This window comes from Neophocaena asiaeorientalis, unplaced genomic scaffold (genome assembly GCF_003031525.2).
Source record: "Neophocaena asiaeorientalis asiaeorientalis breed wild unplaced genomic scaffold, Neophocaena_asiaeorientalis_V1.1 scaffold46, whole genome shotgun sequence".
Classification (NCBI taxonomy): Eukaryota; Metazoa; Chordata; class Mammalia; order Artiodactyla; family Phocoenidae; genus Neophocaena; species Neophocaena asiaeorientalis.
This window is the reverse complement of record NW_020175393.1, coordinates 3,122,819-3,183,821: the sequence shown is the minus strand read 5'-3', so window position 1 is coordinate 3,183,821 and position 61,003 is coordinate 3,122,819. Positions and strand designations below refer to the sequence as shown.

At 52.6% G+C, this 61,003-nt stretch overlaps 4 protein-coding genes across 4 annotated transcripts; 1 reads left to right on the top strand and 3 right to left on the bottom strand.

Annotated features, from left to right (window-relative positions):
• Positions 1-8,492: 8,492 nt before the first annotated feature.
• On the top strand, positions 8,493-22,088 carry TEAD3 (TEA domain transcription factor 3). Its single transcript, XM_024766324.1, is given in 15 exon segments — positions 8,493-8,573; positions 9,178-9,436; positions 11,413-11,477; positions 15,465-15,664; positions 15,666-15,708; positions 15,710-15,805; positions 16,630-16,641; positions 17,542-17,679; positions 17,788-17,837; positions 18,415-18,476; positions 19,331-19,464; positions 19,627-19,800; positions 19,990-20,171; positions 20,303-20,390; positions 20,588-22,088. Coding segments are annotated over 15 exon segments (1,683 nt in total). The 5' UTR covers positions 8,493-8,507; the 3' UTR covers positions 20,702-22,088.
• LOC112414042 (ATP synthase subunit f, mitochondrial-like) lies at positions 14,765-15,098 on the bottom strand. Its single transcript, XM_024766323.1, is given in 2 exon segments — positions 14,765-14,992; positions 14,994-15,098. Coding segments are annotated over 2 exon segments (294 nt in total). The 3' UTR covers positions 14,765-14,803.
• Positions 22,089-26,681: 4,593 nt separating the features above from the next.
• On the bottom strand, positions 26,682-29,398 carry RPL10A (ribosomal protein L10a). Its single transcript, XM_024766072.1, has 6 exons — positions 29,321-29,398; positions 28,899-28,973; positions 28,743-28,823; positions 28,240-28,388; positions 27,156-27,328; positions 26,682-26,873 (listed from the first exon to the last, which is right to left on the bottom strand). Exons 1-6 carry the CDS (start codon positions 29,323-29,325, stop codon positions 26,703-26,705), a joined length of 654 nt encoding a protein of 217 aa, XP_024621840.1. The 5' UTR covers positions 29,326-29,398; the 3' UTR covers positions 26,682-26,702.
• A 1,415-nt stretch (positions 29,399-30,813) lies between these two features.
• Positions 30,814-41,725, bottom strand: FANCE (FA complementation group E). The gene is made up of 10 exons (XM_024766071.1): positions 41,239-41,725; positions 38,150-38,771; positions 37,534-37,578; positions 37,140-37,208; positions 36,699-36,842; positions 36,163-36,286; positions 35,859-35,937; positions 34,433-34,499; positions 33,069-33,194; positions 30,814-31,531 (listed from the first exon to the last, which is right to left on the bottom strand). The coding sequence occupies exons 1-10, from the start codon at positions 41,484-41,486 to the stop codon at positions 31,430-31,432; spliced, it is 1,626 nt and encodes a 541-aa protein (XP_024621839.1). The 5' UTR covers positions 41,487-41,725; the 3' UTR covers positions 30,814-31,429.
• Positions 41,726-61,003: the final 19,278 nt, after the last annotated feature.

Genomic DNA, 61,003 nt, shown 5'->3' with positions numbered 1-61,003 from the left:
GACGAGTTGTTCGGGGGAGGTCGGGGAGCCGGGAGCTTGGCTCCGGTGCCATCGCCTGGCCCAACGTACGCCTTTGGGGTGTCGAGGTCGGGGTCTGGGGGCCCGCACGGTCTGGGGGGCCTGCCACCGGGGAGCTCCCAGTCCCGGGCCCCGCCGCCCTTTGGACTCCCAGCTGGCGCTCTCTCGGAGCCCGCTGGGCCCCAGCTCCACGCAGGCCTCGGGCCCGGCCTCCCGGCGCCCAGGCCGGCTCCTGCGCGCGGTGCCCGCAGCCGTGCCGGATCGTGGAGGGTGTCCGGCAGCAAAGCTGCGCGCCCCGGGCGTGGTGCCCCCTGAGGGGCAGGAGCTTAAGTTCCCTCCAGTCTGCTCCTGCGTCGGGGTGGAGTTTTTGGAGTTCCAGCCCTGAGCCCTGTGAGCCTGGCTCTAAAGGGGGCTGGATTTGGGGCCTTCTCTTCGCCACGCTTCCTCAGAGCCCTTGTTTAGACTTTAGAGGGTTTGAAGGCCGCTTGTCTCCTCTAACCCTAACCCCCCCAACACCACCCCCACCATTGTCTGTCGTGCCCTTTACTCCTGCCTGGGGAAGGAAGGCCGGGAGTGCCTGTCTGCGTCTGGTTTCCAGCTTAGCCAGGCCGCACGGCAGTGTCATGGAGACCCCACTGTGTCACCTTTCCAGGAGAGGGGCCCTGATCCAGGGCTGAGAGATTCTTTCAGAACAAGGGGGAATGAGGCGTTGGTGTAGGGCTTCTCAGGGGGCACCTCCTTCTGTGTCTTTACTTGCTCCAGGTAGAGGCAGAAGCAGGTCAGGCCTGGACTTGTAGCCCAGGAGAGCAGGGGGTGGGGATGGGGGCTGGACACAGCTCAGAGGGGCTGGTGCGAGCCCATGGCGCCTCTGTATATCCGGCCTCCTGCAGCTGATTCTGTGTCCACATGTTCCACCCCAGTGCAGGGGGCCAGGGCGCCTCCTTGGCCAGAATGCTGGGGGCAGCCTGGGGTAAGGAGGGAAATCTAAAGTTGCCAAAAGTTAGAGATTTGGGGGAATTAGGTATTCCTCCCTTCCAGATTCTTGTAGCTCCTTTTCCAAGACCTCCCCCCAGCAGTGCCACCACAGGACGTGGTTCTGTGGTCTTTCTAGATCCCTAGGAGATAAACAGATGTATTTTCTAGGACTAGGCTATATGGTGACAGTGACTTCAGTGGCCCTGGATGCCCCCTCCTCAGAGAGAGGCTGGGATCTAATGGGAGTCTCAACCTTGTGGGCCTTCCCCCACCACCATCCCCCCAGGGAGGAACAATAATTAATGCTAATTAGCGCATTTGAGCAAGGGAATGGCTGAGTAGGATGGTCAGTGATTGGCAGGACAGGGTGTTGTATGTCTGTGTGTGTGTCTGTGTGTGTGTGTGTGTCCTGAGCGTGTGTGTGTGTGTGTGTGTGTGTGTCCTGAGCCCTGCTCCCACCCTGTGTGTGTGTGTGTGTGTGTGTGTGTGTGTTGGGCCCTGCTCCCACCCTCACCTGGGTACATTCTGACAGTTGGGTAAATACTAAAACAAGAAGGAGACCTCTCAAACAGAGGAGGTCAAGAAATTAAGAGATCTGACCCCAGCTGGGCCTTTAACCAGTTGTGTCATCCTGGTGGGCCTTAGTTTCCCTGTTTGGAATCCATGACTTCTCAGGTCCCTTTTCTCTGAGCTTCTCTCGGAGTCTCTGTCTCCTAATCAATCAGCCTTCCCTCTCTTCCCATCATGGAACCTGAACCTGGTGGGGCCTGGAGAGGTGAGTGGGTGACCCAGTGGTCTAAGAAGAAGGTGAGGGCTAACCAGAGGGTGACTGAGGGCAGCTAAGCCAGGTGAGAGTGGCTGAAAAGGTTACAGGCAGCAGGTGTCAGGGGAGAGGGAGGCCGGTGGAGTCCAGGGAACTGCCCTGGGAGGTGGCAGTGGGGTCTGGCAAGGCTGGGCAGGGTAAATGGTGTTCAGAGGCCGCCTGGATGGCCGACCCCTCTCCCAGATGCCTCTAGGGGCTCAGGGTGGAAGTTGGAAGGGAGTGAAAGCTTCCAGCCCTGTCCACCTCCTCGCTCAGGAAGGGAGAGGTGCCTAGGGGCCGACTGACAGGGAGGACAGTGGGGGAGGGAGCTGGTGGTGCCAGGCTCCAGGGAGCCAAGAGGGCTCCAGTGCTGCAGCTTTCTGTGGAGGTGGCCAGGAGGTCGCAGTCTCTGCTTCCCACGTGGGCACTGCTGGAGCTGTGGGGTCTGAGGGGTGGCCTTGAAGGTCCAGGTCTCCATGGCCCTCTGGGGCCGCCCTGGGGCCATGGCAGGAGCTTGTCTGCTCAGAGCTGGGGTGGAGGCCAGCAGATCACACTCGGCCCTGTCCCCCGTGGCCTCGCCCTGCCCTCCCCTCCCCGCTGGTGTGCCAGCCTAGGGTGGTCTGCAGGAGAGGCCCTGCCCCTCCAGGGAGGACTCTGGAGGGGAGAGGGCTCTGCGGGTCCGCTCAGGGTCCCACAGGGGACTGGGGGCAGGAGCCAGAGAATTCTGTCGCTCTACAAATCCCAAAGCCTCGGCCCCTGAGGTTTCCTAGAGTGCTGATTGCTTCCTGTACTCCCTGCCAGGCCCGACAGGACAGGAAGTGATAGAGGGAAACGAGAGTGCCACTGTGTGTGCCGCTGGCTGTGTGTGAGAGAGAAGCCGAGTGGGACACTCTGTGTGGGTGATGCTGGGCGGGTGGATGCAGGTGGGGGGAACTGGGTAAAACCAGTTTGTGTGTGTGACTGCGTGTGAGAGCAACCGTCTGCAACATCGTGAGTGTGCAACATTCTCGTGTGAGAGAAGCTATGATATTCTGTGGACTGACACTGCAGGTCCACGAGGGAAGCTATGAATGATGTTCTTAGTGTGTGGCTGACGCTGCGCGTGTGCGTGTGTGTGGCTGTCTGGGGGACCTGTGTGTGTGAGGGGCCATCCCGTGGGGTACATTTATGAAAGACACCGTCTGCTTGACTAGCGGTGTGAGCTCACACTCGTGTCTGGATGGGATTCCGATGCCCCAGGTGTGGAGGGACACTGCGATTGTGTGATGCTGTGTGGGTCAGAAGCAGAATGAGTGACACTCTGTGTGACGCATGTTGCTGTTGCATGCCTATGTATGGCGCAGTGTGAACAGCAAATGAGGTGACCTTGGGTTTGTAGAAACTCTGATGGTCTGTGTATGACTATATATGACACCACGTATGAGAAAAGTCACAACATGATGTACATGTGTGTGTAAGGGGGAAACCGTTGTGACACGGCGGACTATACCCAGTGCAGCAGGCGTGTGCTGAGAAGCTGTGACAACAGCTGAGTGTGAAATCAGGCGTGTGGGTGAGACTGAGCACGAGAAAGAAACTCCGCGCATGGAGGGACGGTGCTGTTGGTGGGGTGTGACTGAGACCGACTCTGCGGGTGGTCACATCTGAGATGGTTTGCGACTGTGGGGCAGTGGGGGTGACATCCTTCAGGACTGTGGCATATATGGCGTGGGATGCCATGTATGATGAATTTGGGGGACTGTGACCCCAATGCATGTGGTGTCTGCATGGAGGACCACAGAAAGAAAACTGTTGAAAACAAAGAAAGAATGGGACTTCCCTGGTGGTCCAGCAGTTAAGATTCCGCACTTCCAGTGCAGGAGGCACGGGTTCGATCCCTGGTCGGGGGACTAAGATCCCACGTGCCGTCAGCATGGCCAAAAAAAATACAAGAAAAAAAGAAAGAAAGAAAGAATGTACTTAATGCTGCTGAAGTGTGCACTTAAAAACGATTAAAATGGTACATTTTTTATTACGTATGTTTTATCACAATAAAAGAAGTTAAGAAAAAGAAATAAGGGAGATGCAGGTAACAGTGAATGTGCAGGACAGTGGCTGTGAAGAGGAGTGTGTGTGTTTGATGGAGAGGAGACGCCCAGGGAAAGCCTGTGTGTTTATAGACGACATTGACATTGTGACCTTCCTGAGGGGGCAACTGACTGAGGGACTAGTGGCAGCTCAGTGGGTGATCCAGAGTCCAAGGGGCCCTCTGACATGTTCACTGAGAACTGTGAAACCCAGTTTCACCCCTTGGCTGCATCCCCGCCCCCTCCAGCTTGGATCCCTGGCCTTCCTGGAGTGGGATGAGATGAGGAGAAAGGACAGTCTCAGAGTGGGGGTGAAGGGAGGTGTGGGAAGTGGGCCCCTTCTTCCTGCAGGAGGTTTGAGGGCTCTGAGTCTCTTCCCTCCCTCCCTCCCTCCCTCCCTCCTACACTGCTGGAAGCAGGGGTGACAGTGAGGATGAGCCTTGGAGAGGGAAGCCTGGGGGGCTACTCTGCCCCATCTGCTCCCCGAGGAGCCCGCGCCCTAGGAGAGGGGATGGGTGGGTGCAGAGACTGGATTCCCAAATTGGAAGCACATTAGTAAGCTGGGGAGGGCTGGGGAGCCCCCCTTCACCTCCCTCCTAGTGGGTTCTGCAAATTGCTTCCTCCTGTAAAAATCTCGACCCTGCTCCAGGGAGGAGGGTACTCCATCTCCAGCCTGGCAGGGTGTGGTCACTTGGCAGGGTCCCCCAGGGGTCCTTGGCCTGCAGGTGGGGGAGGCAGACACCATCCCCATCCCGCCTGCCCTGCTCTCCCATCCCAACCAGAGCACGGCCAGTTCTAGGGTGGGAGCCTCTGGCAGCTGGAGAACAGCTGGCCCGCTGTGGGGGTGGGTGGGGAGGAAGGAGGGAAAAGCAGAGGAGGCGGGGAGGCTCCCTTAGCCCTCATCTACTGCCTGCCCCATCCTCTCCCCCCTGGCTGGCCAGCCCAGCCCAGGTTTGGGGGCAGGGCATTCAGGATGAAACTGCTGGTTTCACTAATCTTCCCACACTTTGAGTGATGTTCTCACTCAAAGTGAGAGCACTCTGAGGGCTGAAGCCCTGCAAGAGTGGACAGCTGCTGCCCGCTAGACGCAGCACCGTCACCGGGCTCAGTCTGACCTCCCCGCAGGGCTGGTGCCGGGGGAGGGGTGCCGGGTGCAGACACCTGCCTGGACTTGCCTTTTCTGCATCCCCCACCTGGCAGAAGCTCTGGGGGAGCCCAGGTTTCAAGCCCATCCCTCCTCCTACTTGAAAGGCAGTAGAGGGCTGGGTGGTCTGGAGGCTGCGGGGGCCTTGGGGGGTGAGGACCTAGGGCCTCTGAAGCAGCCCCTGCGCTGGCCTCCACCCCTGGAGCTGTCCAGCCAGTTATTCCAGCAGGTCTGGCCCCAGGGTGGGGAGTGGGCGGCAAGGTGCCCCTTATCTCCCTCAGGGCCCTGAGGCCTGTTCACCCAGCCTCCTATCTCCTACCCGGCCACCACCCAGAGGCACCTTCTGACCTCAGAAGGCCCTGGGAGAGGGGAAGCGGGTGTGTGCTGGTCAGATTGAGGGTAAAGTTAGAGCGAGAACACAGGAGGTCCTTGGGCTGTGCAATACCAGGGAGATGGGAGGTCGTCCGAGAGGAGGGCTGGGGAGCAGATGGGCCAGGAGTGGGGATGTCCTGCATGTGGCCCTGTTGTGGCTGAAACCAGCCCCCAGCCCCCAGCAGTGGCTCCCCTGGTCACTCCTTCCCCCAGGTCTGCCCCAGCCTCTGAGTCTTTCTGTCCTTGGCTCGCGCTCGCTGGCTCTCTTTTTCTCTCTCACCACCATCTGGTTTTCCCCTCCCTCGCTGCCTGTGTTTGAGCTTAGTGATTTACCCCCTTCATCTGTGTGTCTCCATCTCCTCCATCTTGGTCTCTGTCTTTCTGTCTCTGTTGGTCATAGTGACTCTCTCCCTCACTCTCTCGCCACTCCCCCCAATGTCTGTGGATCTCACTCTCTCCAGCACTCTACCTGTCTGTATGTCTGTCTCTCTCTGGATCTCTGTCTCTCCCTCTGTGTCTCACTCCAAGATCCCCTCTCTAGGTCTCTTTATTTTGTCTCTCACTCTGTGACTGTCCCGTCTCTTTTGTCTGTTTTCTTGTCTGTCTCCTGCTCTCTTCACCCACCCCCAGACTTGCCCGCACCGTGTCCCCCTTCCCCTCCTGTCTATCCCAAGCTCCACCCTCTTTGCCTCTCACTTGGGTCTTTCTCCCCCTTCTCCCACCCCTCCTGGTGGTGCAACCCAGCAACGTAGAGGTTCTAGACACCTGGGACAGTGTCAACGAGCAGCTGGGGGGCTGCCACCCCTGTCAACCCCACTTTGTAAAGGGCAGATAAGACCCAATGCTGGGCTGGGGCTGCCTTCCCCTGGGGCCTGCCCTCTGACCCCAGGCAGCCCCCTCCACCATGCCTGAGTCCCACATTGGCCTCAGTCCAGCCCTGCAGCTGGCTGAGGAACCCATAGCCTCCTCCCTGCCCCCAGCCTGAGTCCCAGTGGTTTGGGGTCTAAGGAGAGGAGGGTGGCCCACTCTCATCTCTGTCCTCATCCCACAGCAGTAACTCTGGGAAGGCCAGAGCAGCCAGTGCAGACTCCTTGCACTGACCTGCTCCTGAGTGATGCGGTAGGACAGAGACCCCAGTTCAGCCCCCAGCGGGGCTCAGCTGCCGGCCTGCCATTGCCCACGGGTATGCCTCGGTCTGGGGGTACAAATATTCTTATTGGGGTGTCCGCTCGCGCACCCATGCAGCGTACTGCACACACGTGCTCCAGTGCATTGCTGTGTGGGGTGGGGGGTCACCTGCAGACCCCTGTGTGGGTGCCTCTCCCCGCAGGGGTGTTCCTGGAAAGTGAGTCTAGCATGTGCCTGTGAGCCAGCGGAAGGGACGGTGGTCCTGCTTCTCTCCTTGACTTGTCCTTGTGGCCGCCCCCTGGGCTCCCCTCCCCCTCACCAGCTGCCAGCAGTCCCAGCCAGGGGCCGCCGCCCCGCCCCCCCAGTCTGTCCCAGCTCCCAAGCACTGCTGTGTTCGCCATATTTGGCCACAGTGCTCCTGCGGGGGGCGGGGCGGGGCTGACATCACCCCGAGAAGGGGGGGGCCACTCCCTGGATGAGGGGAGGCGGGCACAGACTTGGGGGAGGCAAGAAAGTTGCTTTGAAAAGTCTGGGGCTGCCAGGGCCCCCCATGAGCCGGGCCCCTGCTGCTCTGAGGGAGGCCTCAGGAAAAGATTTGGGGGGAAATGGATTGAGGACTCTGTTGGGAGGGGTCTTAGCTCATTGTAGTCCCTCTTCTGCTTCCCCTCTAACGCCGCCTGTGGCACTCTCAGACTTGGGGCACTGGGGTGGGGCGGTGGCTTGCCTCCCAGCTAGCTCAGTATAGGCGCCGCTGTGTCCCCCGGCATCCCACCCCTCCCCCCCACTCTTATTACAAGAACTTGCCCTCAGGGGGTTGAGGAGGGGATGGGGATGAGAATACAGCTTGCGGGGGTGAGCAGAGGGGTGTGGCCCCTCTGACCCGTCAGGAGCATGGCTTCCTCTCTCCCTGGCTGCCCTCTGGTGTGGTGGTCTTGGAGGCCTCACAGGAAGGGTTACAGCGGTCTGGGGGTCCTTGAAGTTGCTCAAGCCACCTGTGCTGGGGGGGACCCTGTGGTCTGGACCCCACTGGGCATTCTCAGGTGGTTGCCATGACAACCCATGACAACCCATGCTGGGCCTCCTTTCCCTCTGCAGATGGTGGGGCTTCTTACCTTGGTTAAGAGACTGAAGCTAGATTGCCTGTGTTCAGAACCCAGCTCTAGCACTTAGCAACTGTGTGTCCTTGGGCAAATTGCTTAACCCCTCTGTTCTTTGGTTTCCTCATCTGTAAAGTAGAAGCAATAATAGTATCTACCTCATAGGTGATTGTGAGTATTAAATGAGTCAATGTGTATAGAGTCCCAGACTAGGGCCTGCCGTATGCAGGTGCTGTCATTCGTAGTAAAGTTAAATGTAAACTCTATATCCATCTGACATTCAGGCCCCCAGGCCCTCCCCATCCCATGCCACTAGCAATTGCCTTCAAGCCTTCCAAAGCAAAGAGGTGGCCCCCACAGGGAAAATCCCCACCCACTTGACAAGACCTGGAATTCTTGTTTGAGGGGAAAGAAGTCTCTTCCCCAGCTTCTGATGGGGTCTCCCACTCTCCACCCTGCGCCCCCTTTCCCTACAGCCCAGAGCAAAGTCCTGGGGTCTAGCCATCTGGGGCTCTGGGCCTCCCAGGACCCTGATACACCTTGGACATGTGGTTCTGAGGCTGAAGGGAGCCGGGGGGTGAGCCTTAGAGCCGTGTGTGTTGGGGGACTGTCTGGGTGTGATCTGCTTTAATAACCCAGCCTGGCGTGTGCGGAACTCAGAGTTTACAGAGCCCTGGCCCATCCACGATGTGGACCAGGGCAGGGGCCAGCGTGTGGGTGGTTTATGGGCTGCTGTGGGGCCGGGAGGTGCAGGAACAGGAAGTGGGATGGAGGAGTGGGTGGGGTTGAGCAAGGCTGTCGGCCAGGCACCTTCTCAGCTGCTCCCTTACCAGCCAGTGTCGCTCCCGTCTCATGATTCCTGGGGCAGTTCCTGCCCTGAGTTTAGGTTCCTTGGCAGGGTCCTCATGAGTTATCTTTTGGGGAAGGCAAAACTGTACCCTTCCTGGGTCTGGGACCCTCCTCAGGCCACAGCGGGTCCTTGGCAGGATTGCAGTGATGCTGGGGGAGAGAATGAGGGGTGGGGGTCCCTGGTTGGGGATCCTGGGGATCCTGATGACAAGGAGGAGGAGCTGGCAGAGCGAGAGCCAAGGAGCCCCTCTGAGAGCCGTAGAAGCACTGGGCCCTGTCCCTCGTGGTCCTCCTCTCTGCCCATCATGGTGCCTTTGGCAGCTGCATGGCCTTGTGAGCCTGTTTGCCTCATCTGAATAATGGGCATCACTCCTTGCCCTCCCTGCCTTAGTTTTGAGGATTGAATAAATATGAAAGTACTTTTTCCCCACAAAAGTACTGTGTAGGTATAAGGCATTGTTACTGTTGCTGTTGATCACCACCAGGCATCATGGTTGGCACTTTGTCTGATCTCATTTCATTTTAACCCTCACAACCTCAAAGGAGACCTTTCCTTCGTTTTACAGGACTGAGGCTCAGAGAGGTGAAGTAACTCATCCAAGGTCACACAGCACTGACTAAACATAACCTCTGGTTGCCTCCACCCAACCCTGGAGCACCTGCCCCAGGGGTGGAGATTGCGGTCTGGGAGGACCCTGCCCTAACCCCTCTGCGTCTGCCCCCCAGGCTCAGGCTGCCCAGTGGGCTCAGGCCCAGAGCCCAGAGCCCAGAGCAACCAGCACAATAGCGTCCAACAGCTGGAATGCCAGCAGCAGCCCCGGGGAGGCCCGGGAGGATGGGCCCGAGGGCCTGGACAAGGGGCTGGACAACGATGCAGAGGGCGTGTGGAGCCCGGACATTGAGCAGAGCTTCCAGGAGGCCCTGGCCATCTACCCACCCTGCGGCCGTCGCAAGATCATCCTGTCGGATGAGGGCAAGATGTACGGTGCGTGTGGGGAGGCACAGGGACCCTGGACTGGACTTGGGGAGGCAGTCCAGCCCTCCTCACCCCTCCCTCTGCTCTCTGCCCCCTCACCCAACCGGTTTGGCGAAGTCCTGGAGGCCGCCAGCCCTCTGAGGGCGGGCGGGTCTGGGCGTGCAAGCCTGTGTGTCTGGATCCTCCTCATAAACAGGCCAGGTTTGCCCCTTCCACCTGAGCGCAGCCCACACGCCACACCACTCCCGCCCCCGACCCCACCCCCGACTGCCCCTCCTCTCCTCGCCCTGGCCAGCCTGGAGGTTTCGGGGTGACTCAGTGGGCCCGGGAAACTGGGTCAATCCGGTGTGTTCCAGGCTGGGCCCAGGAGAGGGTCCCTCTCCTGGGAGGACGTGGGGGAGCCCGAGGGGTGAGACCTGGGATGGGATCCCAGCAAAGAACAGTGTTTCCCACTGGCGAGTTCCCTCCAGAGAACGGGAGGCGTGGAGAGGGGCCTGCGGAGTGGTGGAAGGCCCACAGTGTGACAGGGCTTGCGTGGGGAAGGGCGCTGGAGAGACAAGGGGACTCCCTCACTCCTCACACCCCCTCCCAAGTCTGCTGCTCTCCTGGCCCCTCTCTTTGCCACCTTGCCCACCTCCTGCCTCCAGAAGGGAGCATCCACCCTGGTCCAGCCCTGAGAGGGCTCTCCCAGGGCTGCATTTTGGGGATAACTCAACCCTTTGGGGCCTGACTCCTTGCCAGCTCCCTCCAACCCGCCCTGACAGCCTATGGCTGGGTGAGGCAGGCCCTCAGCCTGTCCCCTCCCAGTGTCCAGCACCGGCTGGGCTGCCCCGTGTCCCCTGCCCCACCACCGTGCCACGCCCACCCCCAGCCCCAGAGCCCCACTCACGGGGCAGGCAGATGTTCCAGGGCACCTTCTATAGGGCGGGGGCCGCCTGCCCCCACTGCTCCCTCCCAGAGGGCTGGGGCAGCCCCACAGGGTATTTTTAGACAGGGCGGAGGGAGTGGGGTGGAGAGGGGCAGGCAGGAAGGGAGGAGCCATGGGGCCAGTTCCGTCATGGAAGAGGAATCTGGAGAATGCGGTCCTTCTGGGGAGGCTATGGGGTTGGGGGGCAGGAGGCCTGAATTTGGGGGTAAGAAGCCTACACGCTGAGGATGCTGACACATGCTTCACCGTGCGTCCCAAGCACCCCCTTTAAAGGGCCAAGCCCCCGGATGCCAGCCAGCCTCTGGGCACCCAGAGGGTCCCTGGTGCTGAGCAGAGCCCCCCACCCCAAGTCTGACGGGCTGCACTCTCTCACAGGGAGGGACAGACACTGGTAACCAGTGACATGGGGGTGACAGGTTCAAGGACACAGTGACATGCTCAGTGACACATCTTGACCCAGGCTGTCAGTGTAGGAGACGTGTTGGAGACCATCTGGTCCTTCCTGCCCGTTTCACCAGAGAAGGGCAGGGACTTGTCCAGGGTCTCCTGGTGGCAAGGACAGCTAGGACAGGAACCCAGGCCAGAGTTCTTACAGTCACACACACACACACACACACACACACACACACACGAGCCCTTACCCTCGGAGGTTTGGAGCTGGTGACAGCACGGAGAGGAAGGAAGCACTGCGGGGGGCTGGGAGTGAGGGGCCCAGCTGTCCTGCAGCCCTTCGGCCACACCTGCCCCTGTCTGTCTCGCAGGGAAACCTGTCAAGCCGCCTGACATTGTTCCACCTCCTGCTCTGCTGCCCCTCCCCCAACAGCAGCCCCCCAGGTCCTGGAGGCGGTGGGGGGAGCTCTGGGACTTCCCCATCATCCTTCACCCTTCACCCACCCCGCTTGTGCCCCTTACGTGGGGTGGAGCGAAGAGAGTGGGGAGAGAAAACAAGAGCAGCGTGTGTGGGAGGGGCCTGGTGTATTTCCAGCTGGTGGGGGGTCTCCAGCCACCAGGGGTCCCCTTTGACCACTCCCCATTTTTTCCTCTCACCCCAATCTAGGCCGAAATGAGTTGATCGCACGGTATATTAAATTGAGGACGGGAAAGACTCGGACAAGAAAACAGGTAAAAGATAATTTATGCTGCGGCCCCCCTGCCCGCACACACTCTCTCCCCTGCCTCTGTCTGTCCCTCCCAGGCCGAGCTATCCCATTGCCCTGCCTGCCTCCTCAGAGCTGCCCCCTTGCCCAGCCCACTCCCCTAGCTCCCTGACCGGGGCTTGAACCCATGCCACCTGCATTGGGAGCGAGGAGTCTTCACCACTGCACCGCCAGGGAAGTCCCCACTGTCCTTTCTGACCCCCATCCCAGACCTGTGACCCAGCGACCACAGATACGCCCCAGTGGGCAACTGTGGCAGCTGCATGTCACTGCCCTGAGTGGCTCGCTGACCAGTCAGGGAGACAGGCAGTTGGACAGGTGAGGGCAGAGCAGGGCAGCATGGCTGAGATCGGAGCATGTACTGTCAGACAAGCATTGAACCCGGACCAGGGAGGGGAAGGGAGGGGGGAGGGCTAGGAAGGCTTCCTGGAGGAGATGACACTCAAGATGTATTTTTAAGAAGGAAGAGGATCTAGCCAGGCAGGAAAAAGGGAGAGGATTCTTCCAGGCTGAGGAAGCTGGCTCTACAAATAGTAACTGTAAGCCCATCCAGAGCTGACTTTGTGTTAGTTTATTTAGTCCTCACAGCAACCTTTTGAAGTAGGTACAGTAATTACCTCCATCTTACAGGTGAGGAAACCAAGGCACAGGGAAGTTAAGTAACTTCCTAAGGTCACTCTGCGGGTAGGTGGTGGATCCAGGATTCAACCCACTGGGCAGGAAAGAGCCTTCCGTTAGCAGTGTGGTGTGTGGAGGGAGGGGTGGGAAAAGCCGAGGGCTGTGAGAGATTGAGCTGGAGGCCAGAGGGACAGGTTTCCCTGGGGGCAACTGGGGGCCATGGAAGGGAATAGATGAGGGTGTGGCGCGTGGCAACTGTCAAGGCATCTTGTCTCCGGAACACCCAAGGCAGTGGATAGAGAGGACCAGGCCAAGGCAGGGACCTAGGTCAGCAGCGGTGGCCTGGGCAGCGGCAATGGTGAGGGTAGTGGTGGTAGGGATGGAAGAAACTGGTGATTTGGGAGATGATTGGGTGGCGGGAGAGAGGCAGGCTCTAGGCAGGGACCTGGAGAACCGAGGCCAGCTCTGGCCCTCAGCCCCCCAAACCTCCCTCTTTGGTTGGGGTTTGATCCTTGCACCCACCCCTGAGATCCTCACTGTCTCAAAGGAAGGTTCTGGGTCCGCACACCCAGTGCGGGAGTAGAAATGCTCCCTCGTTGTTCAGGCCTTTATTAACCACTCTCCCTGGGCCAGTTCATGTTGTGCAGCATTTATTCACTTAGCAAATCATTGAGCTACTGCTGTGTTCTCGGTACAAGGGATCCTGCGAGGAACTGGACGGACAAGGGCCCAGTTCCCTGGAGCCTGGGGCCACAGGAGGAATACTGGCTGATCAGCCCCGGGGTTCAAATACCTTGCTCCTATACCTGCGGGGTGGGGGGGGGTGCCTCATCTCCGGCCTCTGTTCCTCAGCCATTCAATAGCTGATATGTAGAACAGAGTGTATTTGTATAAGAATGTGCCGCTGCTGTTGCTATTATTATTACTGTAGTTATAAACAGAAAGCCATCCCACGCACAGGAGGAGGGCACTGTCCCAGCGTGTCCTGCTTCACCCAAAAGACATGTTCATAGGAACCTGTTTGTCAGAGTTGGAAGGGGCCCAGGGATCTTTAAGCGAGGCCCAGGGAGGGTAGCAGAGCCTCTTAATTCTGGGTCCGGCATCATACCTGCTCCTGGCCAGGTATCCCGAGAAGGCTGGCTGTACGTTAACATTTTACAGATGAGCTGTCGGCAAGCTCAGGATTTTAAAAACCTCTGGCCTTTGTCATTCTGCAAGGGTGGCACTCCTCTAACTTTATTCTGTATTAGAACTCTGATGTCTGATATCTCCTTAAAGGGGGTTCCTTCCTATGGTTGTGAGAACAAGGCATGTCTTTATGTGTTGCAAAGAGCAACCCGCTGACATGCACGGCTTTTTGGTTGTTTTCATTTTACTCTCTGTTGAAAAAAAATGCCATTTTCATTTTTTTTTTTACAGCTACGTACAGCAATTAATAGCAAGTACAGTGGCTCCCTATTGAAAACGCAGCTAAATATTACATTAGGATTAAGTCCCATGTGACTTTCAGCTGTCACAGAGTTGACCATTTGGAGATAGTCCTCTGGGCTAAGGGTATATTGGTGGTGGTCAAGTGGGCTGTGGAGTCAGGCCACCTGGGTTCATCTGTGTGACCTTGGATAAGTTGCTTAACCTCTCCGTGCTTTGGTTTCATCATCTGTAAACTGGGAATAATATTAGTACCGACTTCTTAGCATTGCTGTAAAGGTCAGAGGAGTTGGTACATGTAAAGTGCTGGGAACAATAGTAGCTGTGCTCGGTAAACGTCAGTTATTGTCATGACGTGAAGTGATCGGGAATCTTGCCAGACATAGGTCTGAATCCTAGGCACCATGAGATGGCATGAGAAGCACCCGCCTAGGTTCTAACCAAGTAGGAGGGGGCTGCCTAGCATCGCGTACATAGTAACTTTTAGTCCATGATTAAAAAGAAAAGAAACTGTTTCTTTATGGAGATAAAAACAACTTGCAAAGAAAGCCAACAGCAATTGCTGATAATGAAAGTGTGAAGCAGCTTAGAGGATCCACCTGTTCCCTCGCGCTTGTTTCATGGGGAAAACAGTGACACTTAGGTTCTCTGAGGCTGAGGGCCAGATCCTTGACAATGCCAAGGTCTGTTGTGCAAGCCCAGGGCGCACACATCCAGACCGTGAGTAGCTCAGGTCTGCCAGGAGAGGGAGGCTTCAGGGAGGAGGGGCTGGAGAAGAAATGCAGTTAAAAGCACATACTGTGTGCATAGAGATAGTGTACACTGCCATGTATTAGTCCGAGGAGAAGGAATGTGTACTGGGGGAGGAAGCTGCATGAACAAAGCAGGAGTCAGACCAGGCCAGGTTTCATAGGCCGGCAAGCTGGTGGGGTTCTCGGGAGGATTTAGGCAGTGGTACAGGGGAGGCCTTTTGTAAAGGATTTTGGGCTTGATGTATAATCTGGTGGCCAGCAGGAGCATTATGGCCACGGCTAGCCTCTGTGATGCCAATTAGAAAAAAAAGTGTCTCCTCTGAGGATACCAGTGAGAAAAAGTCACCCCTTTTTGGAAGAATACAAAGATGCTCTTCCTCTGTTGTTTACCAGTCATCTTTTATTGGGTGTTAATTCTCAATTATATGAAAGGATTCAGGGCTGCTGGGCAAAGGTCAGGAATGCAGAGTGTGCCCTTCACACCGGGCCCTCTTCAGTGGTACTTGCGTGGCCACTCGTGTTCGAACTCCTTGTAAGAACAGCAGTAGTTGAAAAGCACGTAAGCTGCCAACACCGTAGAAAGCCCAGCGAAGCTCCCTTTCTTCACACTGACATACTTATTGTAATACTGGTAGTAACCTCTTTGAAATGCTCCAGCAAAGAGGAGCATTTCACGCAGGGGTGAAATTTCACGCAGGGGTGAAATCCTGCGTCAGTATCCAGCTTGGCAGCTCCCCTATTTTGACATCCAGGAGCTTCTCTTCCTTCAGTGGTATGACTGATGCCATTTTGGATTCCTGGGTCTCTCTTCCTCCACTTTAGACGCAGTCGTGCACCAAGGCACATAGCTTGGCCAGCAGAGCTTGGGCCGGATTTTAGCCCTCACTGGGCCAGGTGCGCTTATGCAGTGAACAACCTGTACAACTGTACATGGTGCTCCTGAAAGCCACGGTAGGCCCTTGATCAAGACAGGGCCAAAAGAGGGCAGAATTGGCAGGGCCAAGGTGTGTCTGCCCGCAGGGGCCCCACGGTTGCCCCTCTTACATCTGGTCCCAGAGATGAGGGCTGGGATGCTCCTTGCCCGTGGCTACCCTGTGCTGTGCCTCCTCACTGTCTGTGTTTTCCTCTCTGGCTGGGCGCGGGGCGGCCCCTAGGTGTCCAGCCACATACAGGTTCTAGCTCGGAAGAAGGTGCGGGAGTACCAGGTTGGCATCAAGGTACGTTGGGCGCCTGACTGGGGCCTCCAGCCCTTCCTCGGCCTCTCACCCACGGCGCCTCTACCACTTTCTCTGCACGGCTCAGGCCTCTGCCTTGGCTGGCTCTCTGGCCCCACTGTGCCTCTTTTCTGGCTGAAACTGTTCTTGCCTCTTCTGTTCTTTCTGTTCTTTTTCTCTTTCTGTCTCTCTCTCTCTCTCTCTCTCTCTCTCTACAGGTCTCTAGCCACTTGCAGGTTCTAGCCAGGCGGAAATCTCGGGAGATTCAGTCCAAGCTGAAGGTATGGGGTCCCCTGCCACTTGGCCTGGCCCTGCCCAGGCCTGATGCTGCTCTCTGACCCCAGCCCGGGACAGGGAAGGGGCTGAGGAGCTATGGGGGGCAGCAGGGGGGTCTCAGAAAGACAAGCAGCAGAAGAAGCCCATATGCCACTTCAGGCTACACAGGGTCAGAGCCCCTGGAGAGTAAGCAGGAACCCAAGGGGACAGCCAGCCCTACAGCGAGGGAGAGGAAGACCACCTGGGGGCCACTAAGGCCCACCTCTCTTCTTCTCCATTTTCCTTTTCTCCTTCCTCTTAACTGCTGCTTGCTCATTGCATGGGGACTCCAGGTGGGCAGGGAGGAGACACTGGTGGGGACTGGCGGGCATGGCCATTCCTTGTTGGACGCTCAATCCTGGCTGCTCTGTGGCTGAGGATCTCAGAGCCTTGGGTTCATGGCCCTGGCCCAGGTCAAGACCCCTGTAGGCTGCATCTTCTTCTCCCTGCCCACAAATGCCCAGCAGACTGGGCCTCCCGCCCCAGTCCCCACGCCTATAGTGCAGTACACGTGGACAGACCCAAGGGGCCCCAGCTTGGTCCACCATCTGGATCTCCAGCCCCTCTGCCCTCATCCTGCCCTTTCCAGGGCACCCCCAGCTGGCACGCCCTCCCTCTAGGTGGCAGTGGGGCTGGGGGAGGGTCCACAGCTACCTCTGAGCTTCCCTGCGCTCCTCAGGAACTGAGAGCCAGGTGGGCATTGAGAGGAGGAGGATGAAATGACATGTCCCTCCATCCCATCTGGCCCTCCTCTGTGTCTCTTCTAATCCATTCTCCTTCTCTTCCACAGGCCATGAACCTGGTAAGTAGCACTGCCCCTCCCCGGGGGGTGGGGGGCAATGGAGGGGCGAGCACCTAATACAGGATTTTCAAATTATGGATTGTGAAATCAATGTAATAGGCTTGCCAACAGCATTTTTTAAAAACTGCATCATAGGGACTTCCCTGGTGGTCCAGTGGTAAAGAATCTGCCTTATAGTGCAGGGGACGTGGGTTCGATCCATGGTCAGGGAACTAAGATCCCACATGCTGCGGGGCAACTAAGCCCACGCGCGACAACTACTGAGCTCGCACGCCTCAACTAGAGAGCCCGTGTGCCGCAAATTACAGAGCTCGCGCACTCTGGAGCCCGCACATCACAACTACAGAGTGCACACGTACTGGAGCCCATGCACCACAACTAAAGAAGAGAAAACCCGCGCGCCACAACTAGAGGGAAGCCTGTGTGCCACAACTAAAGACCTGACGCGGCTGAAAATAAACAAAAATAAATAAATAATAAATCTTTGAAAAAATGGATTATAGTGGTTCTCAAACTTTCGCATGCATCAGAATCACCTGGAGGGCTTATGAAGTCGGATTTCTCGGCCTCACCCTCAGAGTTTCAGATTCAGTAGGTCTGGGCTAGGGCCTGAGAATTTGATTTCTAACAAGCTTCCAGGTGATGCTGGTGCTGCTGGTCCGTGGACCATACTTTGAGAACCACTGATGAAATAGAAAATATGAGAGTGCGTGACACACAAAATAAGGAGAACTGTTTTGGCTTATACTGGGTTATGGAGTGAAATAATTTCTTATTGTGGATTGTGATCAGAGGGGTGATGTACACTTAGGAGACAGGGCCTGGGGGGAGGCCCCTGAGGCAAGCCCCTGTCTTGTCTCTGGCCTGGCCTGGGCCTCACAAGGCTTCTCCCCTCCTCAGGACCAGGTCTCCAAGGACAAAGCCCTCCAGAGTATGGCATCCATGTCCTCTGCCCAGATTGTCTCAGCCAGCGTCCTACAGAACAAGTTCAGCCCACCCTCCCCTCTGCCCCAGGCCGTCTTCTCCACTTCCTCTCGGGTACAGGGGTCCTGGGAAGTGGGACTGGGGTGAAGGAGTGCCTTTAGGGTGGGCCGGGGTTGGGGTCCTGGATACTGAGGGACCCTGGGCTTCTTCCCATCTCTGCAGTTCTGGAGCAGCCCCCCTCTCCTGGGACAGCAGCCTGGACCCTCTCAGGAGTGAGTATGGTGGCATTTCCTTCCCACACCCTCTTCTTTCCCCTGGCAGCCACTCTGGACTTCCCCTCCCATCTGGGTTCCAGCAGCAGCTGAGCAAAGTCTTCGTTCAAAAATAGAGGGTTGGAGAGTGCCAGTTAAGAGAGCTAATGCATCTGTCTGTTCATTCACGTGTTTGTTCATTCATCAACCACTTGTCATCCATCTTACAATTATTTTTCACTCAGTTAATCTCTGAGTCAGTCTTTCATTCAACAAGTCAGGTATTCTCAGCTCCTTCAACTCTAAGATGACTTTCTTCCTAAGACACGCCCTCAGTTTAATGAACAGCTCTGCAGGGTGGGTTTGAAATGCTGCATTAAATGTGCACATCAGTTGTGAGATGCAGGCAGACTTCATAAAGTTAAAACGTGAAGAAAACAAAAAGCTTGCGAGTTAGCTGGTCAGCATGTATTTCTGGGCCTCCACAGGAAGGCCTGGTGGCTTCCTATGTGGGATCCCAGATGAGACCCACGTGACTGGGCCAGGCGGAAAGTGGGGAAGGGGTGACCCTCTAACCAGCCCATGCTCCTGTCTGCAGCATCAAGCCCTTTGCACAGCCAGCCTACCCCGTCCAGCCACCCCTGCCGCCGACGCTCAGCAGTAAGTTCCCTGCACAAGGCAGCCACCACCTCTCCCTCCCTCAGCAGCTGCACCTCTGCTCAGAAGAGCTGGGGCCAGACTTGTATGTGTGTGTGCGCGCGCGCGCGTGTACATGCGCGCGGGCTGGGAGGGAGGAGTGGCTGGCATCTGTAGGGGATTGGGACAGGCCAGGAATAGCCCCCTTACCTTTTACAATGTTGCTTCCACAACTCTGCTACAAGAACAAACCACCAAAGGTGTCACATTGATATGTGTATGTATATATAATTCCTTCAAGGGAAATACACCGACATCTTCAGAGTTTTACTTTCGTTAGGAGTTAGGATTCTGGGTAATTTTTATTTTTTTTTTATTTATTTATTTTTTTTTTGCGGTACGCGGGCCTCTCACTGCTGTGGCCTCTCCCGTTGTGGAGCACAGGCTCTGGACGCACAGGCTCAGCAGCCATGGCTCACGGGCCCATCCACTCCGCGGCACGTGGGATCTTCCCGGACCAGGGCACGAACCCGTGTCCCCTGCATTGGCAGGTGGACTCTCAACCACTGCGCCACCAGGGAAGCCCTAATTTTTATTTTTACGTTTTTCACTTGTCTATATTTTCTGTTTGGACACACATTAATGGTGACATGAGGGAAAATCCACTGATGTACATTACTAGGGCCACCACACACGGTGCTGCAGGCTGTGCACTGCACAAGGACACCTGGCAGGGGAGTCAAAATCCAGCCTGTGTTCCCGTCCAAAAGGGGCACCGTTCTCCAGCTCGCACACAGGCTCTGTGCGGGGGTGGGGAGCGGCTCTGTGTGTAGCCACACACCCGCCCGTGCAGACGAGGGTCCGTCTCGTCCTCCCAGGTTATGAGCCCCTGGCCCCGCTCCCCTCAGCTGCTGCCTCTGTGCCTGTGTGGCAGGACCGCACCATCGCCTCCTCCCGGCTGCGGCTCCTCGAATATTCCGCCTTCATGGAGGTGCAGCGCGACCCTGACACGGTAACATAGGGGGTGGGGCAGGGTCTGTGCGGTCCAGGGCCACAGCTCAGGGTCACGGGGTTGGGAGGCCATAGGGCAGGTCTGTTCTCTTGCAGCCCCCCGCTCCCCCTGGGCCTGCACTCTCTCGAGCTCTCCTGACCCTGTACTGGGCCCTCCCCACAGTACAGCAAACACCTGTTTGTGCACATCGGCCAGACGAATCCCGCCTTCTCAGACCCGCCCCTGGAGGCAGTGGATGTGCGTCAGATCTACGACAAGTTTCCCGAGAAGAAGGGTGGCCTGAAGGAGCTCTATGAGAAGGGGCCCCCTAACGCCTTCTTCCTCGTCAAGTTCTGGGTGAGCTGCCCTGGTCCCTCTCTGCTCCCAAGGGTCCCCCCAGATGTGCGATGCACCCAGGCCTACCCTACCGACCCCCTCTCCCCGGCCCTGTGGGCACTGTGCGGGCTATGTATGCCCCCAGCCGCAGGGCGGGATGCCTCCCTGGGCCTCGGACAGCACCTTAGGCCGCCCCGCCCCCTCCTCCAGGCCGACCTCAACAGCACCATCCAGGAGGGCCCGGGCGCCTTCTACGGGGTCAGCTCCCAGTACAGCTCGGCCGACAGCATGACCATCAGCGTCTCCACCAAGGTGTGCTCCTTTGGCAAGCAGGTGGTGGAGAAGGTGGAGGTGAGTGTGGAGGGGTGGAGCTCTGGGCGGGTGAGTGCCCAGCCACCTGCCACTTTGGGGGTGCAGACTAAATGGACTGGGAGCCACGACAGCTCAGGCCTTTGGGGGTCTGCATGGTGGGTGGGGGGTGTCCTAACCTCTTTTAATGCACGGGCTTAGAGCTAATCCGGAGTTCCAAAGTGATGTGTAGAGGTCACTTTGAGGGTTTAATCGAAAAGTATATGATGAACAGCGTCCTGGAGAACTTCACCATCCTGCAGGTGTGGAGGCGGTGGGGGGAGAGGGCGGCGTGGGGGTCATGGGAGCACCCCAGGCACAGGGGCCTCGAAGCAGGGGTGGCCAGACCCATTCCTCAGAGGAAGAGATCGAGCCCCAGAAAGGAGAAGGCTCTGCTCAGCCCGCACGCCCCATGGCCCTGTGCCACCTGACCTCCCGCATCTTCCTACCCGGCCCCCAGGTGGTCACGAGCCGGGACTCCCAGGAGACCTTGCTCGTCATTGCTTTCGTCTTTGAAGTCTCCACCAGCGAGCACGGGGCCCAGCACCACGTCTACAAACTCGTCAAAGACTAGGGTGCCCTCCGCCCCCACCACCACAATCCAGGACGAGCATCTTCTCCACACACCTGCCTGGCACCCCTAGGGGTCCAGGATTGAGGACTCATCCACCTGCCAGGCCTCAGGCCCAGGACCCAGGAGGCCTCCCCATCTACCCTGCACACACACTCCCTGCCACTGTTCTGCGCTTTAACTGAGGGAGAAGAGAGGAGAGCTCAGCGGTGGGGCAGCCTGGCGGTTACGCTGACCACCGTACCCAGCTCTGCCCAGCCTCGAAAGACTGGGAGGACACCTTTGAGCCCAGGCACCCATGGCCGCTGGCCCCTCACGGGACTGTGACGGGGGGGTGAGGGCAGAATGGAGACCAAGGGAACCGGAGTGCAGAGGCCCCAGAAGGAGAGTGTTGAGTTGGGGTCAAGTTGAGAAGAAGAAAGAGGAGCCCACACTTTCTGTGCGCCTGCTGTGTGCCAGGCCTCGTGCAGGCCCCCAAGTGCCTTGTGCCATCCTCAGACCCTGCACGGCAAGCGTGGGGCTCGCTATCTCAGTGGAGGGACCTGTGGGAGGGGTGGGCGGAGTTGGAGTCCTCCCCCGGCGCTGCCTGTCCCTAGAGCCCAGGTTTATGCTACCTCCCTGGAGTGGGGGCTGGCCACGGGGGCAGGAGGGAGGGTCTGCACTGAGGGGCCAGCCGGCTGGATTGGGGGCCTGAACAGACCACCTCCTTCCAGAGCACGGGGGACTCCTGTGCGGCCCTCAGAGCTGCCTGATCCAGGTCCAGTCCCGAGCCACCCAGCAGCCTCCCGATGGACGAAGGCTTCCAGGGGCAGGCCCAGGCCTGAAGCAGGCTGGAGGGTCAGGTGGGAGGATGAAGCCCCAGCCCCTGGGCAGGCCACTGGCCCAGGGACAAGGGGTAGCGGAAAAGTTTGGCATTTTCTCTTGCCTACGACTTGCGTCTGGTGGTGAACCCTCGGGGGGCACCTGTCCCTTCTGTTTTCCCCACCTCAGTCTCTCTGGCCTGGAGCAGCAGCTCTCCACACCCCGTTCTGGGATTGAAGGTTAACCCTTCCCCGGCAGCCCCTTCTCAATACCCAGGCTCCTCGGCCCCCAGCCCCGTCCTCCCGCTGCCCGTGGGTATTTATGAGTTTCGTATGAAGTACTGTGCCCCTTCCTCCCCCCGCCCGGCCGCCCCTGAGCTTCCTGAAGGTCCTCACAGTTTGCATTATCGCTCAGGCCACCTCCAAACCCAACCTAGGTTTTATAATGTATATTATATATTTGTTGTGTATTTTTTAAATCCAGCTGTGATGGGTTATATCATAAATGTGGCGCAAGGCTGGCGCAGGGGCCCTCAAGGCCCAGCTCCTGCTTAAAAAAAAAAAAATTAAAGTTATTTGTTTGTGGGTTAGTCGTGTGACCAGTTGTGTGCCATACCTCTGGGTTTGGACAGCTTCGGGTGGGCATTCCTCGTGGGTCAGGTCCTGGTGTGTCACCCCACTCCACTCCGTCTCTGCTGGCGGGCCCCAAGCGCTCCCACACTCAAAATAGATAGGATTTGGAAATTCCCTCGTGGTCCAGTGGTTAGGACTGCGCGCTTTCACTGCCGAGGGCCCAGGTTGGATCCCTGGTTGGGGAATTAAGATCCTGTAAGCTGAAGAGCACGGCCAAAAAAAAGAAAAAGAAAATAGGATTTAGGGGTCTTGTGAAAGTTTGGCCAACTCCAACCTTTTTCCCACCCCTCCTGCCATGAGTTGAGCACTGAAGTGAGCCTTATGTTGCCTTGTCTCTTTAAATGAAGTGACTTGCCCCAGGTGACTTCAATACTGAGATGGGCCCCCTGTTAAATCCCCACAGTCCACAGTGGCTACTACTGGTTCTCACCGCCCCATCCTCACTCCACACATGAGGAAAGAGCCTCAAGGAGGTGAGTACTCCCGAAGTGGATGGCTGCTAGCCGGGGGGCGGTGGGGTGAAGCTCGACTCCAACCTGCCCCTGTCTGCCTGGGAAAACCTCAGTGTCCTCAGTGGACATGGGTTGTTTATCAGAAATTCAAATTTAACTGGGCATCCTGTATTTTCATTTGCTGAATCTGGCAACCCTACTCTAGAATCTCATCTTCTAGATCATTCTGGTCCAACCTCCAATTTTGCAGATGGGGAAACAGAAGAGGTTAAATGCTCTTCTCACTCAGCTGTCAGTGGTAACACCAGGATTTGAACCTGGTCTTCTGACTTTAAGCCCAGGCACTTGGTATACTATTAAATAATCAGGCGGCCTTTTGTCTTGCTCCACTGCACTGGAGGGACCCAAGACTGTTGCTTGCAGGATGGGGAGTGTGCCTGGAGCCCCAACCAAGTGGGAGGGGTTCCTGGAGATGGAAATGGTTTATAAAAGACCCACCATGTGCTATGCCTAGGGCTGGATGCAAAATCCAGTCTCTACTAATAGGTGACTGTATGTGTTGGGTGCTTGAATCATCATCACGTGGGTTGCCCTCATGCTCCTGGAGTAAACAGCCTGCAGGTGGTTTCTATTAGAATACTGTAGGTGAAATATGGCTGGCCTCCTCACTGGCCACCCCCCACCCCCATATACGAATGTAACAGATACAGGGGCACAGGGGCACAGGGGCAGGTGATAACTACATAGTTTTGAGGTCTCAAAATAGGGAAGGAACCAGGATAAGAAGGTGGGTCTTGTGAGCCCAAAGCCCAGGGCTCTCTCCTGGAAGTGGCTCTCCCTGACCAGGGTTCTGTGGAAAGCTGTAAGAAAAGGCCAAGAAAACAGGGGCCCAAAGAAGAGGCCGGTAGTTCTCTTTCCTGCCCATCTTGTTTCTGATGTCCCTAGGGAAGATGGAAGTGGGCCATCATTTTGCCAATTCCACAGTCAAAGCCTGAGAAGTCCTGGGGTTTCATGGGGGTTCTTTATTTCCTTCTAGTACAAATGCTGGAGAACTGGGGCTCCCCAGATATCTGAACCCTGAATTCTAACTCAGATGCACACTAAGCTTTAGTCTAAAGCCTAAAATCATCCTACAGGCTGGGGTTTAAGATAGCTCAACCCTCATTTAGAAGCGAATCAGTCTGCCACCACACGTGTTCTCCGTGGTTTGCTTTGCTTTCCCATTCTGCCTCCTGCTTTTTCCTTTCGTCTCTATCATGGTGCCATGGGCCTCTGGAGCGCAAGCACCACGGCTCTAAACAGCTTCTGGGCAGGCCAGCAGAAGGTGGTGAGTCATATTGGTTTAATATAGACTTAGCTTTTAAGTACTCCTACCCCAGTACATAAGGCATAGATTTATAAAGTGGAGTGGGTTTAATTTTTAAATTCAGGTGATGCAACTCAATAATCCAGTAGGACTCAAGTTCCCAAGTATTTCTAAAACATTCCTATAGTTTCCAAAACTATTTTTAAGGATTTCAATCCTTGGCTCTTTTCAAACAAGAGGGTGTGACTGATTCTGAAGGCACCTTGTTCTCCCCACTCATCACCATTAATGAGATAGATGTCCTTGGGATGGCCTCCATTCAATCTGTCCTAAAGCCAACCAAGGCAGACAAGCAGGGACTGGTGTGCCCGCTCTGGTGCACACGTGTCTGCAGCTATACCTAACTGCCATTTTACAACTGCTGTTTAACCGAACACTGAGTGCCTGGCACTGCGCAAAGCCCGTCATGCTTTTAGTAGGTACCACCATCAGCTGCACTTTCAGATGAGTTTTCTGGAAGTTAAGAGGCCGGCTCAGCAGCCTCCCACGGCTCCTGAGTGGCAGAGCTGGGATTCACTCGGGCGCTGGGGGAGGGGCCTCAGCCCACAGACAACCACCTGGCTGGTCTTCTTCCACCCAAGAAATTGTATGCACAGTGTCATGGGAACCTCCTCTGAAACCCTTGCTCCACCGTGACGCTGCTCATTGATAGCACAGCTGTTGGTGCAAACAATTGTCTTCCTGGCTTCTAGAAGTGGTTTGCTTTTATCTCACAGGCCCTGTGATCATTATGGCTCTCAGGGTTGGCCACCAAAGGTGCACTGGGGCCCACCTTAGCAAGCGAGACCTGCTTGTTTCCCTTCACCTAATGGTTCTCACGTCTTTTATTTTCTCTTGCTGTACTCAGCTTTGTAAAAGACAGGGTATAAAATACACTCATACTTGGGCTTCCCTGGTGTCAACCACTGCGCCACCAGGGAAGCCCATCAATTACTTTTTATATTAGATTCCTCTAGTCATCAAATCACAAGTTTTCCTGCCTTATTTGAGCTGTTACCTTTCTCTGATTACAAAAATCAAAGAACTTCAGAAAATCCCCTAAATCACATAAACTCCCAGCTTTGAATGTGGTCAACATTAGTATGTAAGCTTCCAATCACTTTAACTAGGCATAAAGTTTTTTTCTTTCAGTAAAATTGGATCCTAACTAGTTTCACAGCCAGCTTTTCCCCCTCCTTACCCATTGGGAACATTGTTCAACAAGCCTAGGTATTTCATCACTCCTAACTGTGGTTAAGGAGCAAGTTAGGCCTATCACCACCTTGAGAACCAAAATTCTCTGCTCATCACAAGATTAGCTACTTTACCTACAGTTATAACTTGAAAGCTAAAATGACAACTCTTTTGGTGAATACCTTGTGCTCTTCACTGTTCAAATACAGATAAAGCTTGTTTTGAGAAGGTGCAGCATTTTTTATTTATGCTTTGATTAGCCTTTCAGCTCTAGTTCCTTTATTTACCAAAGTTAAATGAGGCAGATTAAAGTCAAAGGTTAGGGACTTCCCTGGTGGTCCAGTGACTAAGACTCTGCACACTCCCAATGCAGGGGGCCCGGCTTGGATCCCTGGTCAGGCAACTAGATCCCTCATACAACAACTAAGAGTTCAAGCCACAACTAAAGATCCACCGTACAGCAACTAAGACCCGGCGCAGCCAAATAAAATATTGTAAAAAATAAAGTCAAAGGTTAAGTCACAGGTATTTCCCACCACACCAGAGCCACCTTTCCAGTGCTGGGTGCTGGAGGCAAGAACGGCAACAGGAAGTTCCTCAGGCCAGGGAGGGGGCCTAGAAGTTTCCACAGGCAGATTCCACCCATTTACCAAACTCCCCTAGACAACAGGGTCCCTAGATTAGAGTATTATCTGGTCTTCTCATTTTTCTTCCTAAATATCTTACCTAGTAAATCACTACCCCCAAACATAAGGGTACTCAATTTGTGGGTCAAGAAAGCAAATACTAGACCAGTTTCTCAGGGTATGTGGACCACTCTAGTCAGAAGCATCTAGGAAGCCAATCCCAGGCTCACCAAACCCCAATCTCCATTTGTAACTACTTGGGGATTCCTGCAGACCAAGACCCCAAATGATTTCAAGGGATCAAAAAGCCCTCCAAACAAAAAGCCCATGTTAAGAACTGCTGGCATACCGGCCGTAGGTTAAGCATGCTGCCAAGGAAAGGCCAAGTCAGTGTCTTCCATGTGAAGGTTCTAACCCCCCCTTTCCACTAGTAACAGGCAGCAGCAGTACAGGCTGGGGTAATGGCCCCGATCTGCTCTTCTCAGGGTTATTTGAAAAACTTCAGCCCTGATTAGCAGCCCTATTAGTATCCAGGAGATCTTAATAAGACTCCATGTTTCTGAGGGCAGAAAGAATGCCCTACCTTGTCTGCAGTAAATGACTACCCATCACTGGCTCATCAGTGCAGCGCTGTGGCATGCCAGGTCAGCTCACAAAGCACCGTCCCCCCTTCCCAAAGCCACAGGAGACGGTGGTAATGGTGGGAGTATGGTTTATTTATTTATTTTTTTTTTTGGCAGTATGCAGGCCTCTCACTGTTGTGGCCTCTTCCGTTGCGGAGCACAGGCTCCGGACGTGCAGGCTCAGCGGCCATGGCTCACGGGCCCAGCCACTCTGTGGCATGTGGGATCTTCCCGGACTGGGGCACGAGCCCGTGTCCCCTGCATCGGCAGGCAGACTCTCAACCACTGCGCCACCAGGGAAGCCCGGGAGTATGGTTTATTAAGCTGTGCCTTAGTACAGGCGCTGAGGCTTGCCCATGGTGCTCTTAATGTACAAAGCCCGAACGTTCTGCCAATTTTTCTTGAGCAACGACACCAGGAAGTTGACAGCTAAGTGGATGTTGTACACAAGCTCATCATCTGTCATTTTCACGTGGCCAACAGCCACTGCCAGACACAGCACCTGTGGGGAGAGGAAGGTCAAATCAGGTTGGTGGCTAGATTCAAGAAAATGTGGAGTGGGCCCGTCTACAAGCCAGATGGCCCATCCCTATGACCTCCAGTGACCTAATGAGCAGTGCTCTGGCCCCAGACCAAGACCAGAGTTATTTGAAAAACTTCAATCCTGTTAGGTGCCTGTCACAAGTCCTAAGTATCCACAGAAATGCAAACCAGAGCTCCCACTTGGAGAACGTGGGTCAACTTCACCACTGTTCAACCTATGCAACTGGCTAGACCTTCTCACCTTCTTCATCTGGAACTTGATTGTGGACTTCACTTCATCAACTTTGGCCACCATGTTCTCATTGTGGGTCAGCAAGGAAGGGAACTTGCCAGCCTTATTCAGGCCTGGGCCCAGGATTCGTGGGATCTGCTTGATCAGAGACTCTGAAGCCAAAAAGGCATCATACTTCTTGGCTGGTAAAGAGAGGAAGCTGTTAGGACCTGGCCCCTGAAGATACCTCTAAACAACCGCAAAAGTGGCCTCTAACCAGCACTCTACCCGTTCGCCAGCTACTGAATCTTATTTTTTTTTTTTTTTGCGGTACATGGGCCTCTCACTGTTGTGGCCTCTCCCGTTGCAGAGCACAGGCTCCGGACGCACAGGCTCAGCGGCCATGGCTCACGGGCCTAGCCGCTCCGCGGCATGTGGGATTTTCCCGGACTGGGGCATAAACCCGTGTCCCCTGCATCGGCAAGCGGACTCTCAACCACTGCGCCACCAGGGAAGCCCAGCTACCGAGTCTTTTTAATCCTCTCCCCATTCCAGTATTATCTCCATCCTCTGGACTTTTACTGGCCCAACATTCACATGAAACCCGGTAGAAGTCCAGGCTGACTCACAACCCATCTTGCAATGAAAATGCTCACGCTAGTTAAGTCTGCCTGGTTTCAAATCCTGCCTTTTTAGCTACACAACTGGGTTACCTGTTTATCTGTAAAATGCTCAAATCACATAGCCTAAAGGTTAAAATGAAATATGAGAGTTTTAAGTAGAAATTTCAATTCAGAATATACCAACACCTGACCTATCTATGTGACAGTTCTCGCTTGCTTAGAAAAGAACCACTGCCTGGCTTTCTTCCCTTATTAAATCCAATCCTCAAAGCAAAATAGAATTTTCACGTGGCTAAAACATACCAGTCAAGTTAACCAACCACAGCAGATCCTTTCTGTCCTGACTCTACCCCATCATCACTTTAAAATCCAAGTGGCAGAAATACTCCTGTTCTACCACTCCAGTGAGAACTGCCTCCACCCTACCCCACATACAAAACCACACCATGGTGGGTGGGTGGCCGGGGAAGAAACACACCAGGCACACTCACCCAGCTTCTTGACCAGTTTCTTATTCTTGTTGAGTTTCTTCAGGGCCTCGATGTCCATGTGGGGGATATCCACAGCCTTGGCCTCATCACAATGCTGCTGGTCCCCCAGAACACACACGGAAAACTTGGGGCGGGGAGTGGACTTAAGCCTGCATTTTGGGGAACAGTATAGGTCACACCCAGCCCTGGGTCCCAAGGGCAGGTGAAGGGGTCTGGGATCGCTGCAGTACTGAGGCTTACCCAGAGCGTCCGCATTCACCAACAGCTAGTCTGGCTTCTCAAACTAGCCGGCGGGCTCAGCCAAAGCCTCCCCACGCCTCCCCTCTTGTTTTAAGACCCAGGGTGGGGGTCCGTCCAGCCACGCCTGCCCGGAGCAGGGGGTCTGCACTACCCGGGCACTTCAGTGCCACACGTGCCTGGCCGCCTCGGGCTCAACGGGAGCCTGAAGGGAGGAGACAGGCATGGGGACACTGAGGGCTGGGTGGGATCAGAACGGTGCCAACCTGACGGTGCCCGAGAAGCGTTTGTCCTTCTGAGGGTCATAGTTCTTCAGGCTTATCTGAAGCTCCACCGTCTCCAAAAACCTTAAAAAAGCGTAACAAAGTTATCGGACCGTCCGCGGCTTCCCAAAGCAGCCCTCCGCGGAAGTCCGCGCTTACTTCCGGCGCTTGCGCTGGTTCCCGTGCAGGACTTCCCGCACTGCCTCGTAGAGGGTGTCTCGGGAGACTTTGCTGCTGCAAGAAGGAAACAAGACGAGCGCTCAGGACCAGCGAGCAGTAGACCAATCCGTTGGAGTGTCAGAAGGCTCAGGCTCGGGGATGGTCCACAGAATACTCCCCGGGTATTGCGGACGCCAAGTGAGGCAATCTGGACCAGATGCAAACCCCGGGGAAGAGGGGCCCTACTGGCGGCCGGCCTTGGCACGCGAACTCCAACGCTAGGCCCGTAGGCCGAAACCTGGCAAAAATGCCCCGCTACGAAGCATAAGCAAGGACCCCCGATTCCGCCCGTAGTGGCTCCCTCCCCACGGGGGCGCCCGGAGGCGCGGATGAGTACGGATATCACTCTAAGCGCCACTAACCTCATAGCTCCTGGCGCCGCGATAACCGGAAAAGAGACAACTCAGTTCGCGCACGCGCTCAAATAGGACCTGGTTATCGCGAGAGATTCCTTGTTCCCGCGGCTTCCCCTTTGAGAGCAGTCGGGTGGCTCAGTGCCGGGGGTGGGGCGCCCCCGCAGCCGCGTGTTGCACTGCTAGACCTACGCGGAGACCACAGAGCTGCGGCGGTCCCGGGCGCCCGTTGCCACCAGCAGCTGCCCCACGCCCTTAGGGAAGAGGCTGGGCCCAGGGCGGTGAGCTGCAGTAGTCACACTCCTGGGTGCCGCCGCGTGCCGGCCGCTGAGAGTGCAATTCCGACATATTTGTCCCTTAAACCTCCACGCTTCCTCCTGACCTTAGAACCTGCTTCACTTCTCAAAAGCAGGCTTTGCTCCTGACCTCTCTCCCTCATCATCTTGTTCTAACGGGGGCTCACGGCTTCTGAGGAAGTTGTGGGAAGGGAAATGTCGAGTTCTCTTCCCGGCGCCTCAGAGCCTGCGGTGGGGAGGAGCGGGTAAGGTTCTGTGATGAACTTTCATCTGATAGTTGACTCAGTAACATCTCCAGGTTGTGTCTTTTTGTTTGTTTTTTAAATATTTATTTTGGCTGCGCTGGATCTTCGTTGTGGCATGTTTAGTTGCAGCATGTGTTTTTTTTTTTGTTTTGTTTTGTTTTTTTTGTGGTACGCAGGTCTCTCACTGTTGTGGCCTCTCCCGTTGCGGAGCACAGGCTCTAGACGTGCAGGCTCAGTGGCCATGGCTCACGGGCCCAGCCGCTCTGCGGCATGTGGGATCTTCCCAGGCCAGGGCACGAACCCGTGTCCCCTGCATCGGCAGGCGGACTCTCCAACACTGCGCCACCAGGGAAGCCCTGTGTGATCTTATTTGCGGCATGCGAACTTTTAGTTGCAGCATGCATGTGGGATCTAGTTCCCTGCCCAGGGATCGAACCCGGGCCCTCTGCATTCGGAGCGCTGAGTCTTTCCCACTGGACCACCAAGGAAGTCCCCAGGTTAAGTGTTTACTATGAACAAGGCACCTAGCTAAGTGCTGTGGGAATATAGTTGTAGAACACAAGCCCACAGTATTGCACACCCTGTCTTTCCTGTCCAATAGGCCCATCCTGTTCTCTGCTCACAGTAATCCCAGGAGCCCTTCAAATCCCTCCTCAAAAGCCATCATCTGCCCAAAAGTCTTCCCCAACTCCAGGCTGAGTCACCCTCACCCTCAAGCCCCCCTCCCCAGTGCAGGATGCACAGCCCACCCACGTATTCAACAGCTCTGATAGGGCTGGGGTGGGTTGTATCATACATGATCTGGCCCACAGAACTCTACCACCTTCCCCTCACCGAACATTTCCCTTGGAAAAAGATGCCCCTGTCACTGAGCAGGGTGGGGGTGGCGTAGTATGTGTTAGTTTTCAGCAAACACCCAGAGTTAGTAGGAAGGCAGGCACTGCTTCTAATAAGACATTACTGAACTTCCTGCTTTTTATGAAATACCACTGATAAATTATTATTTAAGTCAGAAACAACACAGAGGATCATAACATACACTTGAGCACAAGAGATCTGTGCTAAACATACAGGTCTCCCGGGGCTCCTGGAGCATCACTGTCGTCCACTCTGGGTCTGCTTTGACCCTGCTGAGGCCTATCTTAACTCCTATTTTATTTATTATTATTATATTTTGGCCACATCTCACAGCATGTGGAACTCCCCCAACCAGGGATCCAACCCTCGTCCCCTGCAATGGAAGTGCGGAGTCTTAACCGCTGGACCATCAAGGAAGTCTGATGCCTATCTTAAAGTGTCTGTCCCCACAGCCTGAGGTAGAAATGACAAGGAGGCAGCCCAGGCTCAGCAGCTCTTGGTAATACAACTCACCCAGCCCCCTTAGCCCCAGACCCTTCCTGCTGGCTGAGAGGCCCAGATGGCCTCTCTGCAGCCTGGAGCAGGGAGACAGTTGACCCCTGGGATGGCCAGGCTCAGCCCTGACCACCAGGCAAGGGGCAGGATGAGGTGCTCAGGGCAGAAGTGTCCTTCGGGAATCTCATGAGGGAGGTCGGAGAGGGTGGTCCCTTGGTGGATGGTCAGGGGGCCAGATGTCTCAGGGCAGCCTGCAGGGACTTCTTCAGGAAAGTGGTATTGAGCTCCAGAGCTGCAGCCAGGCCCAGCCTCTGGGGCTCACTGATCTGGAGAGAAGGAAGAACCATGTCTGGACTCTAGCAGCTGATCTCTCCCCTCTGCCTCTGGGCTCTGTTTAGTTAGAAGAGAGAAATCCAGGACACAAGGACAATAGGAGGAGATGACTCCCTGAGCAATCTATCCTCATTATCTCACCATGGTTAAGCAAGGTGCTTGGATTCAGGTAGACCTGGAGTCAAATACTAACTGCACAACATACTATGTCAGCCATATTAAGAATAGTTGACAATTATTAGGTGCTTTCTATTGGGCAGCACTTTATATGCATGACTTCATTTAATCCTCACAATCCTCCCATTTTACAGATGAGGAAACTGAGGTTCAGAGACACTCCACTGTGGCTGCCACATTCCTTCTGGACCACTCTTTCTTCCCTGACCTGTTGCTGCAACCTCTGACCCATCTCTGCCCTGTACCTTCACTCTCCAATCCCCACTCCTTGCCAAGGCCAGAGGTTTCTTTACAGAATACAAATCTAATCAGGTCACTCCAGCTGAAGGCCCTGAGATAACCTCTGATGCCTCATATTGCAGGTCCTTCCAGGATCTACAGAGTCTTCAGAGGATCCAGGAGCTTCCTGAAATTGTGCGTAAGATGTGTATTCATATTTCCGTTTTTCTGGGAGGATGTATGCCTTTCACCAAATCATCAGATAGGCCTGTGATCCCAAGAAAAGGGTTAAGAGCCAAGAGAAGACGTGGTCTTCAAGATAAAGTCCAAACTCCTCAACATAACCTACAGGGCCCTCCATTAGATGCTACCATGACTTGGCAATGTGACCTCGGGCGAATTACTTTAACCTGCGTCTCAATTTCCTCACCTATAAAATGGAGCTTATAAAATAGCATCTTCTCATAGGACTAACATCTGGAATAAACTAGTGAGTTAACATATGCAAAGGGCTTAGAACGATGCCTGGAACATATCAGGGGCTACAAGTATCAGCTCTCAGTATTTTAGCTCTCTAACTTCATCCCCTACAGCCACCTACTCTTGGGATTTTAGGCCTCAGCTACAATGATGTACCTGCAGATCCCCTGGGACATTGAGTGCTTACACCGTTTCCTTTGCCCGGAATGCCCTTTCCTTCATCTCCGCCCTTGACTACCACTCACCCTTTAAGAGTCAGGAAGCCTGTCCCAACTCCCAACCACAAACAAGGTTTAGTTGCCCCCTTTTCCTCTGTCACCAAATGCCCTGTGCACACCTTTCACCTGGCTCCTACCAGATATTACAATGAGCCAGTTATCAACTCTCTCCCCTCTCACTAACTGGGGGAGAGGGTCAAGTCCAGGACAGAAACTGTGATATGGTCACTGTTGATTCCCTAATGCCCCAGATAGCATCTGGCCCACAGCAGTGTTGGCTGGATGAATGAACTCCTAAGCAGTCTCACTCCCCTGTCTTGGGCTTGAACTTGTGGTTTCCAAGGCTAACACTCAGGGTTTTCTCCCTGACAAACATATACCCTCGTGGCAGGCTCAGAGCAGTAGAAGCAGCCCTCATGGCCCTACCAATACTCACATTGGCCCGATACTTGGTTACCACTGTCAGCATGAGCTTGGCATAGGCCATGGACGTGGTGGCTGCTGGCCCCTCTTTACAGAGTTTCTCCATCAACACACTGAACTTCTCAGAGGGCATCTCCACCTGCACACATTAGGAGATCAGACAGTAGCACAAGAAAGGGCCCTGGATTCAACTCCCAACTCCATCACTTCCTAACCAGGTGACCCTGTGCAGGTCACTTAACTGAGACTCAGTTTCCACATCTATAAAATGGGGCTCATGATGTCAAACTCTGAAGACTGTGAAAAGGATTAAATGAGATTATGCACATAAAGCCTAGCACACAGGTCTCAAAAAATGGTGGCCACTGTTGCACAGGCTCAGATTAGGAGATGGGGGACAAGGATCCCTCGCCTGGCTTAGTGGTTGAAGATATAAAGGAGTGAGGTCCCAAGGGGGCCCTGGCAGTATAATAACAACAGATCTTCATAGTCACAATTTAATAAACACTTATTATGCGTTAGGTACCATTCTGAGCACGTTACACCAATTATACCATTTAAACCTCACCCCAGTTTTATGTGGTAGGTGCTATCATCACTCCCCTTTTGCAGATGAGGAAACTGAGGCATAAAGAGGTTAAGTCAACTACCTACGTTATAAACAAATGAGGCAGAATTTTAGGTACTGATGTATGGAAAAACTGCCGAAATGTACTGTTAGATGAAAAAAGCAAAGTGCAGAGCACTGAGCTTGGTGTGTTACCATCTATGTAAAAGGCAGGGGAAAAGTAAATTTCACCATGTGTCCTTGTATATAGACAGCATCTCTGGGAGGGTTCCCCTGCAACTGGTAACACTGATTAGCCCTGTGGAGGGGAATCTCAGTGGCTGGGGAAAATTTTTTCACTATATCCTTTTAAGCGTTCAAAATTGTGAACATATGAATCTATTACCTATTCAAAAATAAATTAGGCACTGTCCCTGGCAGTCCAGTGGTTAGGACTCCGCACTTCCACTTCAGGGGGCACGGGTTCAATCCCTAGTCGGGGAACTAGGATCCCACATGCCACGCAGTGCGGCCAAAAAATAAATTAATTAAATTAAAAAATAAATTAAATTTACACACACACATCAAAAAGTCCCTCCCCAAGGCCACACAGCTATTAAGAGGCAGAGCTGGGATTCACCGTGCAGTCAGCTCTCTGCTACCGGCCTTTCAAGCCCCTGGACCCTCCCACTGTCACGGGCACCCTGCTGGAGGGCAGTCATCCTGCTTGCCCCTCCATCACTGAAGGGGTCAGACACCCAGGAGCTGCACACCCAGCCACAGCACTGCAGCACTTCTTTGTCCACTCTTCCTCAAGGCAGCCTGCTCACCTGCCGCTCCAGGAGTGACTGCAACACCAAGAAAGTCTCTTCCTTCCAGGGAAGCTCCAAGATCTGTCTGCAAGGCACAGGCCCCAGTGAGGAAAGCTCAGCCTCCCACCTGAGCCTGAGTATCTACTGCTCCTACCCCAAGGCAGGGCAAGGCCCTGGGGACAGCCAAGATCTCCAGCCAACAGAGGAAGTAGTCAGAGCCCTCCGATGCTGGTGGCCATCTAGCAGCCACTGCTGCAGAGCCCATACTCAGTGCTGGGAAGGCCACAGCCCAAGACCCCCGGGACCTGACATGAAGGATTTGGCAGTGAGAGGTACAAAGGTCCCCTGGAAAATAACCAGGAGTTGATAGTGCCTCCTGAGTTTGAAGGCGGAGAACGACCCAGGGAAGAGGAGGATGATGATGGGTGAGATGACACAAAGGAGGCTTCCTAGAGAAGGTGAGACCTCCCTGCGGAACCCAGCCCACGGTGAGGTCCACTCCAGCTGCACCTACTGTCCTCAGCTTGTTTGGAAAAGCAGGATGTCACATGGAAACGGTGCGGCTTCTTGGGTGCACAGACTTGGGTTTGATCCCAGGCTTTTGCACTTGCTGGCTGTGTGACCTTTGGCCACCTCCCTCAACCTCTCTGGGCTTCAGTTTTTGCATCTCTAAGGCGGCCACAGCACTTACCTCACAGGATTGCATGAAGACTAACGAAGTAATAAATCTAAAGCACAGAGAAAGTGCTCAATAACTGGTGGCTGGTAGTATTTTTGCAACTGTCCCCTTCTCGTATTATACTTAGCATTTCATATTTCATGTTAGTGTCCAGTGAGATCTCACCTACTCATTATTTCTACATGTCTGTATCTTGACTCCCCAATTTTGATACCTAAATTTAACACCAATTTAATAACAATATTTGAGCACTCACTAGGTGCCAAATACTGTGCCGAGGCCATTATATGCATTATCACATTTACTATCTAGAAAAACTCTACAGAGTTCATACATGGAAACAGAGGCTCAGAGAGATGGAATAACCTGTTTAAAACTCACACATTTAAATAAAAGGCAAGGTTGAGACCTGCAACCATGTCTGTCTGACTCCAGAGCCAGTGCTCTGAACCACTACGCCATGTTCCAACTACGCCAAGAACTCAAGAGCAGGAGTGCCAGCCTTCGCATTCCCGGGGGCACCTGGCACAGAAGACTGAAACCCTGGGCTTGGGAAGGTGCATGGGATGGCAACTAACAGGGGCCCACAGGTGGGAAGGCACAAGCCAGGCTCAGGACAGCGAGAGGGGGCAAGTGGCTGTGCCACTGCCTGTATTTCAGGCACGGGGCCTGGTACCCAGCCGGCTCCAAGTCCAGAATGCCAAGAGCAGGTTTGGCCAGAGGGAGGAGGTGCGGGTGGGGCCAGCGTGGAGCTTGTACACTCACCCCAGCATTAGAGCCTGCATGTCCGGCTCCAGGGCCTCGTCCTTTGTAAGGCAACACAGTAACTCTGTTTGAGCTGGACCTGGGTGGGCAACAGCAGAGGGGAAAAGTCTGGGAGCAGCTGGCAGGAGAGAATGGGGCTAGCAGGGAACAAAATGCCTGGCCCTTTACAGGTGGCATCTTCAGGGAAGCAACAGGTATCTTCATTTATTGAAAACTCAGCTCCTGCCAGGGCCACCCGGGGAGTGAAGGGTGCTGGGAACAGACAGGGAAGAGCTACCAGGCCTGGGGCCCATTCCAGAATTACCTATTCCTGGGGCTTGGAGCACAGGGCCAAGGAGGGCTCTGCAGACGGCGTAGGTGTACTTAGTACAGAAGGAGGTCAGGGCAGTTGTGAGCAAGCGGGAGGCTGAGGAAGTCAGGGAGAGAATCTACAGCCAACGGGGAGGAAAATATTAATTTCTTTCTTCCTTCCTATCAGTGTTTATTGAACATGTATTTCAGAGGCGCACACATTACAGTACAGAGAAAAAAGAAGTTCTTTTATCTAGGACTCACATGGATCCACTCATTGGAAAGGACACATAGCTCCCTTCCCCAGCTCTCAAATCCCTGATCCCAAACCCCAAATCCCTTCCACTTCTGTAAGGATCTGGGGCCCAAGAGGGAGGAGTTAGATGCCAGGTGGGTAGATGGCCTAGGGGGTTATGCCCTTCCCTTGCCCCAGGCTCCCCAGACAAGCAGATGCATGCAAGGCTGGGAACCCCCTCTCCCACCCTACTGAGGGTTCAGACTCTCTCCCTCACTGTCCCTGGCACTCCATGTGCATCCCAGCGCACCTACCCGTCCAAGGAAGAGGCTCCTGGTCAGCACAGTAGCATTGCTGAGGCTGAGGTCTGGTGAAAGGGCCAGCAGCCAGGTGCAGAGCTGCAGGAGACCTGTGTCCGAGAGCTGCGGGAGCTGCAGCTGGGCACACACCAGGTCCACCTGCCAAGGCGGAGGGAGGACACCGGGACACTCAGCCTATCTCTGCTGGGCTGTCTCAATCCAACCGGGCAGCAGAAGGGGCAGGGCCAGGACACTCCAGAGTAAGGTAAGGTGGGGAGAGCTGCCCTATGGGGAGGAACCAAGGGCTAAAAGAAACCACTGAGGGTCACCCCTGCCCCTGAGACCAAAAAACCCAACAAAATCCCCTCCCCAAATTCCTACAGGAGGCAGGGAAACACAAACTTAAATGGAGAGAGGGACCGTGTCCTCAGGGCCAGGTGGTTTTTCTGGACTCACCTGGCCAGGACTGCATTCGTGGAGAAGCTGCAGCTCAACTGGTGGGGTGCCCTCCAGCCCTTCCAACCCCTGGGAAGGCAAATCCCATGTTAGGACCTGCAGAGCCCTCAGTGACAAGTCACTGATGCCACCCCTTCAACTGGCAGAGTGGATGGCTAAGGACCCCAGAAGGTGCTACTAGAGGAGAGGAACTTGCCTGGAGTTAGAACCTGTCTCAGGTTAGACAACATACTTGGACCAAGAAAAGCCTTTGCAGGGACTGTCCTCAGACCTTCATTCCAACCCCCTCACCCAAACAGCCTGTGCCTCACTGCACTGGGGCTTCCCTGGGCACAGCTGGGGTCCAGGCAGGGGGCGGTAGAAGGGCTATGGGTAGCAGAGTAGGGCCAGTCACCTTCCCGAGGGTCTTGAGCAGCTGCTGCAGCCTGGGAACTTGTTCCTGCAGAGGAGAGCCCAGTCACTGCTATGTCCCCACCCACGCAGCATGGCCCCCAACCCAGACCCAGCCCCCTCTCTGAGAAGGCCCCAGGTCAGGGGGCACTAGCAGGCAAAGATGATTCAAGAGAGCCAGAACGTAAACCTTGCAAAGTGCTTAAAGAACTCAAACTAGACAAGACCTATGTAAACCCAACTGAACAGACTTGTCTTCTCTGCATACATCCTAATGGGGGCAGACCCAGGCCTTGGGCTGGGAGGACAGGCTGGATGCTGGTATGATTCCCCCATTCCCATAAGATGGGTGGCAGGGGTAGCTCCAGAGCCTTTCCTCTTCCGTGGTACCCTTAACCTCACACTATTGATCATTAGGTCAAGGGCTCCCACCTCCAGTAACTCGTGTCCCCACCCCCTCCTCTGTAGAATCTGTGGAGCAGAAACCACATTCCCTCAACCCCACCTCCTTCCCCTTGCTCCACGGACTACAGTCATCCGAGGTGGGACACAGTATCCCAACCGGCTTAAACCCCCCATTCCTGAAGAATCACTCGAAAGCAGCCTCCTCACCCCAGTACCTGGATAGCTCTGGGCAACTCCAAACTCTCAGGTAGGCCCTTAGCATCCTCTAGACTCTGACCAGCCTCACTGGGCTTAGCCCCCAAAACAGGCTGGTTCTTAATGGACGATGCACCTCCTCCATTGGCCAGGGATTCCAAAGATTCATGTTCAGGTCTGTTTTCCTCATGACTTTCTTCTTCTTCCTTTTCCAAACACCGGAGCCTTTTGGGGGCCCTCTTCCCCTCAGGACTGGCAGGCTCTTCCTCCGCTTCCTTTCTGCGTTTCCCAGGCCGCTGGGAGTCCTTGTCCTCCTCCTGTTCTGTCCCTTCGGGATCTGGAGCCTGGGGCAACTTCAACTTCCTGCCCCCTTGGCCCAGCTGCCTACACAGGCCTCGGAGCTGTCTCTGGCACCTTTTAGACAGTGGGGACACTCCCTCAGTGGAGACCCCAACACCCAGATCCCTTCGCAGAAATTCCCCAAGGGCCCGGAGCCAGGGGTCAGGGTCGGGGCTTGGATCCTGCCGCAAAATCTGCAGCACAGGGCGGAGACTGCTTCCGGGCAGCGACGGCCAAACAGCCATCAGTAGGGACATCAGGTTCCTCCGGCATAACGGGGGCAATCGCAGCAGCAGTGGTTTCCTGGGTAGCAGAGGGAGAACAAGCAGTTAAGAGTGTCTTGCTGAAAGGAACACAGGGCAGACTGGGTAGAGCCAGAGGCTAGATGGCACCGGACAGATGGGGGCGCTGGTGGGCAGTACCTGCGAGTCTGTATGGATGGAGGAGGGGACAGCATGGAAGTCATTCAACAAGTGGGCATCTATTCTACACTACACTAGGCCCTGCTCTTTGACATCTCCTATTTCAGCTCAAAAATTCATGTTGAAACCTACCCTATAATGATCCATGCTTGTTTTATGTAAGAAAGAAAAAGAAGCCCTTTCCCAAACTTTACGTAAAAATAATACTCCAGAATACTGAGCAACGCTTAGCCTGCAGCCCTGTGCTCCCCTTGGCAGTCCACTGGAACTCACAGGGTCACATCTGTCCAGCTCTGATGTTCCTTTCACTGAACTGAGTTCCTGAGAGGCAGAAGCAGTGTCTCTTTCCTCTGTGTCCCAGTACCCAGCACAACACCAGCCTAAAGCAGGCACTTGGTGCACATTTATTGACTGAATTAAATCTCTGAGAATAAGTTTCACAGATCAGCAAGACTGCTGTGGACAGAGCAAAGCAGCCATCTGTAACGTGACAAAGGCACGAATGCAGATGCTATGTGACCTGAGGCTTGCTGGAGTGGCAAGCAGGTCATGAGTTCATCTAGCCCACCACCCATCACGCCTCTGCACCTCTGTATACATGACTTTGTGGGGCTGTTTGTCAACACACGCAGAGGCACTTGGGATATATAAGAGAGGAACGAAACCTTTTATTTTTTTGTGGAGAAAAAACACTAAATGAGAGAAAAAACTGGAGTAAAAGTTAAAAAGATCGTCAATTTGTGGTGGAGGATACTGAAGTAGAGAAGTTGGGAAGAGCCTACTCCAAGGACTTTTACCTTTTTTGTGCATGGATTCCCTTATCAGAATAAGAGGGTTAAATGCATAAAATACATAGCATTACAAAAGAAAACAATTATACTGCAGTACAGTTCTATCCAGGGACCGCAGGTTACGTTCCATTCCCCTTACTCTGTCCAGAAAGAGCCAGACCATTGGGTAAACACTTCTAGAGCGTCCAATTTGCGGATTCAGAAAATTCTCTTGAAAGAAATTCAAGATGGAGTGTGGGAAGAAAATAATAGAACTTCTATTTCTATTTATCTAAAACATACAAAATAAGTATTACAAATATTTAAAATATGGATTGGCCCTCCAAATTCCAGTGTCCAACCCAATTCTTAGGGAGGGGTATTCAAGGAGAGTGGGAGGGCTGCTCTTCAGCCCCCTAGAGGCTGAAGGTGGCACCTCACTACGTTACCTTCTGTATTTTACTTAACTAGATAGTTAAGTGCATCTATGGACGCTGTATTATCTTTCTTAACAAAACGAACCCTCACAAAATGGACACATGGCTTACAAGGATGTCAGAAAAGAAACTGACTACCAGTAAGGGAAGCACAACCTAATTCAAAAATGGCAGAGCTGACACTTCTGCTCCTAGTAGGGATTCTTAGCCACATAAAGAGGAGGAAAAAAGTTCAAAGTCACCCAAAAGACTAAAAATTATCAAGAACACCATCCTCGAGGTAAGAGATCTTCCCCTAAACTGTATATTATGCTTTGAAAAACTGATAATATAAAGCCAGCATGATCAGATGTTTATTGTCATTTACCACGTTTTAAATTTCTATTTATGGGGACTTCCCTGGTGTCACAGTGGTTAGGAGTCCGCCTGCCAATGCAGGGGACACGGATTCCATCCCTGGTCCAGGAAGATCCCACATGCCGCAGAGCAACTAAGCCCGTGCGCCAAAACTACTGAGCCTGTTCTCTAGAGCCCATGTGCCACAACTCCTGAGCCTGCATGCCACAACTACTGAAGCCTGCGCGCCTAGAGCCCGTGCTCCGCAACGAGAAGCCACCGCAATGAGAAGCCCGCGCACTGCAATGAAGAGTAGCCCCTGCTCTCCGAAACGAGAGCCCGCGTGCAGCAACGAAGACCCAACACACCCATAAATAAAAATAAAAAATTTTTAAATTTCTATTTATGTATACTTGACAATGTACGTATTTTAACACACGTGTACTCTTGACCTATACTGGAGGTAAGAGATGGAAGTGTGTGATTAAAATTAGTTAGAATCCACTGACATAATTATTCATTTACACCCAACCGAGGGCAGGTGTCTTTCGTCTAGGTAGGCAGCACTGCACCCAGTACCTACGCCATGAGGGTCTGCCGGAGGCCCCGCCTCACAGGGCGCGCGGCAGGGACCCGCTCTCGGGGCAAGTATTTAACCTCTCTGTGCCTCGGTCTTCTCATTTAGAGAAGTGGGTAGCGCCAGCCCCTGCCTCACACCACCGTGGAGGATGACGGGCGGCGCCCCGAGCTACGCCAGCGGCCGCCGCGACCAGCAGGACAGGAGGAACGCGGGCGGACGACTTACAGCTCCAGGCGACAGTCCGGGCCCTCCACGACTGGCTCCTCCCGGCACAGCGCCTCGAAGACGCGGTCCCAGCCGAAGGGCTCCCCGCCGCGGCCGCTCAGAGCCCGCAGCACTCCCAAGCCGCGCCGCGCCCCGTCGGGCCCCGCCTGCAGCGTCTGCAGCAGGAGGCGGGCGGGGGCCTCTAGGTGCGCCCAGGGCGCCGGCTCCGCGCCCTCAGCCTGAGCGGGTGCAGCCTCCGGGGCCTCCATGCCCGGGGCCAGGGAGCCGCGCTGCCCCGCGCTCTGGTTTCGGGCCTCAGCTCCGGGGCTTGGGGAAAGGGAGGCGGACGACAGCGCCGGCCCTGATGCTGCGGCCGGCCCCTTCCGGCGCGCGCCACATTCCCTCCTCAGCGTTCGGGGAGGCTCTCGGCCAGCGCGCCAGCGCGCGAGACTAGATCTGTCAGAAAGGAAAGGAACGGGGAAGTGCGGCGGGGGCTTGGCGCAAGGGCAGGCCGGAAGGGGCAAGTAGGATAGGAGTAGGGAGGCGGGGCGAAGGTCGAGTGCAGATCTGCTGATGAGGCGGGACCAGAGTGGGGGCGGTGCCACTAGGAAATCGGTTAGTGGGCGGGGTCATGCAAGTGCTAGAGTGGGGCGGGGCTTGATGGAGGATGGATCCTCTGCGGCTGACCCTAACCTTGCTTCCTCCACCGATCGCTGAAGTAAGTGAGGGGGCGGGCGTACAGAATGGATATCAGGGATCCTGCTGGTTGTACTTCAGGATCCAAGCATCATTTCATTTTAGCTGACGCCCATGTTGCCTATAGATCATGGGCTTTGCCATAGGATTTGATCATAATTTACCATAACGCCACCTCTTCCACAGGCCATCAACCGCCATCATTCGGGTTTCAGTCCTCTCCAGAAATGTTCGATCTACTAATACACCCGAGGATGGAGTCGCAGTAAAACCTAATGCCATCTATATGGCCAAAGGCATTCCTGTAAACTTCCTCCCTAAGATCAAGAAGTGGCCTTGCTCTGGTTGTTTATGAGGGACCAAGAGTGCCTCCAATTCCCAGCGTTTTGATTTAAGGAAATCTGCTGGAGGAGGCAGGCTTCCAGCGAAGGGAGGGACCATAGCAGAGGATAGGAATAAAGGCAGAGGGGAGAAGAGCCCCACAGCACCCCATAAACCCTCCTTTGGGTGTCAGCTTGTATTTCCATCCTCCCAGCTTCTGCTGCCATGCACACATCCACTCAATCAATAAATCTTTACTGAGCACCTAGCGCTCAGGATGCAGGGAACAAAATAAATACCTTTGCCCTCATTGTTGCTGACCCTCAATTGAGGAGAGACAGACAACTAAGTAAGTAAACAGTAGAATGTTTGTTTGTGATAAGTGCTTTCAAGGATATAGCAGGGAAGGGAGATAGAGTGAGGTAGTTTTAAATAGGTGGTCAGGCAAGAGTGCACTTGCTGGGGAGTAACAGGAGAGGTAACCAGACCAGATCTTGTGAGGCCTTGACATCATAGAGAGGAATTTGTCTTTCACCCTGAATAGTATGGGAAGCCATAGGCATATTTTGAACTGGATCTGATTTCCATTAGAGCCAAATTTTTTATTTTTTCCAAAATGATTTCAAGGGAGGGACTTCCCTGGTGGTCCAGTGGTTAAGAATCCATCTTGCAATGCAGGGGATGCCGGTTCGATCCCTGGTTGGGGAACTAAGATCCCACATGCCACAGGACACCTAAGCCCGCGTGCCACAACTACTGAGCCCGCACACCACAACTAGAGAACCCGTGTACTGCAGCTACAGAGCTCATGAGCTCTGGAGCCCATGCACCACAACTAGAGAGAAGCCCACACACTGCAAGGAAGAGGCTGTGCATCGCAACAAAAGATCCCGCGTGCTGCAACTAAGACCTGATGCAGCCAAAAAATAAAATAAAATTTTTTAAAAATGATTTTAAGGGTCGTTACATTTACTGCGCACTTTATTTCTATTATTATTACATTGTAATATATCATGAAACAATGATACAACTCACCATAATGCAGAATCAGTGGGAGCCCTGAGCTCGTTTTCCTGCAACTAGATGGTCCCATCTGGGGGTGACGGGAAACAGTGACTCCGAAGTGTGTTGCTTATGTCCAGTCTACTCCGTAAGGTGCAGCTTCATCGTCACTTGCCACTCACTGATGGAGTTTTGATATGAGTCTGCAAGCAGTTGATTTATTATGGTCTCTGTGCAGTCAAACCCCTCTGCTATTGATAATCTATATTTTCAGCTGCTCCCCAGCGCTAGCATCACCACCTCAGCTCCACCTCAGAACACTAGGCATTAGATTCTCATAAGGAGCGCGCAACCTCGATCCCTCGCATGCGCAGTTCACAGTAGGGTTCGATCCCCTCTGAGAATGTAAGGCCACCGCTGATCTGGCAGGAGGCGGAGCTCAGGCGGTAATGTGAGCCATGGGGAGCGGCTGTAAACACAGATGAAGCTTCGCTCACCGCTCACCGCTCACCTCCTGCTCTGCGGCCTGGTTCCTAACAGGCCACGGACTGGTATCGGTCCGTGGCCCGGGGGTTGGGGACCTCTGTCTTAGATAGTGCCTGCTTTGCAAAGGGCAAAAGAGTAGGAAATAAGTTTCTTCCAGGAACCTCTATCTCAGTTTATCAGTTCTAACTTCATAGGAGATGGTTTTGGTCTTCAAAAGACCAAATGATGTTGGGGGCAAAGGGGTGGAGGCCCTGATAAGTAGTGGGCGAGGCCAAGAATGCTAAACAGCCTTCAATGCCCTGCCCATCCTCAACTCCAGCCTTATCGTGGTGGCTCTGGTTCATGCCCACCAAGGTCTGCATTCTAGCCAATGGGAAGAAGAATAGGGAGAAAACTTCCAAGTGTGGTTCCTGAACCACACTTGGAATCCACAAGGATTCCAAGGGGGAATCCTTGAGACCCTTTATAATACCTACAAGGATTCCATTATGGAATATATATATATTCCATTATAATACCTACATTATTTGCCCTTTCTGTTCTCATTCTCTTATGAGCATAAAGTGAAGTTTTCCAAAGGCTAAGTGACAGGTGATATTGCAACAGATTAAATGCAGAAGAAACCCTTGGTGGGGGTAGGGGTGAGGGTGCACCTGGGCTATAAGCAGACACTCTTCAGACACCAGCAGTGATGGCTTAAGTGCACTTTATTGGTTTTCTTTCAGAATCCTTCTACAAAGAGTAAAGTTAAAAACCAAGTCCCTGGCAAGAGGGTGAGAACCCTTCCTCTTTCCCGAGAGCCATCCCCCCTCCCCATGTTCCCCAGCTGTGTCACTGCTGCAGTTCGTGGGTGTGGGGCACTTGCTACTTTCATCCCCCACCAAGCTCCAAAGGGAAAAGACCTACCACCTGGCAACCCCTGCCCCTCAGCCCCATCCCCCCACACGTTGATCCTGGTTACAGGAGGCAGTGGTAAGAACTGTTGGGGTCCAGGAGGAGTTCTGAACCCCAGAAGGCCATGGTCAGGGCACAGTCCATGAAGAACACTTCCTCCTCTGGCTCGGTGCCCCCTAGGAACGCTGTTTTGCCCACCACCTGAGAGTAGAAAAAGAAATCAGTGAAAACCCCTCAGCTTCGCCCCCAGTTGTACGTGGTACAGGGGAATCAAGGCTGACACATAAGGTTAGGCAGGTTGTACGTAGCACAAAGGTACCACATCTAAGCAGGCACCATTAATGTCATAGACATCATACATAGGTTTTACATTTATCACAGACATTTATTATAAACCATGGCCAGCAGCCTCCCCGACCCCTTATCCCTGCTGTTACCACCTCACTCACAGAGGCCAGCTGCATACTCCCGGGCCAGGGAGAATCAGAAGTCAGGGCCTTATCTGGGAGCTGGTGCAGGTAAATGCAGTCCGACTTGAAGGGGCAGCGGCCATTCCCCCGCATGAAGAACCGGCATCGAATCTGGCTATGAGAGGGCAGAAGGATAGAAGACCATCACCTTCAAGCCCAGTTGCGCCAGGAACAAGGGGCACTCAAGGCCGACATGTAATGTTGGGTAGGTTATACACAGCACAAAAGCACCACCACATCTATCCTGGCACCTCTAGGGTCACATAGACAAGTGTAGATGTTATATTTATTACAATTATTTCCCAGCAGATGGCAGTAAAGTGTCTTAAGTGGTACCTTTCTCTTAATTCCCACAAAGTCTGTTTGGGGCAGCAGTGGCCCTGGGAATCTCCTTTCCTTCTCTGAACTAAGTTTCAGTAATACCACCAAAGGAGGAGGGAGAGCAGTTAACCCTACAATGTGTCTCTGTAACCAGGTTAGAACAATGCCCTCTTCTGAGGGGTGGTCTTATGATTTGGTAACTGCTAGCTAATGAAATTAAGAAGTTTCCCACTTCTGAGATTTCAAATTTCATTCTGTGAAAGGTCAGATACAGGAAGGGTTTGTGGGCAACTTGTGATCTGCTTAAGTAGGAACAGCTTTTTCTTGCACAGAAAGATGGACGAGAGGGAGAAAAAGATAAAGCGCATATTTATAGCCTTTTTCCTTTTTCCTGCATCATCACCTCTCTGCTTGACTCCAACACAGTTGAGTCTTTCCCACTTCCTGCAGTCCCAGTGTGAATGGAGGATCCCGCTGACCACCAAGCTGGAAGCCTGGGAATCCCTCTAAAATGACTGTCCCTCTTCCTCTTCCTACCATTTGACCAAACCTAGCATCAGGAACCCCTCCATCCAGATAGCATCCAAAACCACCTCACTCAACCTGACCAGATTCTCCATCAGTCTCCCTCACTCAGCTCTCACGTGATAGTACCAGTCCTGTGGCCGTCCATCTGGAAACATTAATCATCTTACAATTTCCTTTCAACCTCATGGTCAATTGGCTACCCAGGTATGGCCCTTCTTCCTCTCAAGTCAATATCCTCCCCATGGTTCCTTCTAGTCCCTGCTAGGAGTCACAATGTCTGGGTTCAAACCCACTTCCTTACTTAAGCCCCATAGACCTTGCCTCACTTTCTCCTTCTACAGCGTGGTAACAGTAAGAGTCTCTACTTCCATGGTGGCTTGTGGGATCTTAGTTCCCCGACCAGGGATAGAACCTGGGGCCCCGTCAGTGAGCGTGCCAAGTCCTAACCACTGGACTGCCGAGGAATTCCTATACTTTCTTGCTTTAAAAAAAAATCAGAAATAAAAGCCAAGCAGGGCTTCCCATCATGCTGAGAGAACCAGAGTTTCCCTGTGTGGATCCTGAGCCAGGCTAGAAGAGAAACTTGGCCTTGACTGTCTCAGTCACTCACTATTATTCACTGGGCTTTCTGAAATAGTGGAAATAGCTCACACCCTCACCTGCTGTCTTGGTCACTCTGCACTTCCAGGATTTGGGGGATGCCATGCTGGGAACCACGGCTGAGAGGGACTGCTTCCCCTCTTTCCTAACCTGAGTCATGCTCCCCCTGCCAGACTCACCTGGTCCGAGCCTTGAAGTTCCTGATGAGTTGTTCCTTCTTAGGTCCCTTGCTCACCCAGAATTTGCAGGGGATGATGTAGCTGGAAGGGACACGGCACTGGGGACAGGCCCTGCGAGGTGGGATGGGGTGGGAGGTGGGAAAGGAGTAGTCACAAGCCCATCGGCCTGTCTCTGAGCCCACCCCTCTGTGGGACCTTTCCCTCCCTCCCTGCTGGCCCCTGCATGACACTGACTTGATGACACCCAGCGGGAAGTCCCCTCGGCTCTTCCGCCAGGTACGCAGGCAGCCCAGGCAGTGGGGGTGGCTGCAGTTGGGCAGGATGCCAAAAATCCGCTTGGCCTCTGGCTTGTCCCACACCTTGTCCATGCAGATGCCACACACGATGTCCCGACTGTCCTGCACCCTCTGTAGCCACAGGCAGGGTCAGAGCCCATCCCCCCTTCAGCCCCCCCCCTGCCCCCCCCCCACACACTGTCACCCCAAATACGGCCCCAGGGAACACAGAGCCCTCCTCCAGCAGGTATGGGCATCCCAGAGGTCCAGCATGGCATCCTCTTCCCCTCCCCTTCCACTACCTGCTGCACCTCCAGGTCCAGGCTTTGAAGTGGGGCCAGGAGCTCCTGGACAGGGTCTGACATAGGCTGAGGCTTTGGGAAGTAGCTGTGATCACCATCAGCAGCTGTTGGGGAAAACTGGATCCATTCATTCATTTACTCATTCATGTGGTATCTCCTAAGCGTCTGCTGCATGCAAGGCCCTGAGGGTGTGTAAAGTTCTGTCCACCAGTAGTTCAGAGTCTAGTCAGAAATATGTCTCTAACACAACTGTTTAGACCTGTGCTACTCAATACGATAGCCACCTGCCACATGTGGCTATCAAGCACCTGGAATGGAGCTAGTCTGAATTCAGATGTGTCATAAGTGTAAAATACACATGAGATTTTGAAGCTGAATACCAAAAAGTCTCTAAAATGTTTCATTATTAACTTTTTATATTAATTACATATTGAAATGATATTGATATGTAATTTTTGATATATTGGGTTAAATATTAAAATTAATTTCACCTGTTTCTTTTTCCTTTTTTTAAAATGAGGCTGCTAGAAAAATTTTAATTACATGCGTGAATTGTAAAATGGTGCGACCACTTTGGAAAAGAGTTTGGTGGTTCCTCAAAATATTAAACGTAGGGTTAACATATGATCCAGTAACTCCACTCCTAGGTATATACCCAAGAGAGATGAAAATATACGTCCGCACAAAAATTTGTACATAAGTGCTCATAGCAACATTATTCATAATAGTCAAAAAGCAAAAACAACCCAAGTATCCATCAACTGGTGAAAGAATAAAACAAAATGTGGTATATATCCATACACTGGGATATTATTTGGCCATAAAAGGAAATGAAGTACTTCTATATGCTGCAACATGAATAAATCTAGAAAATATTATACTAAATAAAAGAAGCCAGACACAAAAAGGCCATATATTGTATGATTCCATTTATATGAAATGTCCAGAAGAGGCAAATCCATAGAGCCAGAAAATAGATTAGTGTTTACCAATGGCTGGGAGGGGTTGTGGATGGAGAGTGATTGCTAATGGGCTTCTTTTTGGGGTAATGAAAACCTTCTAGAATTAAATAGTGCTACAAATAAGAACCTACTGTATAGCACAGGGAACTCTACTCAGTACTCTGTAACAACCTACATGGGAAAAGAATCTAAAAGAGCATGGATATATGTATATGTATAACTGATTCACTTTGCTGTACAACAGAAACTAACACAACATTGCAAATCAACTCTACTCCAATAAAAATTAATTAAAAAAAACAGTGCTAATGTTTGTACAACTCTGAATATACTGTATTACATTGAATCGTACACTTTAAGTTGGTGAATTTTTTGGTTGTGAATTATATCTCAGTAAAGCTGACACAAAAAATTCCATATGTTATATGGAATCTAAAAAAAAAAAAAAAGATTCTGAAGAACCTAGGGGCAGGACAGGAATGAAGACGCAGACATAGAGAATGGACTTGAGGACACGGGGAGGGGGAAGGGTAAGCTGGGACAAAGTGAGAGAGTGGCATGGACATATATACACTACCAAATGTAAAACAGATAGCTAGTGGGAAGCAGCCACATAGCACAGGGAGATCAGCTCTGTGCTTTGTGTCCACCTAGAGCGGTGGGATAGGGAGGGTGGGAGGGAGACGCAAGAGGGAGGAGGTATGGGGATATATGTCTATGTACAGCTGATTTACTTTGTTATACAGCAGAAACTAACACACCATTGTAAAGCGATTATACTCCAATAAAGATGTTAAGGAAAAAAATTCCATATGTAACATATTTCTGTTGGACAGCACTGAATTACAGCAATAATTTAAAAAATAACTACTAATATTTAGTGTTTACTCTGTGCCAGGTACTGTGCTATGCACATCACATGTACGAACTCATCAAGACCCTGTGAGTAGGTGCTATTATCAGTGCCCTTTAGCAGATGAGGCAGTTGAGACTCAGAGAGGTTAAGTGACTTGTTCAAGGTCACACAGTTCCTAAGTGGTGGAGCCAGCATTTGAAACTAGGTGGTTTGACTCCACAGGCACCATGGTATTCTGCTTCTAGAACACAGAGAGCAACAGAGCCAGAGGAAATTTTCCCTCTGGCTGGGAATGTTGAGGAGGGAGGGGGCAGAAGGAAATATAAACCTTGCTCAGAGACAGAGCAGGGACCCTGGTCTCAGATCTCACTTGTGCCCACCTGCAGTACCCCTGATGACTCACATGCTAGGGACAGGGACTTCCAGGAGCTGCCACCAATGTCCTCAGCCTTGCTGAACAACTCCTCCAGGCCAGGCTCCATGCCCTGGTAGGCCCCGGCCCAACCCCATCCGGCAGTCACAGAGGGCAGGTAGGAGGGCTCGGAGCCCCTGCGGGTCAGTCCCTGCAGGGGCCCTGACAGGGTGATGTGTGGCTCCGAATGGCGGCGGCCCCACTCAAGGTGGTGGGGAGGCTGCAGATGGCAGGGAGGCTGCAGGTGCCGGTAGCTGTCGTGAGGAAGAGAAGGGTAAGGAGAAAGGGATAGCTCCTCCACGGCTCAGAGCTAGCTCAGCCTAGTACTTGGAGCTGAGGGCAGAGGGGCTCTGGGAAGATGCATGGTCCATGAAGAATGATTCCTCCCTCCCGAGTCTCCCAGCCCGCTCCCCACTTGAGGAGAAGAGGCACTTACCTGCATCCATCTCCGTGGAAGCAGAAGCCTCGCTGGAAATATCTGCAGACCTGGGATGCCTTCTGGTCCTGAGCGAAGCAGCGGTTGGACCCCCAGTGACAGGCCCCTCGGTCAAAGTTCCTAAGAGATCATCTGAATCATGCCCAGCCCCATTTTAGTTCCTGCCTTTGTCATCCTTCTAGAAAGAGGCTGTGTGACATGAAGACTCAGGCTCCAGGCTTGGTCCTGTGTTCAAATCCTGACTCCGCTTGATAAGCCTGGGTGGTAATTCAATTTCCCTAAAGCTTGGTTTCCTCCCCCTTAAACATGAGGGTAACAATGCCTCCTGTTACCTCAGGGCTGTCGTGAAGGTTTTTTTTAGATTTCGCACAATGCACATAGCAGGTGCTCAGTAAATTATAGTGATTCCTATTACTTTCTCCAAGCACAGAGTCTGGTGGGCTCTGGATTCAGAATTCTGGGTTCAGATTCCAGAACCAGGGCCTGCTCTATGGGCACAGACCTGTGTAGTCACGCAGGGGCCCCACGCTTGCTTCAATGTTCTGCCATTGCTGTCTTGAAATTATTAAAATTTTGAACAAGGGACGCTGATTTTCTTTTTGTGCTGGGTCCCACAAATTATATAGCCAGTTCTGCATGGTACCACTACTTCTTGGTTGTATGAGCTTGGACAAACTTTCCATGCCTCAGTTTCTTCATTTGTAAGTTATCAGTACTTAATTTAGGGGATGATGTAAAACGTAAATGAGATATTGTATGTAAAGTATAGTTATCCCTTGGTATCCGTGCGAGGTTGGTTCCAGAACCTCCATGGACACCAAAATCCGTGGATGCTTGAGTCCCTTATATAAAATGGCATAGGGACTTCCCTGGTGGTCCAGTGTTTTTAAGACACCGTGCTTCCACTGCAGGGGGCACAGATTCAATCTCTGGTCAGAGAACTAAGATCCCGAATGCCACGTGGCCCAGCCAAGAAATAGAAAAAATAAAAATAAATAAATAAAAAATTTAAAAAAGGGGCTTCCCTGGTGGCACAGTGGTTGAGAGTCCGCCTCAACCTCAACCGGGTTCGTGCCCCAGTCTGGGAAGATCCCACATGCCATGGAGCGGCTAGTCCCATGAGCCATGGCCGCTGAGCCTGTGCGTCCGGAGCCTGTGCTTCGCAACGAGAGAGGCCACAACAGTGAGAGGCCCGCGTACCGCAAATTAAATAAAAATAAAATGGCATAGTATTTGCATATAACCTATGCATATGCTCCTGTATACTTTAAATTATCTCTAGATCACTTATACCACCTAATACAATGTAAATACTATGTAAATATTTGCTGGTACACAGCAAATTCAAGTTTTGCTTTTTGGAAATTTCTGGGATTTTTTTCCCAAATATTTCGATCTGCAGTTGGTTTAATCCACGGATATGGAACTTACAGATACACATGGCCAGCTATACCTGGCACATAGCAAGCCCTCAATAAATATTAGCTGTTCTTATCCCTCTGCTGTCATCATTATAATCATCATCGTCACCACTACTACAAGGACATTTGAGGGTCAGCCTGTGAGGTGAGAAGGGTGGGAGGAGGTCAAGTTGGGCCAACATTTATTGAGAATCTACTATGTGTCCAGGTCTGATCCAGGGCTCTGGGGACCTCTGCTCTTGTGTGCTTCCCTGCCAGGAGTGGGAATAAGCCCACATGTGAAGTGGCCAGGGCAGCAGGGACGGGGACAGAGGCCAGACTCTTGTCCCAAGAGAACACAGACTGCCAGCTGATGTTGGAGGTCTGCCATAGAGTGGCCCCCACCATTCTCCAGAGAATTTCCAAGAGAGGCCCTGGCAGAGAAGCAGGTGGAGGAAGGGCAGGATGGGTGACAGACACCCAGTCTTGTTGGTGAAGGTACCAGATCGTCAGGCACGTGGTCCTTATTACAATGACTATTATTATATTATTACATAACATAATACTTATAATAACTGTAGTTGTTATTATGTTATTTTTATGGAAGCTGTTGTGAGGGCCAGGAAGGTAATATAAGATCATTAAACGGTAACTTTTGATTTTAATTCAGACCACTACGTCATTTTTGGTTTAATTCAGAAGAAATTCAAAGAATTGAGTGCCCCTGATATAACAAATAACCTTTCATTTCCATTTGCTTATTTATGTGAACAAGATTTCTCAGTGCTTCCATTCATAAATATTAATTCCTTGGTGGCGCAGTGGCTGAGAGTCCGCCTGCTGATGCAGGGGACACGGGTTCTTGCCCCAGTCCGGGAAGATCCCACATGCCGCGGAGCGGCTGGGCCTGTGAGCCATGGCCGCTGGGCCTGTGCGTCCAGAGCCTGTGCTCCGCGATGGGAGAGGCCACAACAGTGACAGGCCCGTGTACCGCAAAAAAAAAAAAAAAAAAAAAAAAAGAAATAGAAATTGATGTTGATAACACAACATTGTAAATCAGTTATACCCCAATAAAAATTTTTAAAAATAAAATTGAATAACAGACAACCCTCGCCCCCCAAAAAGAGGAACTGATGTTGAATCCTGTCTTATTCTAGCAATAAGTAATGTTTATCCACGGATACATGAGCTTTTTTTGGTGGGGGGGGAGCAACAATCTCATCTAAATTTTGTAGTGAAAATTTTGTTATTTAGTAATTAACTGTTAAAGTGTGTAGGGAGTTCCCTGGCAATCTAGTGTTTGGGACTCAGCACTTTCACTGCCAGGGCCTGGGTTCGATCCCTGGTGAAGGAAATAAGATCCTGCAAGCCTATGGCATGGCCAAAAAAAAAAAAAAACTGTGTAATTTATTTCTCTTGATCAGTTGAGTACTACTAATAACTAAATCTAGAAAAAAGTCATATTTCTGTTTCACAAATATTTTTGCTGCAGGAACAGATAATATCGTGATCAGTGAAAGACTTCTGAGAAGAAAAATATTTGTATTGGTAAAATTCTGTGGGAGAAGTAGAATAGGTATTCAAGGAGAAAAGGAGTTATGTAAAACTGTAAAGAGCCTGCTTTTATATACTTTTAAATGGATGACAGTATATGTTAAATCTCTCTGGTATTTAGATGCCACTGGATGCATGAAAAGAATAATGTACTTAATCAAATCCACCCTGCTCACCTGCCATTGCTGCTCAGCTGCCCACACAGCAAGTTCATTGGCAGGTCCCAAAGCAAACAGCCCGAAATACCTTCGACTGAAATTCTGCACAGAGCTACAGCCAGCCCCAGCCCAGTACCCCATGGTGACTTTCAATCATTCTCACTGCCTGGCTTGGAAAAATTGAGGGACTCCTGCAGGAAGATTGAGGGCAAATTCTTGTGAGCTTTGTGTTCAAAGCTGAGAGCTTTGAACACATCCCTCAAAATCTTGCCTGAAGTGCCAGTCTTGGAGAAGATTCAGAAATGGTAAAAAGCATTTGATTTAGTGATGTAACTACTCTAAAAACATCTTTTAAAAATCTCTTTTGGAATTAAAAAAGAATAATTGTATTATTTTAAAGTGGGACTATGTAGAATACATTAGAAATTTAACCTTTGCAACAATTTACGTTATGATGAATACCATTAGATAACTGGGAGTGTGGAGGGGACACATGTTTTTTCAAATTTCTTTTAGGTTTATAGAAGATGCCTGGCCTGGTATGTTTCTGCTCCCAATTATAACATGAGGCGTAGATAGGAAGAGGCTGCAGTGGGGGAGGGACCAGATCAGTGGTGACAGCCAAAGTTAGGGAGGATAGAAGGTGGATGGAGGTTGGGGTGAGGTGGAAATGACAGTCACTGGAGAAAGAGTGGGTGACCTGAGAGGAGGAGCCTCTCACCCCCTAGAGGAGGAGCCAGTGGCCCTCAAAGGAAGGGCTTGAAAGCCTCCTGTCTCCAGTCCCCAAAGCTTCGCTTTCCCTAAAGACCACCAATGAAGCTGACCTCCAGGACTGCCTAAGAGGCCACCATACTAGCTCCTTCACAAGCTGAGAGATCCAGCAACAGAGCTCTCCCAGCATGTCTAGAGGTGCTCTTAGACCATCAGACGAGCCATAGCAACAGGAGCTAGGGGATTTGTGATCAAATTAATTTGAGAAACTCCTCCTTCTATATTTTTTTAGTCATGTTGTATATTGCTTACCATACATGAACATATTAAATGCTCTGATAAGTCCTGCCCTCCACCCACACAGCCTTAACATACCAATAAAACACATTTTGTTTGGGGTACTGGCAAATTAGTTCATTTAATCCTCAAAACAAGCCTTAAAAGTCAGGAGTCATCTTTTGTTTTCAAAATCTGAGGCTCAGAGAGGTCAAGTAACTGGCCTGGGACTCGGAACACGAGTTAGGACTATAACCCAGGTGTCCTCACTCAGCACAATACTTCTCTAGTTAACCAAGATTGACTTGTCAGGGGTGAGGGCTGCTGGATTTGGGGAATTTCTTAAGCCAAATTCTGAGGCCAAGGGTTGGGGACAGAACAGCCAGAAGTCACCGGTAATCCAGGCCTGGGGAGGCAGCAAAAGCAGCTGGGTGGCTGGGAGGCCAGAGCAGTGGACCCCTGAGCAGTGATCAGGACTGGCCTGTTGGGTGAACACAGGGTGTGCAGAGGAGAAGAGCAGGGATGCGGAAGGTGGAACCTGCCAAGTGAGCCCCCTGACCAAGATTCTTAAAACTTGAGGGCCAAACTTAGTCTAGCATGCCACCTTCCTTCTTGAGCTTTGGGCAGGACCAGGAACAACTGAAAATCTCCTTTAGTAAATGTCCATCTTCTTTTTTTGCCTTCCTCTTGCTGCCAGATTGCCTTTCTTCCCAGCTTGGGAAAACCATTTCACACTGAGACCCTAAGGTCTACAATGATCCCTCCTTTACCCAAGATTCAGTTCTCTCTGGGGAACTCATCTCTTCCATCTGTTGGCAAAATGAATCTGTGCTAAGGTATGACTGCCTGATGGAAGGCCTAGTGAGCTAGCATACCCAAAAGAATGACTCTCTAATGGTGTAATGTTCAACCTGAAGTGTTTCCATTCACACACTTATGAACACCTGGCACCAGGCTACATACTGGGGCTACAAAGATAACCAGAGGACCAGATCCCACTGCAGGGAGCTGTATAGTATTTCTGGGCAGAGAAACATTTGTTGAGTGGAAGAGAAAAAAGGCAAATGGGGAATCTCTGCCCTAAATGGTCAGACCCTGAGCTAGCCCTGACTTATCCTCTGTCTGGCCTCAGTTTCCTCCTCTGAACCTTGAGGGGTGAGAGATAGTCTCCAGACACTTCCAGCGTTGGGTTGGGGGCTAGGAAGCCCCTTTTCCCACCTGATGCACCCCAAATTCTTAAAGACTGAGCTTTCAGTGGACAGACAGAACCCCAAAGAATTTTCTCCCACTTCCCCTGTGTTCTCCCAAAACCCAGGCCCCTACCTGTGTGGTCGCTGGGAGCGGGTCCTGCTCGCTCCACCTCGGCTGCTGCCATCCGGCTCCGCAGGGTCCATCCCAGCTGTGGCCCCTAATGAGAATCAGGCAGGGCTGCTCTGGTGCTCCTTTATCCCTCTCTCTCCGGGCAGGGCCAAAGGGAGGAGGGGCTGCGCAGGCAGGCCCACCTCTCCCCATGGCCCTCCGCCTGCAGGAGGAGGGATGGACGGTGAAGCAGGATGGCTGGAAGGCTAGGAGGCTGGGGGCTCCAAATGCCCTGTCCAGGCTACAGAATGTGGGTGGGGTGGGGCATGAAGGCCTTAAGGGATCCCTAGATGATTACTGGAGGAAACTGGGGGGATGGTTTAAGGACTTTAAGGGCCACCATAAGAGGTGGCCAGGAGGGGGCTTGTCTGAGGCTCTAATGAGGAAACTCCAGATTAGATGAGAGCATATAAGGCAGTCAGAGCCTCTCCTGGGCAGCATAAATGGCTGTTGGATTTGTAGCTTGCATCGTGGAGAACAATTGGACTGGGCCCATTGACGATGGGGAGTGAGGAGAAGGGGGGACTGTGAGCTCTAAGAGCCCTTCCTAACACCCCCTCAATTCGTATCTTAATCCTCCAAAGCCCATGTACTCTCCACTAGACTGCAGTGCCCCATGTGGGAGGTAAGTTGGGAAAGTTAAAAAGACGAAATAAGAGGAATTCACTTAAAAGTTAAAGGAGAGATTTTTAAATTGAATTTAATCAACTTCCTATATTTATCAGTAAATTGAGACACTAGTTTGGGAAACGAATTGTCTTGGACATCTTTGTTATTTCCTTAACTTTTGCTGGATCAAAATTATTTTTTATTTATTTTTAAAATTTATTTTATTTTTGGCTGTGCTGGGTCTTTGTTGCTGCACGCGGGCTGTCTCTAGTTGCAGTGAGCAGGGGCTACTCTTTGTTGCGGTGCATGGGCTTCTCATTGCGGTGGCTTCTCTTGTTGCAGAGCTTGGGCTCTAGGTGTGCGGGCTTCAGTAGTTGTGGCACAGGGGCTCAGCACTTGTGGCTCGCAGGCTCTGGAGCGCAGGCTCAGTAGTTGTGGCACATGGGGCTTAGTTGCTCTGCAGCACGTGGCATCTTCCCAGACCAGGGCTCGAACCTGTGTCCCCTGCATTGGCAGGTGGATTCTTAACCACTGCGCCACCAGGGAAGCCCTGGATCAAAATTATTTTAAAAAAATTTTTTATAGGTGCTGCCAATCAGCCCTCTGTGGTGGCTGTGCCAGATTATACTCCCACCAACAGTATGAGAGTGCCTGTGTCTGCACACCCTTGCCAACACAATATAATCAAACTTGTTAGTATTTGTTAATTTGTTATGTAAAACAACAGTATCTCATTGTAGTTTTATTTAATTTTTTTGGCTGTGGCATGTGAGATCTTAATTCCCTGACCAGGGATCAAACCCGCACCCCCTGCAGTGGAAGCACGGAGTCTTAATCACTGGACTGTCAGGAAGTCCCTTGTAGGTTTGTTTTTGTTTGGCTGTGTTGGGTCTTCATTGCTGCGCGTGGGCTTTCTCTAATTGCGGCGAGCGGGGGCCACTCTTCATTGCGGTGCATGGGCTTCTTATTGCAGTGGCTTCTCTTGTTGCAGAGCACGGGCTTTAGCTGCGTGGGCTTCAGTAGTTGCAGCACTGGGGCTCAGTAGTTGTGGCAGTTGTAGCTCGTGGGCTCTAGAGCACAGGCTCAGTAGTAGTGGCGCAGGGGTTTCGTTGCTCCGCAGCATGTGGGATCTTCCCGGACCAGAGCTCGAACCTGTGTCCCCTGCATTGGCAGGCAGATTATTAACCACTGAGCCACCAGGGAATTCCCCCCTCATTGTAGTTTTAATTTACATTTCTCTTACTATGAGATTAAGCATCTCTCCATGTTTTAGAGGCATTTCTTTTCCTGTTCATATCCTTTGCCCATTTGGGTTGTTGACATTTTACTCATTGATTGGTAGGTGCTCTTTACATATTAAGGAAATTAGCCTTTGTCTTATTATGTCACACATTTTTTTAACATGGTTGATTGAAACTTTTTTGTGTTCCCCCCACTGGAAGAAATTTTTTTAGTGTGATGTAGTAAGATCTTTTATCTATTTTATAGACTCTTAAGTTTTTTGTATACTGCATGAAACTTAGAAACTTCTGTGTGTACAAGAGATTTTTGAAAGGTCTATCCACTTCAAGATTATATATAATTTTCCCCGTGTGTTTCTTCTAGGTTGTTTTTTCCCTCCCCAACTCTTCTAGTTTTTTTTTCTTAAACATTGTATAAATATATCAAATTTATCCATTTTCCTGTTGATGGACATTTTTATTGTTTCTAAGTTTTTGCTCTTGTTGTAAAGAACATGTGTATGAGTCTTAGTGCAGTTTGGTGGCTTTCACTCTAGGGTACTATGTCAGGCTGCCTTCTCCAGGAAATAGATTTAGAGGTTTACTTGCAGGACACTCACTGGGGAGTGCTCCTGAGAACAACACCTGTAAGAAATTGTAGGAAGCAGGATTGGGTAGAGAGAGAAATTAAACTGCAATGTACCTAGGACAGAAGCCCCAATTCTGGAGCTGGACAATTCTTCACGTTGTTTCAAATTGGGGCAAAGAGGCTTGGCTTGTCCCCACATGTTGGCTATAGGCTGCCCCTGAGGAGGGTGTGTGCTTATCCTGGGCAAGGCGGCCCCCTTCACTGCAGGCAATTTCCTGAGAGGAACTCAGCTGTGAGCCCAGCAGCCACGGACCTCAGTGCCTCGGTTCTGAGGGGTGGAACCTGGGTGATGCCTCACAGCTTCCACAGGTGCATTTTAACTTTACAAGATTTTGCCAAATTTTCAAGTTGATTTTATCAACTTCTACTCTCTTCTGCAGTATATGAGAATTTGTATTGTTATTCTTCCTTTCCACATTTTCTATCTTGGTTTTCCTATGTTATTTTGGGGATAATTTCTACAGATCTTTTCTGAGGGGCAAAAATGATCTCTTTGGCTGTGTCTGTTTTTTAACTCATTTTTTTTTCTGGAAGTTCCAGGTATTTCTTTTAAAATGTTTGTCTTTTTTTTTTCCTTAAAAAGTAAACTGTTTCTTTAGTATGATTTTCATATCTTTATATTTTTAAATAATATAAACTTATTTGTCTCTTATATGATAATCAATAGCTATACTTTTTGATGTCCTGGGGCTCTAATTTCACTCATTATTCTATTTATTTTCATGCAGGCTGTCTCTTCATGTTTGTAATTTTGTGGGAGTTCTGTACTGCCTGTGTCTGTCCTCCAGAAGGGTTTTGCATCTGCTTCTTCCAGGCTCCTCAGGCATATTACCAGCCTGGGACCCCATTTCTTCCTTTAATAATAAACTTTTTTAAGTTTCAGAAGTTTTACAGAATTATCACAAAGACAGTATCTTCTAATTCTCTTAAGGTTGCTTTCTTTTTTAGTCTAAATTTTTGATTCATTTGCCTGTGGAGATGGTACCACTGTAAGTAAAGGAGAAAACTGGGGTGTCAGCTAAGGAGAGGAAAGCCCTGATGTCTTGTGGGGTAAAACTGTGCAAGTCCCAGGGACTTCCCTGGTCGTCCAGTGGTTAAGATGCCGTGCTTCCACTCCAGGGGGAATGGGTTTGATCCCCGGTTGGGGAACTAAGATCCCGCATGGCATGGCAAAAAACCCCCCAAAACCTGTGCAAGTCCCACATACCACCCAAGGCCCAAGGGGACTTGCCTCCTCCCAGGCCCTTCTTAGCCCCTCCCAGACACCCTCACCCCCAAACCTGGTTTGTGCCATGGTTCCACACACCCTTCTCAGAGGGTGTGTATCCTTTCTCCCCCTCCCACCCCAAATGCTCCCTCCGGGTGGGATGGCATCTTCTCAGTTCTCCACAAACCTTGCTGACTGAGGAGTGGTGAGCAGTGCAAGAGGTGAGGGGGAACGATGGGCAGCCCCACAAGCCAGAAATGACCCCGCCACCCGGGCCAGCACCCCACAGTCTCATTTGCCTGACCAAGTCTCCCCCTCTGTGCACTGGATGTGGAAGAGGGGGAGGGGTCTCATCAGCCCCCAGGAAAAACACTGTAAGCTGAGTTAGCTTAAATCAACTCTTAAATATTTAATTCCCATTTATTTAAAGTTCCATCAGTCTGTATACACTATTTATATTAAAAACACAGGAAGCTGGGGCTCCTAGCAAAAATATACATTTCAATTTTGGAGATTGTTCAGACACTGAGAAGAGCTGTATCCTCAGTACCAGAACTGGGGAGGGGGATGACGATGGGGTGCATGGCAGGGGAGGGGAGGGGAGAATCTTGCCAGTAGAGAGTGATCCTCAGGCATGGAAAGGCCCTTCCGAAAGGAAGACCAGACAGGACCCAGGAAGCCTGGGCTCGAACCCCACATGTCCCGCCACCTTTCTCAGAGATGCCAGCCAGCCCCTCACCCCTCCAGACCTGTTTCCTCCCTGGAGAAGCAGCCTGGGTAGGCTCTCGGTCCTCTGCTCAGACGGCAGCGCTCCAAGCTGTGCTTCTGCCCCTCCTCTGGGGTGAGTGCTTATCAATAGGGATGAGGGGGAGGGGCGGGGCCACGAGTGGGACTGGGCCTAGCAAGGTCCCTGGTCACCAGAGGCAGTACAGGGAGAGTTCCAGGTGATCAGCTGGGCCAAATACAAGGAAAAGGGGAGGGCAGCAGAGTTGTTGGGACAGAGGGTGTCACAAACGAGAAGGATCAGTTTATCCCCAGTACCTCCCCTGTGAGCAGGTGCTGGGCTGGGTCCACAGGACCCCGTGCCCACCAAGGGATCTGGCCTAGCCTCGGGAACAGGGGCACAGCTCTGCCCGTCCACCTGCAGGCCCCTCTGGGCACTCGCCTGCCTCGGAGGGGAGGGTGAGAGGTGTGGAACCTGCAGGTAAAGTGATTTCAGTGCTTGTGGTGTGTGGGCTGGAGGGAGTGTGTGTGGGGAGTGAGCTTCAGCTGGGCTGGAGCCACTGCCAGTGTCTCCTGGAGGCCAGAGAAAGGAGGGGCGCTTGTGAGGCCAGGCCCTGGCGCTGCCTGGGGGAGCGCGGTGCCGGTGCCGACACCTCTAGGCAGAACTCGGTGGCTGCTGCAGAGAGGCAGACAGAGTGGGGTGCTGATGGGGGACCCGCCCCAGGCCTGGGCTCAGAAGCAAGTCTCCGGCTCGCCATCTCCCCTACCTCCCTCCGCCTCTCTTTAAGCTCGCTCCTCATCAGTGGGGGTGTAGGGAACCCCACCCAGAGGGAACCCCACCTCTATCCAGGCTGGGCGCGTGTCCCCCAGCGGCCAGCGTGGGGGGCCATCAGTGACACTGGCCTGCGAGACGGGTGAGAAGGGAAGGGCGGCAGCTCAGCAGGGCTGAGGTGTGCGCTGCCTGCTGGGAGCCAAGCTGAAGCCCGGGCGGGCCGCCTGCTGGGGGAGGCATCCTCCGCCAGGGACCCGGTGACCAGGGGCCGCTCTGCACTCAGCCCTGGCCCTGCTTACCTTCCCTGGGAAGCCATGCCCAGAGAGCTTAGTGTTTCTTTGGATGGCTCAAGCCCTTTGCTGTGAAGACTGAAGACGGGAGAAGGGGACTGTTGGTGGGGAGGGCAGG

Coding starts and splice junctions, on each gene's coding strand:
- RPL10A (XM_024766072.1), bottom strand. Junction 28,824..28,898: donor AACCAGCGCAAGCGCCGGAA/GTAAGCGCGGAC, acceptor CGCTTTTTTAAG/GTTTTTGGAGACGGTGGAGC. Junction 26,874..27,155: donor TCAAGTTCCAGATGAAGAAG/GTGAGAAGGTCT, acceptor CTCTCCCCACAG/GTGCTGTGTCTGGCAGTGGC.
- FANCE (XM_024766071.1), bottom strand. CDS start 41,486: ATGGAGGCCCCGGAGGCTGCACCCGCTCAGGCTGAGGGCGCGGAGCCG. Junction 37,209..37,533: donor TGCTCAAGACCCTCGGGAAG/GTGACTGGCCCT, acceptor TTGCCTTCCCAG/GGGTTGGAAGGGCTGGAGGG. Junction 31,532..33,068: donor TAACCAAGTATCGGGCCAAT/GTGAGTATTGGT, acceptor CCTTCTCTCCAG/ATCAGTGAGCCCCAGAGGCT.